We start from the raw sequence: 60,948 nt of genomic DNA, 5'->3' as shown, positions 1-60,948 counted from the left end.
GCGTCGTAAACCAGCGTCGGGTATGCAAATTAGGAGTTACGGCGATCCACAACGGATTTTCGCGTTCGCTACGTCGCCGCTAGTCTAGTTTCCCGTCGCAAAGTTAGTCGTCGTTTTTGGTGCCTTAAGTTTACACAGCAAACGTATTGCTGTATAAAGTATGGCCGTCGTTCCCGCGTCGAAATTTAAAAATTCACGTCGTTTGCTTAAGCCGTCCGGGAATACGGAATTACGCTACGCGCGTTGCCGTTCGAAAAAATGACGTCACTGCGCGCAAAGCACGGTGGGAATTTCGAAACGGAGCATGCGCAGTAGGTCCGGCGTGGGAGCGCGCCTAATTTAAATGGCACACGCCCATTTAAATTACGTGGGCTTATGCCGGAGGCCGCCAGCGTAGTTTTCATCGCTTTGTGCTTTGTGAATCAGGCACTTGCGATGAAAACTTGCGGCGGTGTAACGTATCTGCGATACGTTACGCCGCCTCACTTCTACCTGAATCTGGCCCTAAGTTCTTCAACAGTTTGTAAAAGTTCGCAGTGGGCCAAGAAGGAGTTTAATTTTCTTTTGTTGGAGGGAAGTTCTTGTTTTCTGACTTGTGCAGTGCTTCTCTGAGCGCAACACTTCTCTGCTTATCAATCATTTCCATCTCTCGCAACTTCTGCAATAGAAACAACATTGGAATGTTTTCTGTGTTCCTTCCCAAACACTTGTTACATTGATCCCCCTGACAATCTGCCATAAGTTTCTTACCTGTGAAATTTCTGTGTTAATAATGTTGTAATATTGTTTTCCTCGACCCAAAGCTTCCATTTCTTTCAAGAAATCCCATCTCTCCTGGATTTCTGCTACCACTGTAAGGAGAAAACGGTCAGCAATTTCTAATAGCACAACATTAGCCCAGCTTCTTCCTACTTCAAGGAACTTACACTCATCAAATCTGTCCTGTTCCTCTGTTTCAGTCTCCTCTATTGGTAGAGCTGCTTGGGGGACTTCTGGCAGATCCTTTCCTGTGGCCATAATGTTTTGTAACCGTCTCTTTTCCTTGTTCAGGTCTCCTTCAAATCAGAAAATGTACAAACAGTCTTAAGTGTATCCTTAAAGTGTTACTGAACCCACAACAGTAAAATCAGTCTGTATATGCAGTAAAGCATGCTTGTTATACTTACTGTGGAACCTAAGGGGTTAATCCTCTGCATTGTGTCAAAAAGACTGTTTGATCCTGTATGCACAGATCCTCCCCTTGTTGCATTGCCCCCAAAACATATTTGGGTAAGACAGTAAATGGAGTCAGGCTGCACATGCTCAGTTTGGTGTGTATTGCTAGAGTTTTTTCTTTCTTGGGAGAGTGCATGAGTTCAGAACAGGGCCAGTCAGCACTGTCCAGACAGAGGGTCAGGGGTCCTGCATCCTGATAGGGCAGCCAGTGCAGTATGAAAACTCCCCTAAGGCCCCGTACACACGGTCGGTTTGGTCCGATGAGAATGAACCGAAGTTCAGTTTCATCGGACCAAACCGACCGTGTGAATAGGCCATCGGTCTGGTTTCCTTCGGTCCAAAATTTCTAAACATGCTTCAAAACCGAACCGATGGACCGCTGCCCCATCGAACCAAACCGATGGTTAGTACAGAAAAGCATCGGTTCAAAACCCGCGCATGCTCAGAATCAAGTCGACGCATGCTTGGAAGCATTGAACTTAGTTTTATTCAGCATGTTGTGTGTTTGACGTCACTGCGTTCTGACCCGATCGGATTTTGGACTGATGGTGTGTACACATATCAGGCCGTACGTCCACTTCAGAGGTGAACCGATGAAAACGGTCCGACGGGCCAGTCTCATCGGTTTGGTCCGACCGTGTGTACGGGGCCTAAGTTTTAACCAGACACTAAGAGAAGTCACAAGACTGCTATATGCTGCTTATAAGAAAAGGTATTTAGCAGTTTATATTTACTAAAATGATTGCATTTCCATGTTCTGTGTACTATGAGAGACCAGATATAGTGAACGCAGGTTCCTGGGTTTAGTAACACTTTAAGTGACCCAGTCAGGGGTAAAATATGTCAAAATAAATAAACTGTGAAGAACATTGCTATGTTTAGTGTGCTGTGCATGGTGTGTGTATTTGAGACTGTGCTGCAAACCGTGTCTACTGTTGTGTCCACTGTGCTGGATGCTGTTATGTGTTGCACCACTTAACTGGGCATTTTGTGTGTCTGTGTCCACTGGGATGGGTAAAGTGTGCCTCTGTTCCTTAAATTGTATCAAAAGCCAATACTGTTTTGGGTTTTGTATGGTTGCAACCTCTATCCTGTTTTTTTTTGTAAACATTCATCCTTATTTGTCATGGTGGCCACAGTCTCCAGGTAAGAAGGTGATGGCAAATCCCAAGTTAAGCCAGCCATAGATGGTTCAAATCTTGTAAGGACAGTCTGATATTTGTTCTATCTATGGGCAGGCTGAATGTAAAGTAGATACATTGATTGACTTGGGTACAACCAGCTTGTTGGAATTCTAGCATGTGATTATTGCCAGCGACTATAACCGCTAGCAATAATCATTGTGGTCTTCCATCAGGAACAGCTCCCTGCACACTGACTGTGTTGAAGTAGGAGTCAATCAATTTTCTTGCAACCAAAATCGCATAATCTATGGCCTGCCTTTTACCATTGTCTAAAAAGGGTGACAGGAAGTACAGGAAAATCTCTCCAATGGTACAGACATGACAAAATAAAACTTGAGATTTAAGTCTTCTGCACTCTATCTAAAAACATTGTTTTTGCTTTATACTTTCATTCCTATAATCCCTCTAGAGGACATCAGGGAGACATCATCTAAAGCTGGGTGCACACGGATCGAAATTTGTCTGGTTCAGCAGGACCAGCAGAACTACTAGAAAACCTTGTTCAATCAGCAAGTTTAAGCCAATTAGCTGCAGTGTCAGTGTACTCTAACAGTGGAGAATCCCTGCTGTCAAAATACAATGTCCCGGCGGGGATGGGGATTCCTGTATCCAGGGCTGCCATCAAGGGGGTACAGCCGTTACAACTGTAAGGGGCCCCAGGGCCCGCTTGGGCCAGAAGAAGGCAGGACGGGTGAAGGGGAGCCATGTTGTGCACTATAGAAATGATCTCACAGCTTCTGCTGCTCTGTGTCATTGAGCTCTTTCCTGCCACCTCTGGCTACTATGTGCATGTGCACCCCTCGTATGAGCTGCTTGTACTGTGCTCCTCTGTGTTGGCAACATGTTAGCTTTGTAAAAACGAGCTGGGACTAGGTAGGAAGATTTCCTTTACAAGTAGGGGCTGTGAAGGAAAGGGAGAGGGCTGCATGTGTAAAGGGAGGGGCCAGAGGCTTGTGTGTTTACAGATTTGTTTATGTGTGGGGCTGACATTTAAATACAGGTGTGGGGGGCTGAGTGCGTACAGGTGGGGTGGCAAGCCCTGGGGAATGTTGGTGGTCAGGCTCGGGGGGGGGGGGGGCAGGCCTAAAGCTATGTAAGGGGCCCAACCTGTATCCACATTGCTTGTGTGGATGCAGGAATATAAAAACTGACAGTGTGTATCCAGCTTTAGACTTGAGTATTAGAGATTATTACACTGAAGAGAATAAAGCAGGCTTACTGAAGAACAATTCTAAATATGATGCTTTGCTGAAGGTCAGTTTTTCAATGGTGCTAAAAACAGTCTCGTCAGTTGATTGAATGTTAAGTAACACCTTATCTTGAAAACGGCAGATATCGAGTACTCCAGATAATAGATAACATTGTGTGTCAGCACTTACGGGTTGGTCGGGGTTGAAATTTCTCTCTGCTGTAAGCATCCCCGGCTCTGCATTTCTCTGCAGGACGTAGTCCTGATCCAGCATTTGTTATGTTTTTTTTCTTTGGTGCAGATTTAGAGGTCGGAGGTTTATGTTGGGCAATGCTGGAGCTGGGATGACATAGAACTGGCAGTGTATCCCCATCTATTAAAATGAAATATGAAGATGATTTGGCAGATATAAATCATAAATTGGTTTAACTTGCCATTAAAACATATAATTTCCCTTGGTAAGAAACAGGAAATGCCACAGATCATATCACAAAATAACACGGTTACAAAGTAAGCTGCTTAAAGAAGAACTCTCTTCATTTATTATTTGATGCTCCAGTCCCCTTGAGTGCATTTTGCTAGTTCCAGTGACAGCTAAACCCACCGATTTCCTATAAAAAGGGGATGTCAGTTTAACATTGAACATTTTCTGGGACACGTCACGGAGGATTGCCCGGCCATTGGGGAGGCACAGCGCGACCCGCACCGGGCTGTGAAGCTCCAAGCTGTCAGTCGGGTGCCCACACTAGTGATGCCGGGGAGAGGCGAGTGAGAGAACCGAGGGTTCGGGCAGCCGCATTGCTGGATCGTGGGACAGATGAGTGTGTGTTTATTAAAAGTCAGCAGCTACACTTTTTGTAGCTGCTGACTTTTAATAAACACAAGAACAAGTGCAACTCCACTTTAAATGCTTATTATGCCTAGGGGGGTAAAGTACAGGCATTATTACTTACCTTACTCATGCACTCTGGGTGGCACCAGGGCTCTTCTCGCTGATACTTCGTTCTGTGAGTAGAGCTTCAGCATCATCACGTACAATACAGGGACATTACCATGTATCGTGCACTGAGGAGGCATGAGTGCAACCAATGGCTGTTGCATCTTTCAGAGCAGGTCCGTGGCTTACTAACTGGGGGGCGGTCTGCTGCGGGTGTCACACACTGGGGGGTGTCAGGTGGCGCCCCATCCTCCCCTGTATGAAACAGTCACAACGGGACGGGCTTGGTAGCTCAGTGGCGATACAGGGTCCAGAGTGCTGTGTAATGTAAAGGGGTCCAGAGGCGCAGGGGGTTGTGTAATATAAAGAAGTCCAGTGGGAAAAGAGGGTTGTGTAATGTAAAGGGGTGCAGGGTGCTATGTAATGTAAAGGGGTCCAGAGGTGCAGGGGGTTGTGTAATGTAAAGGGGTCCAGAAGTGCAGGGGGTTGTGTAATGTAAAGGGGTCCAGAGGTGCAGTGTAATGTAAAGGGGTCCAGAGGTGCAGGGTGCTGTGTAATGTAAAGGAGTCAGAGGTGCAGGGTGCTGTGTAATGTAAAGGTGTCCAGAGGTGCAGGGGGGGGGGCTTGCATAATCTGCAGGGGTCCAGCGCTGCGGGGGGGGGGCTGTGTAATGTAAAGGAGAGATCAGTTGTGGAGAGGGGGTACAAAGTAGTAACAAAGAGATATTGGATGCAGGTGGGACAGTGGGGCGTTTTTACATTTTAAAGTTGGGGGGAAGGTGCCAGATATAGGATTTGCCCCGGGTGCCAAATGCTTTAGGTACGCCCCTGGTACCAACTGATTTTGGCAAATTTTAGGTCCCTGTGTACAGTGCTTTGCAGTAAAGTAATCTAATATTTAAAGCCTTGTACACATGGGACAAAAATTGCCTGAAATCTGCTGACTTTTGGCCCATGTATACAGCTGTCTGTTCTACAGAAGCCGGTCTCACAACTGACTTCTGTTGAACGGGCATGCTGGAAAACCAGCATCCGATCAGCGCTGGCAGCAAATGGCTGCAAGGGCTGATCAGTGTGTATGTGCAGTGGGGGGAGATTGCTGCACTATCATTGCTTGTGTTAGTATAGCGATCTCTGGGTTGACCGAACAATAACGTCTAGTGTGTACTGGGATTAACATGTTCTGCAAAATACTGAGACTTTCCCATGCCAAAAAGCAACAGAGCTGAAGCTGTCAGTCCTACACACAGGGATTACACAATGGCGAGTTACCAGCCCTGACAACCACTAATCTACAGAAACATGACTTTGCTTATAAAACACAAACTACGATGTTACAGATGCTACAGCAGAAGTGGTGAATTTACTAGATATAGAGGGCCTCGTATGTGACCCCTGCAGCTCATTGCATTAAAGCTTTGAAATGCTACAGAAGATCAGAGACTGATACTCTACATACGATAGGGCAGGGGTAGGCAACCCTAAAGAGGTATACATACTATAGGGCAGGGGTAGGCAACCCTAAAGAGGTATACATACTATAGGGCAGGGGTAGGCAACCCTAAAGAGGTATACATACTATAGGGCAGGGGTAGGCAACCCTAAAGAGGTAGCGATCTACTGGAACAACATGAGAGAAGTCAAAGCTCATTGTGCACAGTGTCGTCTCCTCACACCTGATTTAAACCTCTAATTGCCGTACTACCGTGTCGCAATTGTGTGCATTGCACTACAATTATGGGTTTAAATCAGGTGATGAGGAGGCACCTTATCGCCTCCTCATCACCTGTCAAACACACGCGGATCGCTTTTCAGAAGAGCAGCAGTGCCTGCTGCACTTGTGAATGAGCCCTTAGTTGCATTCGGCAAATATACCACCCCCAATCCCTGCCCCCATTTTACCAACCCCCAACCTACAAATGTAAATGAACTCTTAGGGCCATATCCACAAAAGAGATACTCCGGCGTAAGCCGTCGTATCTCTGGTTCTAACTTTGGAACTGATCCTCAGAAGCAGTTTTCCTAAGTTAGGCAGAAGATCCGACATCTGTAAGGGACTTACACTGCCGGATCTTAGGATGCAGTACCGCATCCGCCACTGGGGGCATTTCGAGTCGAAATGCCTCTTCTGGTATGCAAATTAGCACTTAGGGCGATCCTCAAAGCTTTTGTGCTTAGTTTTTTCGCCGTAAGTGTTAGTTTGCCTGGTGTAAAACTAGGGCTGCTTTTACAAAGTGTAAAGTTAGTCACACCTTGTAAAGGCCCATTCAAGCGACGGCATTTGGTATGCATTCCCGAGGGAGAACTCCACGGCAATTTGTAAAATCCAAACCGGCATGGGTTCCCCCCCAGGAGCATACCAGGCCCTTAGGTCTGTTATGGGTTGTAAGGAGACCCCCCCTCCGCCGAAAAATCGACGTAGGGGGTCCCCCTACAATCCATACCAGACCCGTATCCAAAGCACGCTACCCGGCCGGTCAGGAATGGGAGTGGGGACGAGCGAGCGCCCCCCCCCTCCTGAGCCGTGCCAGGCCGCATGCCCTCAACATGGGGGGGTTGGGTGCTCTGGGGCAGGGGGGCGCACTGCGGGCCCCCCCACCCCAGAGCACCCTGTCCCCATGTTGATGAGGACAAGACCTCTTCCCGACAACCCTTGCCGTTGGTTGTCGGGGTATGCGGGCGGGGGCTTATCGGAATCTGGGAGTCCCCTTTAATAAGGGGGTCCCCAGATACCGGCCCCCCACCCTAAGTGAATGGATATGGGTTACATCGTACCCCTATCCATTCACCTGTAGGCAAAAAGTAAAAGTTATTAAACACACAACACAAGGGTTTTTAAAATAATTTATTATTCTGCTCCGGAGGCCCCCCCTGTCTTCTTTATTAGCTCTATTACCAGGGGGGGCTTCTTCTTCCACTCTCCGGGGGTCTTCTTCCACTCTCCGGGGGGGGGTTTCTTCTTCCGCTCTCCGGGGGGGGCTTCTCCGGACTCCGGGGGTCTTCTTCCATCTTCTCCCCTCTTCCTCTGTTGACTCGGCGAACCCCGGTTCTTCTGCAGCTCTCCGGTGCCTTCTTCTTCAGCGCTGGCTGCCTGCTATCTTTGTGTGTTAGCTCAATTTCTAACAGGCAGCCGGCGCGGTCTTCTGTGACGTCAGGTTCTTCTCTTCCCTTCTTCCCATCTTGACTCGTCGCCTCTTGTTGCTGTAATGATGGAAGCGTGCCTTGCATCCCATTTATATAGGCATCACCGTCCCATCATGCTCCGGTAGGTACCCACGTGGTGGGTGCACGTGGGTAGGCACCCACCACGTGGGTACCTGCCGGAGCATGATGGGACGGTGATGCCTATATAAATGTGATGCAAGGCGCGCTTCCATCATTACAGCGACATGAGGCGACGAGGCAACATCGGAAGAGGGGAGAAGAAGGTGACGTCACAGAAGACCGCGCCGGCTGCCTGTTAGAAATTGAGCTAACACACAAAGATAGCAGGCAGCCAGCGCTGAAGAAGAAGGCACCGGACATCTGCAGAAGAACCGGGGTTCGCCGAGTCAACAGCGGAAGAGGGGAGAAGATAGAAGAAGACCCCCGGCGAGCGGAGAAGCCCCCCCCCGGAGAGCGGAAGAAGAAGCCCCCCCGGAGAGCGGAGAAGACCCCCGGAGAGTGGAAGAAGACCCCCGGAGAGTGGAAGAAGAAGCCCCCCCTGGTAATAGAGCTAATAAAGAAGACAGGGGGGGCATCCGGAGCAGAATAATAAATTATTTTAAAAACCCTTGTGTTGTGTGTTTAATAACTTTTACTTTTTGCCTACAGGTGAATGGATAGGGGTACGATGTACCCCATATCCATTCACTTAGGGTGGGGGGCCGGTATCTGGGGCCCCCTTATTAAAGGGGACTCCCAGATTCCGATAAGCCCCCGCCCGCATACCCCGACAACCAACGGCAAGGGTTGTCGGGAAGAGGTCCTGTCCTCATCAACATGGGGACAGGGTGCTCTGGGGGTGGGGGGGCCCGCAGTGCGCCCCCCTGCCCCAGAGCAACCAACCCCCCCATGTTGAGGGCATGCGGCCTGGCACGGCTCAGGAGGGGGGGGGCGCTCGCTCGTCCCCACTCCCTTCCTGACCGGCCGGGTAGCGTGCTTTGGATACGGGTCTGGTATGGATTGTAGGGGGACCCCCTACGTCGATTTTTCGGCGTGAGGGGGTCTCCTTACAACCCATACCAGACCTAAGGGCCTGGTATGCTCCTGGGGGGGGGGAACCCATGCCGGTTTTTTCTTTGAAAATTGGCATGGAGTTCTCCCTCTCAGGAATGCATGCTGAGCGACGTTATCATTTTTTTTTATAATTATTTGTTTTCCCGGCGCGTATATTTTTTTTCACCCGTCGCAACTTTAGTGTCCCGTCGCAATCCACAAAGCCGCCCGGCGTCAATTACGTTCGCGCGCTGCACGTCGGGAAAATGACGTCACACGCATGCGCAGTACGGCCGGCGCGGGAGCGCGCCTCATTTAAATTGTAAACGCCCCCCGGAGAGGAGGACCGCCTTACGACGGCGGCACTTAAGTTACACGGCTTGAAATTTCTACGTAAGTGCTTTGTGGATCAGGCACTTAGGTAGAAACTTTAAGTCAGTGTAACTTAACTGCTGAAAGTTAAGTTACGCCGCCTGGCTGAGGATTTGGCCCTTAGTGTTCTGAGCCCCCTATATGGCTGCTTTCACACTGATGTGCTGTGGATTAACTGCACCATTGGTGCAGTGCAGTGCATCTGCGACCTTCCTGGGTTAGCTGTGCTTTTCCTCAGACTTCTATTATATCCTGCAGGTGTGGTGCAACTTTCTGAAAGTGCACCAAAACTATTGCGTTCAGAAAGTCCACCAAACCCGCACCCGTGGTTTAGGTAAACCGCAGCACATCCGTGTGAAAGCAGACCTATACTAATATGCCCATTGTATTGCTTCGCACTGACCTGAAGGTCTCTTCTTTCCTGCTGCTGGCACCACTCTGGAGACCACTAGTAGGCATAAGAGGTGGAGTGCAGTTGGTATCACTCACGTAGGACAGCAGCCAGCACTATAGAGGAGCTTAACAACTTAAGGACCGGACCAATATGTGCGACGTGGCTCCCAAACAAAATTGGCGTCCGTTTTTAATTTTTTGACTAAGCATTTCTCAATATGGGAAGTTTTTGTTATTATAACATTGGATTTAGGATAAGGGACTGAAACTGGTCATACACAGCTCACATTTTGTCCGATTCCTGATTAATTAGCTGAAATTTGAGCTCTTGGTGGGTCTGCACCACCCAGCTCAACAAAATATGAATACAAAAACAAAATGTGGAAAATTGACAGAGGAATGGTGATTTCAACCTATCAAGTGCAGTCACTCTGCGGTTATTAAAGTATCCCGGGTGTGAACACTACACATCACACTGCATCCATCCAGTGCACACTGCACCTATCCAATGTGCACTGCACTCATCTAGTGTGCAGTGCATGTCACACTGCACCCACCCAGTGAACACTGCACATCACACTGCATCCATCCAGTTCGCACTGCACATCACACTGCACCCATCCAGTGCGCACTGCACGTCAAACTGCACCCATTCAGTGCACACTGCACATCACGCTGCACCCATTCAGTGCACACTGCAAGTCACACTGCACCCATTCAGTGCGCACTGCACACCACACTGCACCCATCCAGCGCACACTGCACGTCACACTGCAGCCATCAGCGTGCAATGCACCCATCCAGTGCACACTGCATGTTGCACTGCACCCATCCAGCGCACACTGCACGTCACACTGCACCCATCCAGTGTGCAATGCACCCATCCAAGGTGCACTGCACTTTACACTGCACTCATCCAGTGCACACTGCACCCATCCAGTGCACACTGCATGTCACTGCACTCATCCAGTGCACACTGCGTGTCACACTGCACCCATCCAGTGCGCACTGCACGTCACGCTACACCCAATCAGTGCACCTTGCACATCACATTGCACCCATCCAGTGCACACTGCACCCATCCGGTGAGCACTGCACATCACACTGCACCAATCCAGTGCACACTGCGCCCATCCAGTGCACACTGCATGTTGCACTGCGCCCATCCAGTGTGCACTGCACATCACATTGCACCCATCCAGTGCACACTGCACCCATGCAGTGCACACTGCGTGTCACACTGCACCCATCCAGTGTGCACTGCGTGTTACACTGCACCCATCCAGTGTGCACTGCATGTCACACTGCACCCATCCAGTGTGCACTGCACGTCACACTGCACCCATCCAGTGCGCACTGCACATCACACTGCGCCCATCCAGTGCACACTGCACCAATCCAGTGCACACTGCATGTCACACTGCACCTATCCAGTGTGCACTGCGTATTACACTGCACATCACACTGCACCCATCCAGTGCGCACTGTATGTCACACTGCACATCACATTGCATTCATCCAGTGCATGCTGCATGCCACACTGCAACCATCTAGTGCGCACTGAACATCTCACTGTGCCCATCCAGTGCTTACTGCATGTCGCACTGCATATCACACTGCACCCACCCAGTGCACACTGCATTCTGCACTGCACCCATCCAGTGTGCACTGCACATCACACTGCACTCATTCAGTGAACACTGCACCCATCTACTGTGTGCTGCACCCATCCAGTGCACACTGCATGTCACTGCACCAATCCAGTGCACACCGCATGTCACACTGCACCTATCCAGTGTGCACTGCGTGTTACACTGCACGTCACACTGCACCTATCCAGTGTGCACTGTATGTCACACTGCACATCACATTCATCCAGTGTGTGCTGCATGCCACATTGCAACTATCTAGTGCGCACTGAACATCTCACTGTGCCCATCCAGTGCTTACTGCATGTCGCACTGCATATGACACTGCACCCATCCAGTGAACACTGCACGTCACACTGTGCCCAGCTGCCAACCACTGGAAAAATGGATAACAATAGAAAAAAAACTATAAAGCAGCGCTCTATGAGTAAAAGTCAGGAAGTACATATGAAACTTTAGCTCAATAAAAACTTGTCTTCAAAGACTGCAGAATGCTGTAGAAATGTGGGAAAGCTGCAGGAAACATAAAAGCATATAGCCAAAAGTAATAATGATTGTATTAAAAAGCAAACGGTACCACAATAACATCCGGGTGAGGAAGGGTTACCACCATCCAAGACTCTTGCTGGTCAGACATGGAGAAAGGGCGCCATGAGCCATGTGGAAAATGATAGGAGCCCGGTGGAAGGAAGGTGGTATTCAGCCCGCTGTCTGTAGGCTCGTTGTCACGCTCCGCCAGTGTCCAAGGTGAAACCCGCAGGTTGGGGAGGGACACTGTGCTGACTGCTGTGATGTCTTGAGCCAGTAGCGGGAAGAAGCCAGACTGGGCTGCGGGTGGTGAGGTGTGACACCCGCCGTGAGAAGATGGAACCGGGGGAGCTGAGCAAAGCCAATGGAACCGGGCATGACCCATTCAAGTGAATGAGGCAGCTCTGCAAGTGCCCTGCAACCTTGTGCAGTACAGCAAACAAGGGGATAAAGCAGGTAGCTTTGTGCTGCTTCCTCACCACCTGCTTTAACCCCTTGGACTCCGCAGAAACATGCAGTTGCAGGGCACTTGCAGAGTGGCTCCATTATGGCAGGCAGTGGCACCCACCAAATGCAACAAGGGGCTTAATTCCTGCTGCAGAATGTGAATACCTTTGGTTGCTGCCTCAGAAGCTAAAAGGGGGTAGGGATTGGGGGCGGTAAAACAGTGTCCCAACCGCAGGGTTTTAACCCCGCCAAGCACTGCTGCTCCCCTGAGTGTGTATGACAGGTGGTGAGGAGGCGATATGTTACCTCACCACCTAATTTAAACCCACAATTGCCATACAATGCACGCGCCTGCGACACGGTACTATGGCAATTAGAGGTTTAAATCAGGTGTGAGGCTGGGTTCAGAATTATGGGAATTGGATGTGGGTTTCCTTGCATCCAATTTGCATAGCAGGAGATTATGACCGGCTCTCAATGGAGGCGATTCACACATCTCCGCAGCGGCTCCGGGGCAAAGTGCACAAGAGTCCTGTGTGTCTTTTGGTCCGTTTCAGGTCTGAACACAGCCCAAAATCGGACCTGAAACTCTGAATGGAGACGCACCGGACTCCTGCTGTAAGCCGCTGCATGTTCTTGTGTGAACCCGGCCTGAGGAGGCGACACTGTGCCCGGTAATCTTTGACTTCTTCCATGTTGTTCAGGTAAATCTCCACCCCTTTAACCACTTCAGCCCCGGAGGATTTGGCTGCCAAATGACCGGGCCACTGTTTGCGATTCGGCACTGCGTCGCTTTAACTGACAATTGCGTGCGACGTGGCTCCCAAACAAAATTTCCATCCTTTTCCCCCACAAATAGAGCTTTCTTTTGGTGGTATTTGATCACCTCTGCGGTTTTTATTTTTTGCGCTATAAACAAAAATAGAGCGACAATTTTGAAAAAAAGCAATATTTTGGACTTTTTGCTATAATAAATACTGGCCCAGATTCAGGTAGATCCGTGCAATATTTGCGTGGGCAAAGGGCAGCGATTTTTGCTCTGCGCCCACGCAAATATTTTGATATGCCCGCGATTCACGGAGCAGTAGCTCCGTAAATTGCGCGGGCGATATGCTAAATAGCCGGGCGTAAGGCTGCCTAATGTAAATGATCCCGCCGGGGGCGGGAATCATTTAAATTAGGCGCGCTCCCGCGCCGAGCGAACAGCGCATGCTCCGTCGGGAAACTTTCCCGACGTGCATTGCGGCAAATGACGTCGCAAGGACGTCATTTGCTTCTAAGTGAACGTGAATGGCGTCCAGCGCCATTCACGAATCACTTACGTAAACGACGTGAAATTTAAATTTCACGAGCGGGAAGGGCGGCTATACTTTAGCATTGGCTGCCCCTGCTACAGCAGGAGCAACCTTGCGCTAAAGTCGCCGTACGGAAACTCCGTACCTTGCGTGCGCAGGGCCCGCGCAACTTTTGTGAATCGGTGGTAGTATGCAATTTGCATACTATACGCCGATCACAATGGCCGCGCCCCCTAGCGGCCAACGCAAGAATGCAGCCTGAGATATGAAGGCATAAGGAGGCTTATGTCTGTCATATCCTAGGCTGCAGTCCGCGTAGCGATGTTCCTGAATCAGGGGCATTCGCTACGCGGGAGCAAAACAGCTATTGCGCCGCGCAACCTATGGTTGCGCGGGCGCAATAGCTTCTTGAATCTGGGCCACTGTATTTATCGGCGTATAACACGCAGGCACAGTTTACCCTTTATTTTCAGGGTAAAAAAGTGAGTGTTATACACCAATAAATACAGTATCCCCCCCCCCCCCAAATAAGTGTTTGATTGGTTTGCACAAAAGTTATCGTGTCTACAAAATAGGGGACAGTTTTAGGCCCCATGCACACGAGACGCAGATGCAAACTCATCTAAACACGTTTTCAAACGCAAAAACCGGCGTTTAAAACGCCCGTTTTGCCGCGAATTTTGTGGCGTTTTACCGCGTTTACGTTTATAAGCGTTTAGTTAAGAAGACCCTCCCTAAGCTCAAAAAACAGTATTATTTAACCATTTCAGCCATTTTGTGAGACCAGAGTGAGTATTAGCTGAGAGAGCAGCAGTGTACTTGTATTTAGCGTGTCACTTGCCACATCACCTGCCACAAGCTGCGGATTGTCCACTTGCCACGTCACCTGCCACAAGTTGTGAATTGTCCACTTGCCACGTCACCTGGCCACGCCACCTGCCACAAGTTGTGGATTGTCACCTGGCCACGTCACCTGCCATGTCACCTGGCCACGTCACCTGCCATAAGTTGTGGATTGTCCACTTGCCGTGTCAACTGGCCACGTCACCTACCACAAGTTGTGGATTGTCACCTGGCCACATCACCTGCCATGTCACCTGCCACAAGTTGTGGTTTGTCCACTTGCCGTGTCAACTGGCCACGCCACCTGCCACAAGTTGTGGATTGTCACCTGGCCACATCACCTGCCATGTCACCTGGCAACGTCACCTGCCACAAGTTGTGGATTGTCCACTGGCCACGTCAACTGGCCACGTCACCTGCCATGTCACCTGCCACAAGTTGTGGATTGTCCACTGGCCACGTCACCTGCCATGTCAACTGGCCATGTCACCTGCCACAAGTTGTGGATTGTCCACTTGCTACGTCACCTGGCCACAAGTTGTGGATTGTCCACTGGCCACATCACCTGGCAATGTCATCTGGCCATGTCACCTGCCACAAGTTGTGGATTGTCCACTTGCCACGTCACCTGCCACAATTTGCAGATTGTCCACTTGCCATGTCACCTGGCCATGTTACCTGGCCATGTCACCTGCCACGTCACCTGTTCACATCACCTGGCCACAAGTTGTGGATTGTCCACTGGCCACGTCACCTGCCACAAGTTGTGGATTGTTATTTTGCCACATCACCTGGCCACGTTACTTGCCACGTCGCCTGCCACAAGTTGTGGATTGTCCACTTGCCACATCACCAGGCCACATCACCGGCCACATCACCTACTAGTCACCTGCCACAAGTTGTGATTTGTCCACTTGCCACATCACCTGGCCACGTCACCTGCCATAACTTGTGGATTGTCCACTGGCCACGTCACCTGGCCACAAGTTCTGGATTGTCCACTTGCCATGTCACCTGGCCACAAGTTGTGGATTGTCCACTGGCCACATCACCTGGCAATGTCATCTGGCCAAGTCACCTGCCACAAGTTGTGGATTGTCCACTTGCCACGTCACCTGCCACAAGTTGCAGATTGTCCACTTGCCATGTCACCTGGCCATGTTACCTGGCCATGTCACCTGCCACGTCACCAGTTCACATCACCTGGCATGTCACCTGGCCACAAATTGTGGATTGTCCACTGGCCACGTCACCTGCCACAAGTTGTGGATTGTTCACTTGCCACGTCACCTGCCACAAGTTGTGGATTGTCCACTTGCCACGTCACCAGGCCATGTCACCTGGCCACATCACCTGCCACAAGTTGTGGATTGTCCACTTGCCAAATGACCTGGCCACGTCACCTGCCACGTCACCTGGCCACGTCACCTGCCACGTGACCTGGCCATGTCACCTGCCACAAGTTGTGGATTGTCCACTGGCCACGTGACCTGGCCACGTGACCTGCCACATCACCTGGCCATGTCACCTACCACAAGTTGTGGATTGTCCACTTGCCACGTCACCTGCCACAAGTTGTGGATTGTCCACTGGCCATGTCACCTGGCCACGTCACCTGCCACAAGTTGTGGATTGTCCACAATGCAATGCAAGCAATTACAGTTTGTTTATGTTTTTTTAATGTTTTTTCATCATTTGCCATCATTTTTGAGATTTCTAATGTAAAAAAATAGATCACCTTTAAAAACGCCTATAAACGAAATCTCGGCAAAACGCCGGTACCGCGTTTTGCCACGTTTAGCGGTGTTTTGCGTCTGAAAAAACGAAAAGTTTTGCGTCTGAACCCATTTGTTTGCTTCTGAAAAAACGAGCATAAACGCAACTGCCGAAAAACACAGAAAAACGTGACTGTGTGCATGGACACATAGGATAACATTGAATGTGTTCAGGGGCAGTTGAAAAAGCTGTCCAAATGCCTCTGAACACGCGTTTACCAGCGTCTCGTGTGCATGGGGCTTTATGCTATTTTTATAAAAAAAAAAAATGTTACTAGTAAGGGCGGCGATCAACAATTTTTTATCATGACTGCGACTTTATGGCGGAAAACATCGGACACTTTTGACACTTCTTGTCATTTATACAGCAATCGGTATTATAAAAATGCACTGATTACTGTGTAAATGACACTGGCAGGGAAGGGGGCAAGGAAGGGGTTAAGTGTGTCCTAGGGAGTGAATCTAACTGTGTGGGGGCTGGGCTACCAGTGACACAACACTGATCACTGCTCCCGATTACAGGAAGCAGTAGATCTCTGTCCTGTCACTAGGCAGAACAGGGAAATGCCTTGTTTACATAGGCATCCCCCCCATTCTGCAGCTCTGTGACACAATTGCGGGACACCGGTGGACATAGAGCTCGTGGGCACGGTCACGGAGTTGGCGGCAGGGCCACGAAATTCAAAGCAACGTATATATACGTTGCGTTGCACAGCCCTGCCATTCTGTCGACGTATAAGTGCGTGAGCTGGTCGGCAAGCGGTTAAGTTGCCTACCCCTGCTCTGCTCCAGACAACGTCATTTTTTTTTTTCACTTGCGTGTGCCCAGGTTCTAACTCTGCAGGTGCAATTCTGGTAGCGTTGGTACTGTATAGCAAAAGCAACCACTGAGTGCCGTGGGGGACCAAGGGTATTGACATTTTGGGTTCGTTTCTCAGTGGGATTCAGAAGAATAATGTTTGGCACCACAACAGCCTGAAAGGATCCTTAATTGATGTTGTTGCTGAGAGGATAATTCATGCAATATAAAATCACCATGATAAAAGAGAGACTTATATGGGCATTTATCTAAAGCAGTGCATGCAACACTCACCAAACATTCTGTGGTGGTGAATGACCACATGCACCAGGAAGATACACCTGCAGTGAATGTTTGATGAATATAGCATTCACTGCTTTATAAATGCACCCCCAACTAGAAAGGCAGAGGAAATTTCGAGAACTCTTACTCTGTAAATGATCTCTTATCTGACGCTGCTGGAAGTTTGTCAGCTTGGATTCCTGCATCATCACTGCAAGAAAAAAAAAGTCAGCAAACCTATATAAGTGCATTGTGGGAACAAGTAAAGTGCAACATTTGTGCAGGAAGCAGAGCCTGTGTAGCAAATCTGGCTGTGTTCTATCAGATAGCCGCTACCCATCACAAAGCCGATACCCGGCCTACTGCGCATGCACACGATGCTCAGCCAAAGTGACATTGCCTCGCGGCCATCTTGGTAAACCCGCACTCGTCTGCGGTAAGCCTGGAGTTAGAAGTCAGCCAGCGGACATCTTTATACTCCCTCCGGAGTCTTTCTTTTCACAGTTAGGCCCCGTACAGACGACCAAACATGTCTGCTGAAACTGGTCTGCGGGCCAGTTTCAGCAGACATGTTCGGTCGTGTGTAGGCGCGAGCGGGCCGAATTCCAGCAAACATTTTCCCGCCGGGCCTTTTCCCAGCGGACAAATATTCCTGGACTTGTTTTAAAACAGTCCGCTGGAATCCTGCCCGCTCGGACATGTTCGGTCGTCTGTACAGACCTACCGTACAAGTCCGAGCGCCCGCCATCCCTCGCATGCGTCGAATGACTTCGACGCATGCGTGGAAGCATTTAACTGGCAGGCCCGCCCACGTCGCCGCGTCATTGTCGCGGCGACACCGCGGACACGCCCCGCGTATTGTTTATGCGCGGCTTTCTGTACGATGGTTAATACAGCCATCGTACAGAAAGCCCCGGGCAGACATGTACGGTGAAAACGGTCCGGCGGACCGGTTTTATCGTACATGTTTGCTGGTGTGTACACGGCCTTATTTTAACAGTAAACTCAGCTTATAAAGTCAAATTCAGTATTTAGAAGTCCGTAACACTTTTTTGATGTTTAATTTTAAAAGCAGCAGTGTTTGGTCACATCAGCAAACCTGTGAGATCAGCAGGCTTGCCGCTGCTTTTAAAATTCAACTTTAAAACTGTTACAGGCTTCTAAATACTGCATTTCACTATATAAGCTCAGTTTATATTGGAATTTCCTTTCAAATTTGTCCGTTAGCGAACTTAACGAATACGAAATTATCTGAAGCTACGAATTGTCCGAAATAAAAAATGCCACATCTAAACAAATGGAACAAAACTAAATAATAATAATAATAAATTTTTATTATTATTATTATTACTATTAATTAGTTACGTTCCATTCGTTTAGATACAGTGGGGCAGATCCACGTAGCGCGGCGCATTCTTCCGTCCGGCGTAGCGTATCTCTGATACGCTACGCCACCGTAACTTACAGTTTTTTTTTTTGTAACCTGAAAGAATTTCCGCCGTAAGTTACGGCAGCGTAGTGTAACTTAGGCGGCGTAAGGGCGCGCAATTCAATACCGTGGGGGTATCTCAGTGCGCATGCTCGAAATTAAACCGGAACAAGCCAATGCTTACGACAGTGACGTCATTCTACGCAAAGCCCTATTCGCGAACAACTTACGCAAACGACGTAACATTTTCAAGTTTCGACGCGGGAACGACGGCCATACTTAACATAGGATACGCCTCATATAGCAGGGGTAACTATACGCCGAAAAAAGCCTTACAGAAACGACGTAAAAAAATGCGCCGGCCGGACGTACGTTCGTGGATCGCCGTATCTAGCTAATTTGCATACTCGACGCAGAATTCGACGGAAAAGCCACCTAGCGGCCACCTACGATCCGACGGCGTACTAAGACGTACGCCTGTCGGATCGAGCCCAGATTCAGTCGTATCTTGTTTTGTGGATACAAAACAGAGATATGACGGGGCATTTTAAAAATTACGCGGCGTATCCATAGATACGCCGGCGTAATTTGTTTGTGGATCTGCCCCAGTATTCGTTATTACGGATAATTCGTAACTTTGGATAAATTTGGATTCATTATGTTCACTAACGGCCAAATTTGAAAGGAAATTCCAAATACATAATTTAATAGTTAAGTTATTATTTCAGATTTTGGAGTTTTCTGGTTTTTGAATTTTCATTCTTTTGAATTTTCTGATTTTCATTCTTATTTTTGGATTTCCGAAATTACAATTTCCGAATTTTCGAAGTTTAGAATTTTCTAATTTAGAATTTCTGAATCTCGGAAATTTTGAATTTTCTGAATCTCCCAATTTTCACATTTCCGAATATTCGGAAAAATTCGGAAATTCGGATATTTCCGAATGAACAAATTTGCCTATATTTGTTGAAAAACTAATTTGGAACTAGACTAATTGCACATGTCTACAATTAACTACGCTCTTTCTAGTCGCTCTCCTCCTCCTGCTCTGCCTCCTCCTTGAGTTCAGCTTTTGATTGGAGGAGGAGAGCGGTCACGTGACCATCAATGAAACATCAGAGGAGAGCAGTCACATGACCAGGTCCACGAAAGAGCGGCGTAATTGAGGTATTTAGAAGCTTCGATTTACGAGAGTGACACAGGAGGAGCAGTGTATGAGAAGGGGCTGGCAGTGATGTTTTCTCAACCTTAGAGTATACCGACAATGCTGTCCCAGGAGACTTGGGGTCTCCTGGGAGTGCAGGGGGGCTTTATAATGATGTATTTTCTCATACCCTATGCACATACTGCCTGCTCTTATACCCTCCACATTGTTTTCCTCTACATACTGGCAGCACTTATATTCTTCTCGCTCTTTTCCTGCACATACTGCCCACTGTCATACCCTCTGCACTTCCCAACTGCACATACTGTTCTCTTTTATACCCTCTCTGCACTCCTGCCCTACACATACAGTACTATCTGCTGTTACAGCCTCCATACTCCTACCTGTAACATGCCATTTTCCTGTATGCCCTCTGCACTCCTCCACTGCATATACTCTTCAATATCGTAGCCTCCACAGGTCCCCCCTGCACATACTGCCTGCTATGTCATGCTTTCTGCACTTCTCTGCTACACATACAGCACCACTATAAGGCCCACATTGGGGCGTTTTTCATGCGGTACAGCGCTAAAAATAGCGCTGCTATACCGCATGAAAAATCATGCCCTGTAGTCTTAAATGTGAAAGCCCGAAGGCTTTCACACTGAAGCGGTGCGCTAGCAGGAACGCTCCAAAAGTCCTGCTAGCCGCATCTTTACCGCGGTATAGGAGCGGTGTGTTCACCGCTCCTATACCGCGCCTTCCCATTGAAATCAATGGGAAAGCGCGGTAATACCGCGGTATTAACCCTTTTTCGGCCACTAGCGGGGGTTAAAACCTCACCGCTAGCGCCCGAATATCGCGGTAAACATGATGGTATAGCCGCGCTACAAATAGCACGGCTATACCGTCACCGCGGCTCGACGCTGCAATGTGAAAGCAGCCTAACACTTCTTCAGAGTTGCTTGTTCTGGAACTGGCACACTTTTGCTAGTTTCACAGAAAGCATACTGCACCCTCTTCTTTTTTCACCAAGAAGAGCCTTTAGTAAAGTAAATAATGCACAAAGCTAGGTAGCATTGGAAGTGAAAAGTAATGCTGATGATTAAACATACCGTATCTAGTTTTGAAAGTCATGTAAGGCAATGGTTCTCAACCTCTGTTCTCAAGTACACCCAACAGGCCATGTTTGCAGATTTTCCTATATCTTGCAGAGGTGCTTTTAATCAGAGTCAATGGCTTGGTATTTTAGACAGCTATTTTATCTAAGAGAAATTCCAAAAACATGACCTGTCGGGGGTACTTGAGGATTGAGGTTGAGAACCACTGATGTAGGTTATCTTGTGTTTTTTACAATGCTTATGTTAAACACATAGAAAATGATAGGTATTACAACTCTCAGCATTGAAGTGGATGTAAACCCTCACATATACTCAGTGAAGTGAACAGCCTCAGTTGACACACAAGTATTGCCGCGTACACACGGTCGTTTTTCGGCATGAAAAAAAAACGACGTTTTTAAAAACATCATTTAAAATCATTGTGTGTGGGTGGGCTTCACATCGTTTTTCGGCTTCTGAAAAACGACCAATTTTTTTTCCGAACATGCTGCATTTTTTAATGTCGTTTTTCGGGTTGTAAAAAATGATCGTGTGTGGGCTAAAACGACGTTTTAAACCCACGCATGTCCAGAAGCGAGTTATGAGATTGGAGCGCTCGTTCAGGTAATACTACCATTCATAATGAAGTAAGCACAGCTCATCACGCTGTAACAAACAAAAAAGCGCGAATCGTATTTTACTAACAAGGAATCAGCTAAAATCAGCCCAGAGGCGAATAGAACTTCCCCTTCAGAGTGCCGTCGTACGTGTTGTACGTCACCGCGCTTTGTTTTTTTTTTCATGCCGAAAAACGACCGTGTGTACGCGGCATATAAAACAAATCTCCCTACAAAAATATCTGCTGTCTTCAGCTTTATATATTCTTTAGAAAGTTCAGATTGTGTTAGGAGATTTTCACTTCCTGGTTAGCACTGCAGTGAAGCCTGGGCATAAAGCCAAGACAGCTGATTAGAGGAAAGGCACACACCATCTCCTCATAGGTAGAGACTCTCAGTTCTGTTCCTTGAATTGTTCAGGGCTCTGCTAATCTATCCATAGCATCCTCCCCAACACAGAACTTCTGCTTTTATCTCCTGTGTCAGAGAACTTGTTAAGAGTTATCATGCTGATAACAAAAGGACAGGGCAGGAGAAAGCTATGGGACATAGGGCTTTGAAAAGAGATAAGAAAACACTGCAGATATATGTGCCCAGCTCAAATTTCATAAATCGGGTTTACATCCACTTTAAGTTTAGTCCCAGCAACAATGATATTGACAGCCATTTACTATATATGTAACATCACCTTTCAACAGGTCCTGAGTTTCTTTGCTGTACTGAGTTGGTTTTGGACTGTTCCAGAAACCAGTACCCAACGGCACTTGAAAATTTCCATCCTGCCTTGACATAGCGATGCTATAAAAATCAGAACAAAGTAAATATATCAGTTCTTTAATCCTCATACGATGTGTGCTACCAGTGAACTGTATGTTTTCTATACTAATATACTGCTATTTTTAAGCAAAGTAAGGCTCTCCACACATTATACAATTTTCATGTACAATGTTCCTTTAGATTTACCAAAACCATATAATATAAGGTCAAACCTAAACACTTTCAATTTGTATGAAATTAGGTAAATCTAAAGGAAATTGAATAAGAAAATTGTATGTATGGCCAGCTTAACAGTTTAGCTGTATAGCAGGCACCATAAAGTGCCTGAACCTACCTTACATACTCATTCAGTATCAGACACCTACAAAATCCAAATCTTTTTCACCCAGTGACATCGCTCTACCAAACTAAAGTACTGACATATATATATATATATATATATATATATATATATATATATATATATATCGTATTTATCGGCGTATACCGCGCACTTTTTTGCCCTGACAATCAGGGCAAAATCGTGGGTGCGCGGTATACGCCGATACCCGCTTTCCCGCGCCGAGTTTTGAATACCGCAGTACACTCGGGTATAGTCGGGCAGTCTCGGCTCTATCCGCGCTCACGTCCTGGACGTACAGGACGTCAGCGCGAGAGTTGCCAAGCATTGCCAACAATACACAAGTGTACCGCGCTCTGTATATGTCGGCGCAGTATTCGAACTCGGCGCGGGAAACGAGCGGGGAGGACGCGACGACGCCGCAGAAGGACGCCGGACCCGACAAAGAGGACACCCAAAGCCGCAGAAGGACGTCGGACCCGACGAAGAGGAGACCCGAAGCCGCAGAAGGACGCCGGACCCGACGAAGAGGACACCCGAAGCCGCAGACGAATGCCGGACCCGACCGACGAGGCCGCCGATGGACGCCGCGCAAGACACCAAAACTGTAAGTACAAAAAAAACGTTTTTTCCACAGGATTGGGGGCAACTTTAGGGGTGCGCGTTATACGCGGGAGCGCGTTATACCGCGATAAATACGGTATATATATGTGTATATATATATATATATATATATATATATATATATATATATACACTAGCCTAGGGCAGGGGTTGACAAATTTGCTTGGAATCTAGGAGCCAGCTAAAAAAGTTAGCAGCCAGAAAACGCACCCCGTCCCGACATGCTTGCGCGCAGAAGCGAACACATACGTGAGCAGCGCCTGCATATGTAAACGGTGTTCAAACCACACATGTGAGGTATCGCCGCGATTGGTAGAGCGAGAGCAATAATTCTAGCCCTAGACCTCCTCTGTAACTCAAATCATGCAACCTGTAGAATTTTTTAAACGTCGCCTATGGAGATTTTAAAGGGTAGGTTTGTCGCCATTCCACGAGCGGACGTAATTTTGAAGCGTGACATGTTGGGTATCAATTTACTCGGCGTAACATTATCTTCCATAATATTAAAAAAAAATGGGGATAACTTTACTGTTGTCTTATTTTTTAATTAAAAAAAGTGTAATTTTTTCCCCAAAAAGTGCGCTTGTAAGACCGCTGCGCAAATACGACGTGACAGAAAGTATTGCAACCAACCCCCTTTTTTTTCTCTAGGGTGTTAGGATAAAAAATATATATAATGTTTGGGGGTTCTAATTAGAGGGAAGAAGATGGCAGTGAAAATAGTGAAAAATTACATTAGAATTGCTGTTTAACTTGTAATGCTGAACTTGTAATACCAACGGCCACCACCAGATGGCGCCAGCTTACACATCTGGTGGTAACAACTTGTAATACCAACGACTCACCACCAGATGGTGCCAGCTTTTTTTTTGCCCCCCCTTCCAAGCCAAGTCGCCAGGACCCTATTTCTAGTCGCCATGGTGACCTGGCGACCGGGATTTGTCGAGCCCTGGCCTAGGGTCTTGTAAACCCCATACAAGAGACCTTCTGGAAGCTCAGAATTTTTCCCTGATCATTTATAGACATTGATAGTGTATAAAGAAAAACATTTGTTGCGTGGTACAATGGCTGTAAATCACTGAGTATTAAAGGGGTTGTAAATTTCCGACAATATCTAGACAATATCTAGATTATGAGTGGTAGTTTACAAGGCCAAACTCTTCCCAGTCGTTCCTTGATTCCGCGCATGTGTGTTTTTACTTTCGACTTTTGTGTGACGCGGAGCCGTCGTTTGCCAAAAATTTACTAGCCTGTCATTCAACATTTGTTGGCCGAAAATTGGAAAACAATTGTTGAAAAGAGCGTGCGAACGGTAAGGAGTTCGGACAACAGCCTGTCAAACGCCAATCCCCTTCTGATTTCCATACCGTGTGTACAAGACTGTGGGCTGGATTCACACCGTTGTGTTAGTGCTTTATATGGACTTTTCTATTAAACTCAATGAAAATGCTGTGTTAAGATGTGTGTCATGATGCATTACTATCTATTATAATAATACAGGGTTTTTATAGCGCCAAAAGTTTGCACAGCGACTTACGTAAGGGCAAACAGTACAGTTACAATACAATTCAATACGGGAGGAATCGGAGGGCTCTGCTTGTTGGGCACTATGGGGCAGATTCACGTAGATCTGCGGCGGCGTAACGTATCGCATTTACGTTACGCCGCCGCAAGTTTTACGGGCAGGTGCTTGATTCACAAAGCACTTGCATGTAAAGTTGCGGCGGTGTAACGTAAATCCTCCGGCGCAAGCCCGCCTAATTCAAATGATCCGGGTAGGGGGCGTGGATCATTTAAATTAGGCGCGTTCCCGCGCCGAACGTACTGCGCTTGCGCCGTCCCTAAAATTTCCCGACGTTTATTGCGGTAAATGACGTCGCAAGGACGTCATTGGTTTCGACGTGAACGTAAATGGCGTCCAGCGCCATTCACGGACGACTCACGCAAGCGACATAAAATTTTCAAATTGCGACACGAGAACGACGGCCATACTTAACATTGGATACGCCACCTAGGGGGCATGTTTATCTTTACGCCGCGTATCTCTTACGGAAACAGCGTAAATTTACTGCGACGGGCAAGCGTACGTTTGTGAATCGGCGTAACGACTCATTTGCATATTCTACGCCGACCGCAATGGAAGCGCCACCTAGCGGCCAGCGTAAATATTGCACCCTAAGATACGACGGCGCAGGCCGTCGTATCTTAGGCATGTTTAAGTGTATCTCAGTTTGAGAATACACTTAAAGTGGTTGTAAACCCACTTTTTTCACCTTTGCCTACAGGTAAGCCTATAATAAGGCTTACCTGTAGGTATAAAGAATATCTCCTAAACCTGTACGGTTTAGGAGATATTCCCCTCGCAATGCGCCGCTGATTGCAGCGGCGCATGCGCAGGGGGGATCCTCGGCTGAAGGGCCGGCCCCGCCGACCCATGCCGGAAAGGAAAGTGACGTCGGGAGTGACGTCATCGCCGCTCCAGCCAATCACAGCGCTGGAGCAGTGATACCCGGAAGATACGCCGAGGCTCGGCGTGGACCAGGTAAGTTACCTACCTCGTTCCGAGGTAAGTATTTCATTGCGGTGCATATTAGCTCATTATGGCTTTTTCCTTGCAGGTGTAAAAAAAATAAAAAATTAATTATATGCGGGTTTACAACCGCTTTAAACATACAACGGGCTTAGATTCGGAGTTACATCGGCGTATCTGCTGATACGCCGGCGTAACTCTTTGTGAATCTGGCCCTATGAGCGTCAATGCACGTCTATGTGTTTGGACACTTGTCATCATCCAATACAAACTGAATTGATACACGCATTGAAAACGCTCAACAATCCATGTTAACGCATGCTGACATGTTGCGGGTCCCATTGATGCGTTCCATTGATTTTTAAAGGGAAACACATCAGGTGGAGAAGGTATCGGTGTGATTCCAGGCCTATAGCTCACCAATCCAAATTCCCCCAAAAAGACTGCAATGTAAATAGTACCTGTGGGAAAGTGTTGCGGGTCCCATCCAGAGCTGGTGCAAGGAATTTTAACACCCTAGGCCAGTAGTCTCCAAACTGTGGCCCGGGGGCCAGATGTGGCCCTTTGCTTGCTTTGATCTGGCCCTTGGGGGAACTATTTTCAAACACTAATACCAACAATGGGACATAATTTGACCCACTGACACCAATGATGGGGCACAATTCCTCCCAATGAGACAAACAACGGGACACAATTCCTTGCAAAAACACTAACAATGGGACACAATTTCTCCCAATGACACCAGCAATGGGGCTTAATGACACCAATGATGGGGCATGATTCCTCCCACTGACACCAAAGATGGGGCATTGTTTATTCCCACTGTTAATCGGGACCTTTTCTACTCCCGGTGGCCACAGTCTGGCCTCCATTAAGTCTGAAGAACAGTAATCTGGCCCTTTGTTTAGAAAGTTTGGAGACCCCTGCCCTAGGCAAAACTTCATTTTGCTGCCCCCCTTGGCTCATCCCCTGACTCCACCCCCTTTGCCCATGTATACCCCATCTTTTTCATGAAGCGCCCATCACATGCAGCCCACCAGCACCCATCAATGGCAGCCTCACCAGCGCCCATCAATGCAGCCTTACCAGCGCCCATCAATGCAGCCTCACCAGCGCCCATCAATGCAGCCTCACCAGCGCCCATCAATGTTTGCTCGCTTCCATTCATTCAGGAGTCGGGACACAGACCTCCACCACCGCTGCGCCTCTGACACTATGGGGGTTATTTACGAAAGGCAAATACACTTTGCACTAGAAGTGCACTTGGAAGTGCAGTCGCTGTAGATCTGAGGGGAAGCTCTGCTGATTTTATCATCCAATCATGTGCAAGCAAAAATGCTGTTTTTTAATTTTCCTTGCATATCCCCCTCAGATCTACAGTGACTGCACTTGAAAGTGCACTTGTAGTGCAAAGTGGATTTGCCTTTTGTAAATAACCCCCTATGTGCGAACGGAGCAGAGGCTGCCGGCTGATGCTGAGACTTAGTTGCTTGCTACAGAGAGAAGAAACACCAGTGGCCGGGCGCCCTAGGTGGCTGCCTAGTTTGCCTAGTGTAGCACCGGCCCTGGTCCCATCAATATAATGCCCTGAAATTCCATTACACCCAGTGGCGGTGCGTCCATAGAGGGCGCAGGAGCGCCACCCCCTCTCGCTCATGCACCGCCACTGAAAAACAATACATAGATTCACGCCGGCCATCTGAATAACGGCAGCTGGTTGGCCTGAGGGCTGTAATCGGCTTCCAAATAGTTAACCAGGGGACGCACGGGGTGTACGTTTATTGGTTAACACTGACACGCATCTCAGCCAATCAGGTTCCCCCCCCGGATCTGGTTACCGGTAACCTGATTGGCTGAAGCGACATCGAGGGCAGGACTACTTCGAGGGATCGTGGAGGAGGATCCGAGGATGGCTAACGGAGAAGGGTAAGTGCCAGGCGGGGGGGGGGGGCAATCTGGCGGCATTTTAGGGGCAAACTGGCAGCAATTGATGGGCACAATGGCGACAATGGCATGGCACAGTGGCTGCATTTGGCATGGCACAGTCGTGACAATTGATGGGCACAATGGCGACAATGGCATGGCACAGTGGCTGCGTTTGGCATGGCACAGTGGCAACAATTGATTGGCACAGTAACGACAATGGCATGGTACAGTGGCTGCGTTTGGCATGGCACAGTGGCGACAATTGATGGCACAGTGGCTGCGTTTGGCATGGCACAGTGGCAACAATTGATGGGCACAGTGGTGACAATGGCATGGCACAGTGTCGACAATTGATGGGCACAGTGGCGACAATGGCATGGCACAGTGGCTGCGTTTGGCATAGCACAATGGTGACAATTGATGGCACAGTGGCTGCGTTTGGCATGGCACAGTGGCGACAATGGCATGGCACAGTGGCTACAATTGATGGCATGGCACCGTGGTGACAATTGATGGGCACAGTGGCAACAATTGATGGCACAGTGGCTGTGTTTGATGGCATGGCACAGTGGCGACAATTGATGGGCACAGTGGCTGCATTTGATGGCATGGCACAGTGGCTGCGTTTGATGGCATGGACAGTGGTGGCGATTTCATGGCACAGTGGTGACAATTTTATGGCACAGTGGCTGCATTTGATGGGCACAGTGGCGGCAGATGATGGGCACAGTGAGGCTGCAATTGATGTTTTTTTTTTTCTCGTTTGTTTGTGCCCTCCCAAACATTTTGAGCACCAGCCGCCACTGTAACTATTCCAGTCATGTTTGGAATCTACTGTACGGGGACACCAAAGGCAAATTGTATTGAAATATATACATTTATCTAAAGCATCGGACGACAATTGGAATCTGTATAGAAACATCTAGAAAGACGGTGCTCCCGTCCACTCATACCTCTATTAGACCAATAGAACGCCGTCAATTCTCACTATTCGATAAGCCCGGGCAGATGTTTTCTGTTTCCTTAGAAACAAGACGGGGCGGGATCAAAGTTTGTAGGTAGGCGGGGCGATAAAGCAGGTCGTTGTGTTCCGTTTCCTGCTCCAAGTGAAGCCTGTGGGCGGGGCATAGTGGATACTCAATTCCTTTTCCGGTCCCGGTGTGTTCGGTCTTCCTGAGTCGCAGCTAGTTGTGTTCGAGGTACTGGAAGGAGAGGAGCTGAGTGAACGGCGGCGGAGAGATGTCGGATAACGAGGACAAGTGAGCGTTATTAGCGGGCATTGTTTAGCGTCATGTGTGAGGGAAGCCATTGTGTGCTCTGCTTTATACATGCGGCCACTTCACTAGCCATGTGTCTGTACATTCCCTTCCTGCAGGTTCTCATATTTGTGTTATGGCTGAACGCCTAAAGGCAGAGCTTTCTTTTATTTTGGGTGTAGTAAGGGAGGGTTATACCTCAGGTAGGGTTGTTTGCCATCTCTGTCCCATTGAGACTTCTCGTTTTTTACTTTTTCACAACCACAATAGGAAGTGAGAGGAAATCTCAGCAAAGTGAGGGAGTTTCTGGTTGTCACCAGAACAGGTGTCCCCCATTGGAAGATTTCCCCTTCATTTCTGTTTTGGTGACTGTGTGTGATATATATATATATATATATATATATATATATATATATATATATATATCTCTATCTATCTATCTATCTCTATCTATCCTTCATGTTTAGTGACAACAGTCACCAGGACAGACAGAGAGGGGGATTCTATCTAAGGCCACAGACCTAGTGGAAAAATAGTGCTGGAACTACAGCCCCGTACACACCAATCAGTGTTTTTTTGTGTTTTTTTTTTTTTGGAAAAAATAAATTTATTTTTAAAACAAATCGCAGTAGGCGTGTATTTGGTTTGCGCATAAGTTATTGTGTCTACAGAATAGGGGATAGATTTAGGGACTTCTATTTTTTTTTTATTGTTTTTGCTGGTAATGGCGGCGATCTGGTGACCAGTGATATTATTACATTGATTAGTGCTATAAAAATGGCATGATCAATGTAAAAATGACACTGGCAGGGAAGGGGTTAACACTAGGGGGTGATCAAGGGGTTAAGTGTGTTATCTCTGCTTTTTTTAAATATAAGTGTGTAGGGGGGAATGGCTCACTGAAACATGACAGATCACTGTTCCCGATCACTAGGAGCAGTAGATCCCTGTCTGTCACTAGGCAGATCACGGGCTGCCAGTGGACATCAAGTCCACAGGACCCGCGTCAGGCATGCGCCCGCTATCCTGCTTTTACGGACTGACGTACAGGTATGTCATACTGCGGCAGGTTGCCTTTCCTGCACAAACTATCTGTGTCGGCAGGTCCCTCACCTTGTAAAACAACCCATTCAGTTTAAAATAGAAATGAAAGGCAAATCATTTGTGTGTAGATATAAAAAAACATAAATACACTTGTGTGATCATGTTCCCTCTGAAAGAACTGGGGGAAGAAAACATCAGTACACTGAACTTTCCAGTGAAAGGCAGTGCAGGGGTGGGGGTGTGTCAGGACAAGTCTCATCATTGGAGGGGAGCAGGCTGAGTTCCCAGCACAGCTAGAGAACTAACCACACTGTGCTCTCCTGCCTAGTGTGGTCAGTATTTAATAGAAAAGCAGAGTGATTGGCAGGAGCTCCAGGAATTTCACACAAAGGAAGCAATACAAAAAGAACAGGATTTTTTTCATAAAAGTGCATGGTACAGCAGGCGCTTATAAGGAATATGAAATGATGGGTTTACAGATTCAACCACTTGCTGGCTGCCCTATAGCAGTTTTACTGCCACAGGGCAGCAGGTGTGTGTGTGTGTGTGTGTGTGTGTGTGTGCACGTATGTGTGCACACACGCACGCGTGCGCGCGATCTCGCACTTCCGCCTACAGGGTGTTGGGCAATCAATGTCTTCCAGTACCCGCCTATCATCGGGTGGAGACTCGCAATGGAGCGCTGCCTATGTAGACAAGGTTCCGTTCTGACAAGGGGGATCATGAGTTCTGTGTTCCTGCGTAGCAGGGACTCAAATCCACCTCTTTCCCTAGTAAAAGCAGCACACATTTAACCCTTTGATCGCTCTAGATGTTTAACCTCTTCTCAACTAGTACAGTGACAGTGCATATTTTTAGCACTAATAGCTGTATTAGTGTCAGTGGTTCCCACAAAGTGTCAAAAGTATCAGTGTCTGATTGTCTGCTGCAATATCCCAGTCCCGCTATAAGTCGTTGATCACTGCTATAACTAGTATAATAAAAAAAAATGTGGTATATATCATAGTTTGTAGACGCTATAACCTTCGTGTAAATCTATATACGCTTATTGATGTTACTTTTTTGGTAAAAAAAAAAAAAACAGAATACATATTGGCCTAAATGTATAAAGTTGTGTCAAAGCTGCACTCTAGCCTTAGGGTACGTTTCTACTAGTGCGACTCCAAAGCTGTGCGATTTTTTTTTTATTTTTTTTTTTTTTTTTTTTTTTTTTTTTTTTTTTTTGTATGACTTTGAGTGCAGCTTTGGTCCAACTTTACACTCTGGATCAAATTTGCATCAAAAGTTGAATCAAGGTAGTGCAGGGAACTTTTTCAAAGTCACTGGTTTTCAAAGTCGCATAGATAGGAATGTTTGCCATTGAAATCAATGAGCTTTGATTTGTCATGCGACTTTGTGTCCAAAGTTGCATGACAAATTGCACTAGGGAAACGGAGCCTTAACCACTTAAGGACCCATCCACTCTGATGTACGTCGGCAGAATGGCACGGCTGGGCACAATCGCGTACCTGTCTCTTTAAGCCCAGTCGTGGGGTCACGACCCGCGGACCCGATCCTCGCCGGTGTCCCGCAATCGGTCATCGGAGCTGAAGAACGTGTGTGTGTGTGAACACACCTTCCCCGTTCTTCATTGTGGCAGTGTCAGTGATCATCTGTTCCCTGATATAGGAAAAGACGATCACCGACGTCGCACGTCCAGCCCTGCCCCACATACAGTTAGAAACACATATGAGGTCACACTTAACCCGCTGCAGTGCCCCCTAGTGGTTAACTCCTAAACTGCAATTGCCATTTTGACAGTAAACAATGCATTTTCATAGCACTAAGGTCTAGGCATGCCTTTTTAGGAATGACGACAACCTTTTTCAGGAAGTGAAAGACAGCTTGGCAAATTCAGATAAAGGGAGATGGCGTTGTTAAAGAACAGAAGGAAGCTGATTGTCTTGCTTAGATAAGATGTTCTAAGCTAAAAAATCAGCTAGCCAGAAAATGAATTATATCAAAGAAAACGATATCTAAAATACTATTAATAGGATAAAAAATAATTTTTGACTGGACTTCCACTCTAAGTACTCTGTATGCTCTGAATTGGAAGTCTTCATTAGGGACCCAAAATGTGCAAATTCAGAAAGATTTGTGTGGGGAAGAACCCCCATACACCAACTACAGAGACTTTGGTCTTGAAGCGGTTAACCCAGGGCTCAACAAAACTCAGGCGCCAGGTTGCAATGGCGACTGGAAATTGCACCCTGGCGCCTGAATTACACTGCAGCAGTTGCGCAGACTAGCGTCGGGCTGGCTGATTAATTGAGGCTGTGGCTTTTGGAGCGGGATACACGTTCCATCTTCGAACCGGCGCCCTCTGGTGGACAGTGCTGTGATGAGAGCAGCTTGCTCTTGCAGCGCGGCTTGCTCTCACTGCCCGCCCACCTCCGAAATCATCTTCCCAGGTTGACAGCTGGGCTTGAGCGTTGCTAGGCGGGGGTGCGGGCTGCACCTGGGTGATGCACACCAGAGGGGTCCCACTGACGCAGCAAGGGAGGCGCAGGAGTCGGACCGAAGCCGCCAGCACCTCCGCGCTGTTCTGAGGTCTGTACTGTACACTCTCTATTAAGTAGATGGACATGTGCGGCAGGGGAGGAGTGCCTATGCTGATGGGGGTCTGCACCAAATTGGGTGTCTATACTGCAGTGATCTGTACTAAGGGGGGATTCTATACTGATGAGGGGGTCTGCACTAAGGGGGTGTCTATACTTCTGGGGTCTGTACTAAGGGGTGGGGGTGTATACTTTTGGGGTCTGTACTAGGGGGATTCTATAGTGATTGGGGGGGGGGGGGGTCTGCACTAAGGGGGTGTCTATACTTCTGGGGTCTGTACTAAGGGGGATTCTATAATGATGGGGGGTCTGCACTAAGGGGGATTGTATACTGATGGGGGAGGGGGGGATTCTACACTGATGGGGGTATCTGTACTGAGGGAGGGGGGTCTGTTCTTAGTGAAGGGGATCTATAGTGCCGGGGGTCTGTACTGAAGGGGGCGGGGAGACACAATTTTTTTTCCCACACCATGTAACATCAACCCTAGTGACGCCACTGTCAGAGCCACCTCATCAGTGCCACCCCATCACTGCAGCCTCATTAGCGTCGTTCATCAGTGAGTGCCACCTGTCAGTGCCCATCAGCACAGCCTATCAGTGCTTATTAGCGCAGCCTCATCAATGTCACCTAACAGTGCCCATCAGTGAGTGCCACCTGTCGGGATCCTCTGATGGGCACTGATAGGTGGCGCTGATGAGCACTGATAGGCTGCACTGATTAGATAGCACAATAGGTATTGATAGGTGGCACTGACATGTGATACTGATGAGGCTGCGCTGATAAGCTGCACTAATGGGTACTGATAGGCAGCAGTAATGGGCGATGCTGATGGGCACTGATAGGCTGCACTGATCAGGCCGTGCTGATGGGCACTGACAGGTGGCACTTATGGGCACTGCTAGGCTGCACTGATGAGGTGGAGCTGACAGGCAGCACTGACAGGTAACACTGATGAGGCTGCACTGATTGGCTGCATCAGCGCAGCCTCATCAGTATCGCCTGTCGGTGCCCATCAGTGCCGCCTATCAGTACCTATTGGTGCTATCTAATCGGACTTTGACAAAGCGTCCTGGCACGCGAAACATGTCAGTCACGGCTCACCACAATTACCTTTGATGCCCCCATATGTTTGCAGTAGTACACTGTAGTTGATGTGTTGTGCTGACACCCGGGGAATCCATTTAGTGACGCTAGCGCCAGTACTTCTACTGCTCGTTTTTTGCTCCCACCGATTGGCTCCTGGAGTCACCTGATGTTTGATGGACGGTGTCCGGACACCTCCTCCTCTCTCCCTGTGTGACTCAACAAGGCTTCCGTCTCCCCCTCCTCGCTTCCGTGTGACGCGGCCGCGTCACTGAACCGGCTTGGTGGTTCCCTTCCAGGACTTCCCCCGCCGCTTGAGATCCTTGTTGCGAGGAGGCACTTCTTTTCCATCAGCCCCTGAACCAGTGTGGTCTAAACGGCAGTATCCTCCCTGCATGTAAACAGCGCCAACATCTGCTCCCAGCGTGGTTGTCATCTCTCCACTGACGGATTCCATCTCCCTGCATAGAGGCGTACTAGCGGCTGCTGTTGTTGAGGTATCGTATCACCTCTGCATACTAGCGTATGCACACCATTTGGATCACATTTTCAACATCTTCCCCGAAGCGTGTGTGTTTCCACTCTACCATCACCACATGAACTTCTGCTTATGTATTGTGGACTATTTTCACTAGATTTTAAATGTTCTATTTTGCTGTGTGCTATTTGCGGCTATTTCAATTATTCATGCATATGTGTTTTTTATAAAAAAAAATTAGACTATAAAGTGACATTCACTAAACCCCTGTGCGCTGTATTTTTTGTTCTTTTGCTATCTAATCGGTGCCCATCAGAGCAGCCTCATCAGTGCCACTTTTTTTTTTTTTTTTTTACTTTTTGGTCTTTTTTTCACGTGGCACCAGGCCCGAGCAATTCTTATTGCCTGACGCACCAGACATGCAGTTCTGGGCTCTGGGCAGCTAATTTAAAAAACTGGCTCCTAACTTTTTTAGCTGGCTCCTAGATTCTAAGCAAATTTGTCAAGCCCTGGGTTAGCCCATTTTGATGTAAGTGCAGAACAGGAAACGCCCTGCACCGATCTATGAGCGGTGTGAAGCGGTACACACTTGAACGTAGGAGCGGTGGACTGATTGTGACTGAGAAGGCTAAGCTGTGTGTTTTTTTTTGGGACCCCTGGAGCAGTCAGGGACTTTAACCTTATCGGACCAGGTTTATGTGGTTGGCAAGCTATATCTTTACATTGTGCCACAAGTGTCTGGACTATTTGTTTTCTAGTTTTTATGCCGAGGGAAGCTATTTTGTGTTGGTCTTTATTCCTTCAAAAAAAAGGTAACTGCTTTTACCATCATGCTTGGCTAATGATCTCGGTTTTTATATCAGAATGTAAATAAGCTGGTTCCTGGGCAGGAGGCTTCTACGTCCCAAAGGATCTCCACTCTCCTCCACGTGTAATGTAACAAACATGGAGAACTACTTTTTGGATTGTCCCCATAACTTTTATTAGAAACAAGTTAAAGTGGAGGTCCATCCTTAAAAAAAAAAAAAAAATAGGCTCCAAAAAAATTGGAAAAAATATATATTAAATTTACCAGAAATGTCTGTTAGGCAGATTGTCCCAATCTGCCACTTCCTCTTCCGCTGGGATCTTCTCTCTTCTCCTCCTCACGTTGCCTCCTGGGAACTGGGTGTCTCCCAGAGGACAGCCGCCTATTCACAAAGCGCCGCAGTAAATGGGCAGTGAAGCCGCAAGGCTTCACTGGCCGTTTCCCTTGGTGAGGCTGGTGGCACCGGCACACAATCCAGAGGATGGATTGGCCTCGGAGAAGCCGATATCGTGGGCATGCTGGACAGGTAGGTGTGCTTATTAAAAGTCAGCAGCTACAGTGTTTGTAGCTGCTGACTTTTAATTTATTTGTTTTTTCCCAGCTGGACCTCCGCAGTTAAATCTGGACCTCTTGGCAGTGGTGTGGCACTTTAGTTGGCATTTTTATTAGGTAGCAACAAAAACCTGACAGGTGTTCTAGCCTTCCTCGCTCTCTCTAAAGCTAAAGTTATGCTTTCAGTTATATTTTAACATGTAAAGTCAACACAAATTTTGGATAATGCAAGAATAAGAAGGAAGGTTTGGACAGCCGCACTCCAAAAAATTGTTCCTTTTTATTGTCACAGCAAAAAAAAAACGGATACAAACTGATGCGTTTTCAGACTGTAACTCAGTGCTTGGTTACAAATTTTGGATAGTGTGAGGAATGGTCAGGACTCCTGTCTCTCCCATTTGGGGAGATTATCCTTCACTTCCTGTTTTCAGAAGTTAGAGGAGATCGCGCCAAAATTTGGAATATTCCCTCTAAGACTGTTACCAGAACAGATATCACCTTTTGTAAAATAAATTCCTTCAGTTCCTGTGAGAACGCAAACATTTTGGATTTTCCATCTGTTTCTGTCTTCCAGTTTTGATGGTGATGATTTTGATGATGCCGAAGAAGATGAAGGACTTGATGACTTGGAAAATGCTGAGGAGGTCAGTCATCTAAAATTCTTAATTTTTGTTCGTAGGCATTTATAAGGTATATCAAGGCTAAAAAGTGGGTAGCTGGCTTCTTTTAACCCTTTTACTGTCACTCCTAGAACTATTAACATCGGTGCAGTAAAGGGCTAAAAACAGCCACATGGATACAGTAGCAACCATGAGCCACACCATAGCTGGCTATATATATATGTATATGTATATGTATATGTATATGTGTGTGTGTGTATATATATATATATATATATATATATATATATATATATATGTGTGTATGTATTTTAAGACACTCCCCTGTGACTTCTGGAGGGAGGTTGGGCAATGGTGGCAGAATATGCACTGTTACAAATAGAGTTGCATTGAAATGTCGGCAGAATGAAAAAACGGCCAATACCAAAATGGGATGTGGTGTGCCCTGGGTCCTGGCGCACCCAGTCCTCCCCTCGCTGCAATCTCCGTGTTTCACAGAGCTGAATTGCTTGGCCGCAGTAACAGTGTTCCGCCTCCTGTGATAGATGGCACACTGATCTAATGGTGGGACATTGTTGCTGTGCCCGAGCAATTCAAATCCAGCCTTGTGACACACGGAGATCACTGCTGATGCAGGCACAGGCAGCCTGTAAATCATGGGCACCGGCAGGTTGCATATCACAGGCACTGGTGGGCTGCATGTGCACTAGGGCTTAGTAAATAAGGCTCTGACTTCCATCACCCAATTATGTGCAAGCAAAAACTTAATTTTTATTTTTATTTTAGGAAGACCGGGAGAATGTTGCAATCTTACCAGCTGGTGAAGGACAACAAGCAAACCAGAAACGAATCACAACAAATTACATGACAAAATATGAAAGGGCACGTGTTTTGGGTACCAGAGCACTACAGATAGCGTAAGTATGTAGGGACATCGAACCTACAAAAGGCAAACAAGTATATCAAGTGATAACGAAATGATGGTTTATTTTCCAAACACTGAAGAAAAGATGGCACGAATCGGCCTAATTATCACATATTCTGCTTGTAAATTAAAAGTTTGAAAAGTAAAAAGAAAAAAAATGCCTATGTTGGGACACTTGCCTGTCCTGGAGTCCAGCGCCGTCAGCAGCAGACGACGAGTGATCGCTCGTCCCTCTGCTGCCCCACCACCATCCTCGGTGAGGGAACCAGGAATTGAAGCATTGCGGCTTCACTGCCCGGTTCCCTACAGCGCGAGTCGCGCTGCGCCGTGCTGACTGGTCCCCGCTGTGTTCTGGGAGCCGAGTGTTTCCCAGAACACAACAGAGGGGGGGGGGGGGATAGACTGGATCAAACGTCCTGTCTGCAGTCTACCCGCAGACTGTGTGGCCAGAAGTGGGTGCAAATTCCTCTTGGACAGGTATCTGCACCCCCCTTCCCCCTGAAAGGTGTCAAGACGTTTTGAAGCAGGTGGAAACATGGCCACGTCTCCAGTTCCAGCATTGTTCAGTGATGATCTTGGCTGTACTGAAACTTATATACAAAGATGTATGAATTCAAGCATGATATATCTAGGTGCCCTGCAATTCCAGGTTTTGGTCAAATAAATGGAACCTTTCAAGGCACTAAAAATGATGTACTGTAGTTTGCATTTATTTACTTTTCCTGAAACTGCAAATTTCCTGGCTGTCATGCTGATGCAGTGGCTTAATTACTATAGTGTCACTGTCCCAGAAAGGTTATGCTAGAATCCGCTTACCATGAAAAGTGTATGATTTAAAGCAACCCATGCTCCCCACCCCCGATGTATACTTGCCTGCATCCTTCTGCAATATTTTTCTATGTTGCAGCTGAAATCTTTATTCCGCTAATCATGCATGTTTTTCTACTTGCTTTTGCTTAAGTAAACTTTGTTTTTTTCTTCTTTTAGAATGTGTGCACCTGTTATGGTGGAGCTTGAAGGAGAAACTGACCCATTGCTTATTGCTATGAAGGAACTAAAGTAAGTCTTTCAGATATACCTTTTTTCCTTGTGTATTTTCTTTAGGTCGGCTAATATTTTAGAAAAAGTAAAGTTTTGAATACAATTCATCAATTATATCTCGTCTTGCGCAGCACACTGCTGCGCAAACTGTTGGCGTGATGTAAATACTGTATAAAATACATTTATAAAGGGCTGAAATTATTATTATTTTTTTTTTTTTTTACTGTACTTTCAGAAAGCTTCAGTTTATCCAAGTAATTTATGAAACAAGTCACTATTTGATTCTTGGAGGTTTTCACTTATAGCTTCTTTCCATGCTGGTGTCATCTTTTAGGACCGTGATGGGGACAACCATCCCTTTTCACGGAAAAACACACAGAGAACAACCTAAACGCCCCAGATGCTCCATCGTAGTTGTGAAGGTTGCTTTCTATGTACTCTGGTTTGGTATAACTGCGCAAAGCATTAGGTGGAATTGATCAAAACTGGACATCTGGAGCAATTGTGGATGACAGTTGATCAGCTTTTCAATGAAAGATTAAAGTTGATTGGTTGCCAAGGACAGCTGCTCCAGTTTTGATAAATCTCCCTTTGTGTGTCTTCTGTTTGCTTCAACGAGTTCCCAGAGAAATCTGTATTTTAAGGCCATTGCTGACTCCAACCTGAAATTGGTAGTTCAATGGCTGCTTCTTGTTAGTACATTTCGAGTCACCGACCTGAAATAAGCATGCAGGCAGTAAAGCCAGAAAATAGTCAGCTACTGATCTGCATGCTTGTTGGGGCTCGTTACTTGCACATCCCTCTGGATCAACATAATAGACAGCAAACTGATGTTTAGAGATAGAAGTATTTTTTTTCTCCTTTCAGTTTTCCTGAAGCCTTTCGAACAAAAAGTTTGAGTTTGGTTTGTTTTCTTTGAAAACTGCTATTGCAATAACTTGTGATGCTTGGATTTTAGCTGGTAAAGCTATTTTCGAATGCCTCCCGATAAGCCGTTAGAGATATTGACCATGCCAAAGCTTTGCTTGGCTCAAAGAGCCCTTTTGAAAGTCTGAGTGTGGGCTTTTTTAAAACCTTGCTTTTATGCAATTCCCTTCATGGGTGTGTTTTTTTTTTTTTTTTTTTTTACCTATAATTGTAAATCTACCAGAAAAGGAAAAATATATATTTCTGCTTAAATTTTTAAAGCAATGGGGCTTTTTACTAACCACAAGGATTTGAGACTAATTACACCTTTAGGCCCCTTTCACACTTGTGCTACTACAAAGTCATTTTAAAGTCATTTATTAGGCAGCTCCGGGGGCCTTCTCCCACGCTCCGCTGTATTCTTCCAGCTCTTTTAATAGCGTTGGCCCGGTCTTCTCTGCTGTTTCCTTTCCTCCTTCTCTTCCGATGTTGACACAATGCTCTCTCCCGCTGTAATGCCGGGTGCGCAACGATTTATACAGGCATGGGACGTGGTCGACCCCCGCCCCTTATGACGGCAGTCCTATCATGCCCTGGGTGGTGATGACACAAGGGGAAGTGTTCACCGGGTGACATCACCCGGTGACCACGCCCCATGCCTATATAATTTGTTGCGCACCCTCAGCATTACAGCGGTAGAGAGCATCGTGTCAACGTCGGAAGAAGACCGGGCCAACGCTAGTAAAAGAGCTGGAAGAAGATAGCGGAGGACCCCGGCAGAAGACACCGGAGAGCGGGAGAAGAGAGTGAAGAAGTCGGAAAGAGACCCCCGAAGTCAGAAGAAAACCCCCGGAGCTGCCTTATAAATGACTTTAAAAATGTGTGTGTGTGTGTGTGTGTGTGTGTGTGTGTGTGTGTGTTTTTGGCACTTCCCAGATTCCAATAAGCCCCATCGCCAGCAGACCCCGACAACTAACGGCTAGGGTTGTCAAGAAGGGGCCCTTGTTCTTAACATGGGGGCAAGGTGCTTTGGGGTAGGAGGGGCGCAGGGCCCCCCTGCCCCAAAGCACCCACCCCAAAGTTGAGGGCATGCAGCCTGGTATGGTTTAGGAGTGGGGTACTTGCTCGTCCCCACCCCCTTACCTGACCGACCAGGCCCTTTTTTTTTTGGCGTTGAGTTTCCCCTTAAAATCTATACCAGACCGAAGGGCCCAGTATGCTTATGAAGGAGGAACCTATGCCAGTTTAAAAAAATAAATAAAAAATTGGTGTGGAGTTCCCCTTCATGCACAAGTCGCATGCCAAAGTCTGATCTGGTCAGAAAAATAGTGCAGGAACTACTGTACTTTGAAGTCCGCGCGACTTAGTCATGCCAATATGAATGGTAGTCATTCAAAGTCATGGAGAATGACTTGTCATGCGATTTTTTTTTTTTTTTTTTTTTTTTTTTTTTTTTTTTTTTTTTTTTTTTTTGGCCATCCAAAATCGTGGCACAAGTCGAAGTGTGAAAGGGGTCTTGGCAAGAAGTTGGGGAATTCCAAATGCCACATCTTCTGGTAGGTCAAGGCAATTTTCCTTCCCCCTAATGAGTTTCCTAGATCTATTTAAAGCAGAAGTATGGCCAAAGCTCCTTTTGTGTGTAAAACTCCCCGGCGTCAGGTCCGTAATATCGTATGGACCTGGCTGCTAAATGGGTTAATGCATGAGTGATATAATGTATACTTCTGCGCTGCCATTAAGCTTCAACTCCTAATCTACAAATGCCACCGAGCTGCCACTAATATCCTTTTAAAGTACAAGTTTTTAGTTTTGGACCGAGTGGAGATGGATTGGAACTGATCGGTTTTAATTGTCTGTGTCCCTGTTAGGAAGATTCACCATCTCAAAGTAAAAAAAAAAAGTAATGGAGGGGAAATCTTCTAATGGGGACACTAGTTCTGGTGGTCTCCAAGAGATTCACTTTGCAAGGATTTCCTCACTTCCTGTTTTGGCTATGGAACAGGAAGTAAAGGGAAATCTCCCCAATGGGACATGGCAAAAAATAAACTTTCAGGATGACCCTCCCTTAATCTGTCCAGAAAGGGGGGGGGCTTGTTCGTATAGTTCTACTTTAAATGTCTTCCCACATCCAAAATGTGCCACAAAAGATTGCGTAATGCAATGAGTGACACAACGCTCCCCATCTGTATCTCTCACCATTATGAGAATTTCCTTTTTAAATCCCACAACTCCGGTGCTCCAACAGCTATTGCATTTCGCTGTACGTATATAAAAAAAACAAGTCCTTTCAATTTATTCATAGTGAACATCTAGATATTCAAGGAAGTGATGCTACTTCAGTGTTCTATAAAACAAAGCAACCATGTGCTCCACCATCATGCACTCTAAAATCTCAACTGAGATACCAGACCCATCCAGGAATATAGGTCTAATGTGCTTGTCCCCTCTCTAGTGACCAGTGGGCTCGATTTCGCTTTCACAGTAAGGTTTCTGATCTAGAATATTTTAGGTCAGCGAGTTCCCTTTAAGATATCAATCCCTTTATATGGTGGCTAGAGGCTAACTCAAAACACATATACCACCATAATGTAGTATGTTTACATGTGCCCTTTATTTAAAACCTATTGCACTTGATACCAAAAATCTGGTGCTCCAACAGCTATAAGTATCAATTACCGGATTTAAAGGAAATGTTATGATATATTTCTTGAAGCACTGGAGCTGTGGTATCACTTATTGCATTACGCAAACACATTTTTTTTTTTTTTTTCTTTTTTCGTGGCAGCGTTGTCTGCAATGAGCCGCAAATGGCTGCGGGAGCTGTCGGCCTCCCATTGCTTTCAGTGGGGCTTCCCACCTGCAGCTATTTGCAGGGAACCCCCACTGGGTCGCCAAGCTAATCGCAGAAGGCCTTATTTGTAAATGGATATATATGTGTAGCGCTTGGACAATGATAATCGTAATGAGCATTGAAAAAATAAATGTGGATGTATATATCATTCAAACAAATGTTCATATAAGAACATGTATGCATCAATTAGATGTCAACTGACAAAAATGGTAAATATATGATGATAATAATAATAATGTCCATATATGTTGAAGATCTACCAAGTGAATGAGTGAAAGATATCAGAACATCAAATGAGTGACTTCCATGTGTAGTACTCCCACCACCAGAAAGACTGCAGGCTTACCAGAACAATTGGACTTAGGGGGACTTGCGTACGTAAGTTGAACTCCCGCTGATCGGAACCCCCCCCCTCCAGTGTCACATTTGACACCTTTCAGGGGGTGCAGAGACAGGTATTTGCACCCACTTCTGGCCACACAGTCTCGGGCAGACTGCAGACATTGCATCACTCCCCCCCCCCCCCCCCCCATTTGTGTGCTGGGAACACTCGGCTCCCAGTACACAGCGGGAGCCAATCAGGCGCAGCGCAACTCACGCATGCGCCGCAGAGAACCGGGCAGTGAAGCCGGAGCGCTTCGCTTCCTGGTTCCCTCACCGTGGATGGCGCTGGACTCCAGGACAGGTAAGTGTCCTATTATTAAAAGTCAGCAGCTGCAGTATTTGTAGCTGCTGGCTTTTAATATTTTTTTTTCAGCGGAGCTCCGCTTTAAACGATCGATGCTCAAACAAACATCATGGCCTCTGCTGGGCAAAAAGTTGGAATATGGCAAGACCTGTGCTGGAGAGTGGAATCCCCGGGCTGGTTTCTCATAGGATATCAACGGTATAAAGAGATGGAAAAGAAAAGTGGCCACATAGCGTAATCTTGTTTGAGTATAAAAAAAGATTTATTGCAGCTATTGCTCTTACATGTAGCTGGAATATCGCACGCTTGTATATACAAGTGAGGCGGCAGTGGAGTCCTCGCCCTTTGCCGCCCAGTGAGCATGCTCGTGGGTCCCGGAAACTCGATGTTTCTGGGCGGCCCGCGATTGCGGTCGGCAAAGGCAGAACAGGGGATGCCTTTTTGTAAACAAGGCATTCCCCTATTCTGCCTAATGACACTGTCACTGATGGCTGTTCCCCCATGATCAGGAACGGTCATCAGTGATGCGTCACGTGTTGCCACGCCCCCTAACGGTAAGAATCAATCCCTAGTACTGACTTAAAGTGGTAGTAAACTCTGTACTATCACTTACAGGTAAGCCTATAATAAGGCTTACCTGTAAGTATAAAGAATCTCCTAAACCTTCCCCTCGCAATGCGCTGCTGACTGCAGTGGCGCATGCGCAGCGGGGATCTTCGGCTAAAGGCCTGGCAGCTGCCGGACAGAAGTCTTCCGCGCATGCGCGATACCCAGAAGACACGCCGAGGCAAGATGACATCTCCCTCGCCGTGGACCAGGTAAGTTCCCCTAACCTCGTTCCAAGGTAAGTATTTCATACTAGCTCATTATGGCTTTTGCTTTTCAGGTATGAAAAAACAGCAGCGGCTTTACTACCGCTTTAACCCCTGCAGCGCCACCTAGGGGTTAACCCCTTCACTACCAGTGTAATTTTTACAGTAATCAGTGCATTTTTATAGCACTGATCGCTGTAAAAATGACTGGTCCCAAAAATGTGTCAAGTGTCCACCATAAAGTCACAGTCACAATAAAAATCGATGAAAACTAGTGAAATAAAAAGTATAAATAAAAATGCCATAACTACCCCCTGTTTTGTAGCTGCTATAACTTTTGTGCAAACCAATCAATAAATGCTTATTGTGGTATTTATTATAGTAAAAAGTTAATATTGCATTTTTTATTTTTCAAAATTGTCGCTCTGTTTATAGTGCAAAAAGTAAAAACTGCAGAGGTGATCAAATACCGCCAAAAGAAAGCTCTATTTGTGGGGGGGGGGGGGGAAGGGTGTCAATTTTGTTTGGGAGCCACGTCGCACGACGGCAATTGTCAGCCGAATCGCAAAACGTGGCCTGTTCTTTGACCAGCAAAATGGTCCGGGCTGAAATGGTTTTATAGGCAGAAGGGTTGTGTCGCATGAAATGCATTAAGACCACTTTCACACTGAGGGCGTTTTGCAGGCGTTATAGCGTTAAAAATAGCGCCTGAAATCTGCCCTTAAACAGCTGCTCCTCACACTCCAGTGCGCTGGCAGGGCGTCAGAAAAAGTCCTGCCAGAATCTTCTTTGGCATGCATTGGCAGTGGTGAACTCGCAGCTGCTAATATGCTCCTGGCCATTGAAATCAATGGGTAGCGCCGCCGTAGCCTTTCTCGGCCGCTAGGGGGGTGGGTGGGGGTTAAAAGCGCCCCGCGAGTGGCCGAAATACGCTGCAAATCCGGTAAAATAGCGGCATTTTACCACCGACGCTATGGGCGGCACCAGTGTGAAAGGGGTCTAAAGGGGGGGGGGAGACCCTTCTGTGTGCAGCTTCCCCCCCCCCCCCCCCCCACCTGTCCACCCTTACACCTATCTGAGCCAAATCTTGATTTACTGCTGTGTCTGAGAGCAGCGCATCCCTCCGCGCTCTCTCCCTCACGTGGCATATTGATGGTGGCGGGGGTGTCATTAACAATGTATTGACACTCCTGGCAGTTTGCATATGGCAGTGGGAACTGCCGTGTGAGTCGGGTGCGAGTATAAGTGTGAACCGAGCCTCAAAGTGCATAAATGTGCAATCGGAGGGTTGCAGTAAAAAGCCCTTTTACTGTCTACAAAGAACATTAGATTAAGACTACATTTGCAGATTAGATTAAGACTACATTTAGTCATCAGGTCAACTATGAATTCTCCATCCAAAGTGTGCTTGGTGAGAATGTTGGGGTTATCTGTCCAAAAGATGAAAGTGAACTGGAAATGTAATCTTTTAACACAATGATCCAAAATGTATTAGCAAGTCCACTAAGGAATAGTTAAAAAAAAATAAAAAATAATCAAGGTTTATGACTTGGTGACAATCCTGATTTTCAACCTCACTGGAATGATTTAGGACCCTGTTTCTCAGGCTCCTTTTTTTGCCTCAACTGGCAATGTTTTGGAAATTTCTTTTAGATAAAAGCTGTTTTTTTTTTTTTTTTTTTTTTTTTTTTTTTATATAAATTAAAGCACCAGTGCAAGATGAAAATTTTAAACGCATGACCTGTTGGGGGTACTTGAGGATTGAGTTTGGGAACCACTGTTGTTGCAGGATTTGAAATGGGCGTTTAATGCAGGATACCAATACATTTCTTGCTACTAAAGTAATTTTGCACGGTGGAGTGGCAAAAAAATGTACAGCGACAATGTGTAGGACTGGTGGGCAGCAACAAGTTCTAAGGCCAAGGGTGCACGTATTTAGTTCGTTTTTTCATTTAGCTGTAGGCATTGTTAAAGGAATGTCTTGTGTTCTCTACGCAAATACAGTATTTATTGGCGTATAACACTCACTTTTGTACCCTGAAAATAGAGGGTAAACTGTGCCCGCGTGTTGTATTCAGGGGGCTGTGGAAAGTTTTTTTTTTATATATATATATATATATATATATATATATATATATATCTCCTGACCCTTCCCTCTTAGGTTGCGTGTTATACACGTATGTGTTTATGCGCCGATAAATATGGTATGTGGAAAAAGACACTTTCGAAGTGGTGTGCTTACATTTTTTAACACTCTTGTATGTTTGCTGTTCAGTGTGTTTAGTACTTTGAACCACTGACCTGGCAGCACATGCTAGTTCCAAAGCAATGATTCCTGACACAGCTATGCAAGTAGCATTCTCAGAAAGTGGCCAATGGCTGTGGAATGCCTTGTTCAGTAAGGTGACTTTACCCTTTAACCCAAACTCGTTGTATCTGTGTTTTTACTCAAGGTGTATACCAGGGGTGCCCAACCTTTTGGGGAGTGAGGGCCACTTTAGCGACTTGGTAATCAGTCGTGGTCCACAATTGGTGGATGACAGGTCAGTGTTCACTCTGCATATGCAGAGCAAACGAGGACACAGCCCCCTCTACTCTATGGGGGCTGTGATCCACCCACACAGGAGGGGACTGATCTTGTGTGGTGTGTGGGTTTGGTGTTTTGTTTGCAGATCGGATTGGAGGTAGGCAGGTGTAAAAGGACACAAGTCCGTTTACATCTGCTGCTCCATAGAGGATCACATTTTGGGTCTGCCTGAAAGACAGGTGGACCTGATCGTGTGAAGGGGCCTAAAGCTGCTTTGACACTGATGTGCTGCCGTTTATTTGCACTTTCAGACAGCACACCAAGCCCACAGGTAATAACCAAAGTTTATGGTTCAGTGCAGGTAACGTGCAGGTGCACCTGCGGATCAGTTTGAAGGCAGCCCAGTAACCACTGCAGAAGAAATGTGCCCATATATACAATGTGATTTTTAGAATATAAACTGACTTTAATAATCTTCCATATAGAAATCTCCTTTGCTACAGGTATTACAGGTGGAGTGCAATTGGTATTCTGCCAGTGACGAGCTGATGCTATACAGGTAGAATTGGCTTATGCAGCTCTGCTCCCCTGCCGGGCTTCCTCTAGCGATGACCCCATTCAGAACACTGATGCTCTAGGATGGGAACCCGAATTCTGCGCTTGTTGACCCACCAGGGGTGTGGGCCAGCAGTTGGGCACCCTGGTGTGTACCCTCCATTAGTTCACCTTTCCACAAAAATGGAAAGGTGAGCGAACACTGTATGCCTATCCCACACCGGCCCTTGCCTCTGTGAGTGGTTAATGGTTTTGAAATTTGAAGAGCCTAACTTCCCCTTTGTGACCAGTCAGAATCACTCTGCTCCATATCTGAAGCCTTGAGGAAAAGAGGGGGGGAGGATCAGACTTTCAAATCCCCTGGCCACTGCGTGGGTAGTGACCGCTGCTCCCCCCATCGAGATAAGTGTAGTGGGGGCCCGAGGAGTGGGCAGGGTGTACAATGTAAGTTCACTCTTTCTCAAAAAGTAAACTTGTACTTTAACCACTTGTGACGCCTTCTGCTTTATATACTATTGCAAGGTGACTCGCATATGCAAACCGACATACCTGCAAGTCAATCTGTGCATGTGGTACTGTGGGCGGGAAGCTCGCAGCAATCGCCATAATGAGGATCTGCCTATGTAAACACGGCGGATCCCCATTTTGACAGAGATCACCTCCCCCATCGGTGCTATAAAAATGCACTGATTACTGTATTGGTGTCACTTGGTGGTCAATTTGTCCGCCGCAATGTCAGTTCTACTAAAAATCGCTGAACCCCACCATTGCGAGTAAAAACAATAAGTCCCTAAATATTTCCCCTGTTTTGTAGACACTAACTTTTGCGTGAACCAATTGCTATACGCTTATTGTGATATTTTAATAATTTTTTTTTTTTTATCTTCTCCTGTGAATGACTTGAATATAAAGCCAATAAATCCTACTGAAAGCTCTTGAAAGTCAGTAGATTAGTGTGTTGTGTTTACACAATTTTCTTATCTCTCCTACAGAGCCAGGAAGATCCCTATAATCATCAGACGCTATCTTCCTGATGGAAGTTACGAAGACTGGGGGGTGGATGAGCTCATCATTACTGACTAAAGCCACTGGATCTTCCCTTTCTTGGATGTTCCACTTTGTTTTTATGTTTTATTAGTCTACAGTTCCTTCTGATATTGTACAGAAATATTTTTAAATATATATTTTGCAGTATTTATATTTACATGCCAATGTGACAGGAAGATGTTGACAACGTGTACCCATTGTAAACATTTTTGTTCGTAGAGACAGATGTAGCTAGTGAGCATTTTTAAAGTGTTGTAGATTTTGTTATGAGTAAACTACAACTTATTGGCATGAAGAATCTTCTAGGACTATTTTTTTTTTTTTTTTTTCTCTTTGCTGTACGTTTATTATTCTCCTGCATTTAAATTAAGATTACTGTACTTGGCAAATCGGAGTTCTTTGGCTCCCTTGAAGAAATCAGCAGTTTAACTCCAGAATGTAACTAGTACCCCTCCTCAGCCTCTACCCACTACCTGTTCTTACTAGAACAGAAGACTCATTGTATACCTCTGCACCTGTTTCTATGGAAATGCTCAAGGTGGGGACAAATTTCTCAGGAGTATCGGAAAGCTAGATGAATCCCACTCTTTGTTTCATCCAAGTTCGTGGTCTGTTGCTCCTGCGTTCCTGTCACACCTGGGGGACAGGTTAGCTCTGATTCCTGTGCTGCATTCACATATTGTCAACATATCTGCAGATTAAAATGCCAGCCATATGCTAAAACTTTGCTGTCAGCAGGTACAATGCCACTTGAAAAATGTGCAAATATATACGTCTCACTACTTAATCAATTTCAGATTACTTTTTGGGATACAACTGAAGACACCTTTCAACATCCTTTTTCCAAATTGTTTATTAAAATTGATAAAAACGTATTCATTGTGGTCTTAATTAACATCTGCATACAATGTGGATGAAGGTCTAGGTTGATGTATCAGATTAAACGTGAATATCTCTATTAGAACATGTAGAAATATATTTGTAAATATAAGGATATTCCTCATTCCAGCTCTAGAGAGGGACCAGTGGCTGGTTTGGGGGGGGGGGGACTCTTGTGTAACTACACAGCATACAAGCCAGTGGGAGGAACCACAACGTGTGGCAGCAAATACCTGCAGTGGCCAGGCATCTTCAACACAGCAAAGTATCAATACACAGGCGGTGGGAAAATATAAGTATACCGCATCTTGTTTTAGGGCTTTAGGATAATATTCAATTCTGTAGTCACAAGGTCATTTTAACTGCTTCCTGTCCAGCAGCATATACTGAATAAAATACTTTTTGGACTGGAAGAGATCTATACCAGGGGCAGCTTGCAGCCATGATCCTGGTATTGTCTTTCAGAGATGGCGATCGATCAGCTTTCTAGTAAAAGTAATCTGAGTGGCTCTACGTTCACCCGATCACTTTTACAGGGCTTAGAAGGGGCATCGTCTGCTGCTGTTCCTAGGCTCTCCCATCCACCAGGGGTACCTGTGACTACTGTAAATGTTTGGGCTGGCAGCCCACAGAGGAGAATCATCCACTGATACAGCCAGGGAAGCAGCGGATCAAATACCGGTAGATCTTTTTTGGTCGGCTGCTTTAAAGGGCAGAGGAGAGGTATCAGGGGTCTAATAGAACACACACACGTGTGTGTGTATACATACAAATGTCAGGCCTCATTCACATCCTTGGCATAGCAGAAATGGTGAAAAATAGTACTAACATGTGACAAACTTGTGGTGCCTTTATTTCTTAATGGCACCTTATGTGTCGGTGGCAGTTGCGTGTTTTTGACGCAAAAAAAAAACATGACAAACAGCTGTCACTAAACACGCTTGGCTCGGTAACAAAATTTGGTACATAAGCTTTTTTAGCACAGAAGGGTATCTGCCTGAAAGGTGCCAAATGTGACTAGCAGGGGGAGAAAAAGACAATAGGTGGAAGTTCCATTTTAATTTTTTTTGGGTGGAACTCTGCTTTAAAGAGTTGGAAATCATCAACAGGTTTAAAAAAAGAAAGGAAGTTGGGAGGGGGTTAGAAAAACAGACTGCTTTGGTAATGCTAGTGCAGACTGCATATATTGTATGTCATTATGTTTTCTTTTGCCATTAGTGCCACTTATGGCTGCTTAGCTGTTAAAAATATACAGGCTTGAGCAGTCTACAAATGTCAGAGTCTAGTTGATTTTTGAGACCATATCAATTTTGGAAAAAAATGGTCCAGTGACTGGAATACATGCAATATATTGGTACAAATATTCATTTTATTTATGTTATGGCACCTGACCTAAGAGGATGTTGCTGAGGTAATTTGAGAACAGCTTTGCATAGCTTCAGGTGTGAGGGGAAGGTCCAGGCATATACTGTAATCTTGTGAGGTTACCTGTAAGTGGGTACCTAGATGATTGATGTGGGGGCCCATTTGAAACAAAAATAGGATTTCATGGTGAGTGCAAAAATCCTGTTCAGGACAAGACACATTATTGCATTAATAATGGATTATAGGCAGCCACCTTCAGGTGATTGGACATTACCAAAGAAAAAATAATTCAGTCTTCCACTTCCAGCAATTCTCAGTGTGTTTGCTAGTGTTCTTAGGTGATGGATGTGTTTTCTCTTTACTAAGAGAAGCTAGCCATTCTCCTGTGGCAAATTGTTTCTCAAGGCTTCAATTAAGAATGCTGCCATATAGTCAGTGGGGCTCCTATGTGCAGCTTTCTGGATCCATTGACCCCTGGCATGCTTTGGCAAAAGGACTCATCCAGAAAAGGCTGTGGGGCCAGCCTGTAATGTTGCTTGAGACACTACTTCCTGCATGGGTGCTGCTCTCCTTGGCACCATATTAACGACCCGAAAATCAGAAGATCCCTCTTTTTTTGCTGAAATGACTGTTTACAGGGTATAGAGACATAATAGTTAACTGATTCCTTTTAAAAATAGATAAACATCAATCATATAATGTACCTGCAGTTTCTAGTTTTGTTTTTGGATGTTTCCTGCTTCTGGGATGTACAGAGCCAATACAGGGCAGTGATGGTTTGGAAAACAAAACTGATTGGTGCCGAGGGGTTTTAGACACACAGTAATCACACCTCCTTGATTAGTGACCACAGAGAGAAAGCTCTCAGTACTGTGGTCATCAGGAAACAGCCAACCAGGAAGTGTGGAGATCAGAGAAGAATTACAGCAACTTGAGAGCAAAAACGAACAATGAGGACATGAAAACGGCTCTGCATTAAGGTAAAGGAAGCTATTAAGATCAAAAAAATTCTTTACAAACCCTTTTAGTCGCAGCGTGCTGTACATGTCCAGGGCTGTGGTCCATCAGCTGATGGAGCCCTGTCCTGAAGTCTCATTCTGAGGTATGTTCACTAAGACAAATGAAGCTGGTAGCGAGTCTTGTCCCTTGCATTATTCTACGGGACTGAAGAAGATGCTCTGCTGCAGTAAGTCATTGGGGATTATTTATGAAAGGCAAATCCACTTTGCACTACAAATGCACTTAAAAGTGCAGTTGTAGATCTGAGGCGAAGCTCTGCTGATTTTATCATCCAATCATGTGTGTGCAAGCAAAAATTATATATTTTTTATTTTCCTTGCATGTTCCCCCTCAGATTTACAGCGATTGCACTTGTAGTGCAAATTGGATTTGCCTTTCGTAAATAACCCCCATAGACTTCATTCCCTTCCCCCAGGGCCCAGTGTGCTTGGCTTTACTCCCCACTTGGTGCAGACTGCAGTGCTGTGACCGTTTCTGTCTGGGCCCTTCAGTTAAAGGATTTTCGCACTGGGCCTCACTGTGTTTGTGTAGACTTGCTTTCTCATCATTTACTGTGCTTTTTTCTCTGCCAAGCTTTGACCACCCTAAGGCCGGAATCACACTAGTACGTTGCGTTTTGGAGCTGTGTTCTCGTTGCGAATTTCTCTAGAGGGTGTTCTGCAGATCAACTGCGGTTTAGCTGCAGATCAGGTGCGAATTTGGAGACCTGGGAGAAGTTCCAGGTGAGAGGAGAGTGGGGGAGAATTGTATTGAGCTGAATGAGAGAAATTCCTGCAGAGAACTGAACACATGTGCGAATTAGATGCGTACCCATAGAAGATAATGGGACTGAATTCGCACCTGAGCCGCACCGCAAGACATAAAAACCGCATGCGGTTTGGAGGCAATACGCAGTGCGGATGCATCGCACATATGTGAACCAGCCTCATTTAAAACAATGTATTTTGAAATGTCCTGCGAATTAGATGCGATTTAAACCGCACTCAATTCGCATAGGTGTGAACCTGGCCTAAATATTTAATCTCCCACCATACAGTACAGTGATCCTTGGATGTTGGTTGGGCCCTAGCTTCCTACAGTGCCTGGCAAAGAAAGCTTAACCTTCCCTCTTTGCAGTGGTTGGTCAAGAGTATTCCATCTGGGGTTCATTATTGCACTGCACATGGCACATCACAGAAAGATGGCCCCTTCCTTCTCTGCAGGGGTCTCTGCAAACCCTTGTGGGTAATGCCACACCTGTATACTGTTGTACAGTGGCCCATGGTAATTTGTCATGCATGGCTTTTAACATTTTCTGTTCTGGTCTCTGGATAACCTTGATATTACATGCATACTATTTAAGAGGGGTCTATGGTGACCTAGTCCCCTGCTGCCATTAACCACCATTGTTCTGCAGTGTATGGTGAGAATCTCTTATGGTAATGTCTTGTTTTTTTGTTTTGTGAGTAATCCCCGCTGGTAGTGTTTTAATTTGTGCTCTTTGTACAGTGGTCTTTGACATGGCCACACCAGGCATTAACCTTTCCTGCTCTGCAGTGGTTTGTGAGCAACCCCTGTTAGTATTGTCTCACTTGTATACCATTTGTGTGGGGGCTTCCAGTGACCTGGTCATGTGGCCTCTACTGATGTGCAGTTGATCTGTGACCCTTGTGGGCACTGTCTCACTGGTATTCTGTTTGCAGAGCGACCTATGGTGTCCTAGTCATGGGTGGTCTTTGACACCTCCAGCTGTGCAGCTGGTCTGTAAGTAACCCTTGCTGTTATTGCCTCATGTGCACACTGCTAGTGGACTACGGTGACCTTGTCGCATGCAGGCTTTTCCCATCCTGCTGTGCAGTTGGGTTGTTGGTACCCTTTGTTGATACTATTTAATTGGCATACTGTTCATGTGAGAGAGGTTGGTGACCTAGTCACACCAGCACCAGGTCCTTCTGTTGTGGCAGAAGTTGCCTTTGCAGTTGTTGACTTGTATGCTGTTTTGGAAAAGCGCATAGGGCCCTAGTCAGTTAACCCTTTTTCCCTTTGTTTTGGAGTTTAGATGCTCCCGTCTAGGTCAATCTCGCCCCCTACTGCCCTGCAGTAGCAATGGTTTCATTGTTAGATCTGTTGGATTTAATTACCTCTCCTCCCCTCTTCTGCAGCTTCCCCCCTCATCTCCTTTGCAGGATCTACCAGTGATCCTGTGTGCACATTTTTTTTTTTTCTGATCTGCACCTTCATATGCGCTTAAGTACCATCAGTGAACAGGTTGTGGCTGTTCTGTTTGAGAGGCCATTGGTTCCGATTCTTTAGTTAAAGCCTATGTGCAGAGTGTTGCACACATTTCTCCCCACTGTATGACCCCCCTTTAGTTCTATAGGGTCTGAAACTGGTTCTTATGATCCTTCGGAGGCTCCTTTCAAACCTATTAAAGATAATCCCTTAGCTGACCTTGCACTCAAAATCGAGGTCCTTATCAGAGTACCCTTTATATGAGGGTCCCCCCTTCCATTAGAAGTGAAGATCCAGTGTCCTGTACTGTATGACTAAGAAAATAGGAATTTTGTCTTGCCAGTAGTATTTGTTTTTTTTGTAGTACAGTACAGGCCATAGCTCCCTCCCCTCTGATCGCCTTATTATATGCTACAAGACTGAGCATTGCCAGGAGTGGGAGGGGTTATAAAGGGAATGTCTCTGCAGTGTTTAATCACCTAAGAAAAGTCAGAAATTCTGTTTTTTTTTTCTTTGCAGGTGGCCTTGCTTGCCATACTCTATTTGCTTCAGTCTGTAGAGTTGTTTCTCTCTGATCATGTATCACACATGGTTGGTAAGGTTGAATAACGACACTAGTCCATCCAGTTCAACCTGAGTGTGTGTATGTCACTACCATCTTCCATATCCCTGTATATTACGTTCTCTCTAAGACAATGTTTCTCAACTCCAGTCCTCAAGGCACCCCAACAGGTCATGTTTTCAGGATTTCCCTCAGATGAAACAGCTGTGGTAATTACAAAGGCAGTGAAACTGATCAAATCACCTGTGCAAAATACTGGAAAGCCTGAAAACATGACCTGTTGGAACACCATGAAGACTGGGGTTGAGAAACACTGCTCTAAGAAATACATCTAAAAGTTTTTTTATTTTAACTACACTCCCCATTGAGAAGACTAACCGTGGAAGGGAGTTCCACACCCTTACTGCTCTTACAGTAAAGAGTCCTTTACGTAGTTTACCATTGAATTGCTTCTTGTCCAACTTCATTGTGTGGCCACGTGTTTTCTTTATAAACAATTGGTTAAAAGGTTTCCCCCCCAATGTTAGTCACAATGTAAAAATTTGTATTTTTAATGCATACTAATAATCTGCTAGCCTTGCTTGCCATTACATGCTATTGCTGAGTCTGATCTAAGAGAACCTCCTGGTCCTTTTCCATCCTAGATTATTAGAGTACTAATACTAGAGTCAGGGCCGGCCCTAGCATGGGATCTGGTGGGACCATAAGTCCTGGGAGGCACATTCAGAGGGGCGGGAGACAGTGGCAAGTGACATGCTGCAGACAAGTGACGTGGCAAATGACACTGCATCTGCTGACAAGTGACGTGGCAAGTGACATGCTGCATCTGCTGACAAGTGACGTGGCAAGTGACATGCTGCATCTGCTGACAAGTGATGTGGCAAGTTGCATCTGGTGGCAGGAGACAGTGGCAAGTGACATGCAGCATCTGCTAACATGTGACATGGAAAGTGACAAACTGCATTTGCTGGCAAGTGACAAGCTGCATCTGCTGACAAGTGACACGCATCTGCTGAAAAGTAACGTGGCACGTGACACGCATCTGCTGGCAAGTGACAAGCTGCATCTGGTGGCAAGTGACGCGCTAAGAGCTACCGCTGATTCTGCATTGTGGTGAGTTGAAAAATGTAATTTTATATTACAATGTCATAATAGAAATAATGCGCTTCAATAATCCTGACACCATAACAACTATGGTGTCAGGATGAGTGAAGCGCCAACACCAGGTGTTTGGAATAAAGTGGGCCAGTATGGATAAAGTCCAGGGCCATATTTATTTTTCGTACATCACGGGACACAGAGCTCTGTTAATCACTTAGTGGGTTCTATGTCACCATCAGGTGATTGGACACTGGTACACCCTAATTACAAGAGAAGTCCCCTTTTATATAACCCCCCCCCCCCCATATGGAGAGTACCTCAGTTTTTTTTTTTGCCGGTGTTAAGGTGTTGGTCACGGTTAGGAATGTGCCAAGAAGCTCTGCTGAGGACCCCTGCGGGGGTTAAGGAGCTACACAACCAGATCCATCCAAGAGGGCCAGAAAAAACGCCAAAGTGGATCGTACCCGGGCCTCGTGGAAGAGCAAGGTTTTGCCTGTAATGTCTGTCTTGTAGGACTGGACTCTGGGATCCAGCACTTTGGGCACGTATTAAAAAAAATGCCCAAAGGTTTTCTGGCAGAGTGCTCTAGAGGTCCAGGGAAGAGGCCTCCTTTAAGTTGGAACCCTGAAGGTTGGCACAACACAACCTGCCATGATGGGTGAAGGTTGGATCTGTCTGGTTTTCAGTAGTATCCTGCAGCAGGGATAAGGTAAGTGAAGACAACCCTGAGAAATTCCTGGGGTTCTCTTCTGTGAGTAGTTGCATATCTTACCTGTTTTCCACCATTAGGAGGGAGTAAAGAGACATACCTGTTGTTTTTACCCACATGCTCTCCAGGATGAAAGCTCAGTGCAGCCGGTTCTGTGATCTGCTCACCTCTGCCATGAAAGTAGAAAGGGGGGTCCCGCGTAGTCTAGGGTCCCACGGCGGCCCCTCCAGATGAGGTGCTCTCTTTCCCCGCTCCCCAATGCGCAGGGAGTGTGCTTTCTCTCTTTCGGTGGGAGGAGGGTTGCTGTTGCCGTGCACTGCGGTCTTTTGTATTTTTAACCCCAGAATGCCAAGAGCTCTGTAAGCGAAGAGACACAGAAGCTTGTTGGGGCACGTAAGCATCTTGTGGATTGGATTCAGGCATACTAAGACACATACTCAGCATCAGGCTGTGCAGATTAGCAGGAATTTGTTTATTGCCAGACTAGGCTCAGCAGTTGATGCACCTGTGTTAGTACCTCTGCTTTTGGGCTTCGAACTATGTCTCCCTGTAGAAGGGGTTCAGGGGTAGGAAAAGGGCACACTAAAGTGTCAACATCTGGATCTGGGGGTTCTAGACATGCCTGCATGATACCAGCCTCCCCCGAGAGACCCGAGGCAGCCGCACAGGATGAGCCATTGACCCTGTCGAGCATTGCAGCCTCTCCCAACATGGCAGTTTCTGCATATGTCATTGAAAAAGCTTTAGCAGCAGATTACAGCAACTTTGCAAAAGAACAGAAAGCGGGGTAGGTCCCCTTCCTCTGCTCTGGGGTCCCTATCAGACGATCAACAATCTGATGATGATGATAATAATAATGATGTTTATGATTCTGGGGACAAGGATCAGGGGCAGTCGGATGAATCAGGGGATGAGGAGAAGATTTTTTTCTACCTCTCAGGCTCTCAAGATGCAGGTGCAGTACTATACAAAGGTTGTGCGTGATGCGTACAAACTGCCCTCCACTGAGTCAGCCGAATCCCCTATTCCCTCCTTGGGGTCTTTAAAGTCCCCACAAGCGGTCCATCCATTACTGGAGAAGCTTATGTATGCTGACTGGGATCACCCAGATAAGCTGTTTTCTCCTCCCAAGAAGTTTTCCCTTCTTTATCCAATGGATATTACCAAGAAATAGAGTTTGCCAGCAATAGACGCAGCTATTTCTTTGAATTTCGTGAATAAAAGTCTGACCTGTCCTGTGGACAATGCTCGGGTATTTAGAGATCCAACTGCGAAAAAGCTGGACTCTTTGTTTATATCCTCCTTTATTATGGCTGGCGCTGTTACCCAACCTGCAGTAGCAGCAATTGGCATGGGTCTGTTCCTAAAGGATCAGATGAAGCGGGTGATTAAAATCCTCCCTGCTGAACAGGCCAGAGATTGGGTGGACCTTCCTAAGGCCTTATGTTTTGCGGTGGATGCTATTAATGGTTCTCTTCAGCAAGCATCTTGCCTTACTCTCCTGCTGGTACACATGCACAGGATTCTTTGGCTAAAGCATTGGTCACCTGAAGCTCCGTGCAAAAAGCTTTTGGCCGGATTCCCATTTCATGGGAAACGCTTTTTTGGGGATGACCTGGATAAATATATCCAAAAGATTTCTAGTGGTAAGACTACTTTGTTGCCAGTTAAGAAAAAGAGTAAATGTCCTTTTTTTAAACCTTCTCTTTCCCCAGTCCCAGGGGCTACAGCCTTCAGGCAATCGCGACGGCCTCCCCAGCCAAGTGCAATAGGGAAAGCCCAGGGAGAAACCCAGGGACAAAAGAAATCTTGGGGTCAAAGTTATGCAACCCCAAAGCTTCCTTATGAAGAGGTGCTCCCGCTCGGCCGAGTGGGGGGGGGGGGGACTCCTGCAATTTTCAAGGGCTTGGCAGGAAGAGATTCAGGACAAGTGGATGACCTTAACAGTATCTCTGGGTTAAAGACTGGAATTTCGGGGCTCCCGCCATCCCGTTTCCTAAGATCAAGCATTCCCAAGGATCCAGTAAAATAAGGCCCTTGGTACTAGCGTTGGATCACTTGTTATCCCAAGGGGTAATCCTAGAGGTTGCCACGGAGGAGCAAGGCTCAGGATTTTATTCAAATCTCTTTACAGTTCCAAAACAGAGATGTCAGACCCATTCTAGATCTAAAAGATCTGAATCAATTTCTGAACATTCGCTCTTCGCTGTCCTAAGGTTTGCGATAGAACAGCGCCACTTTGTAGCTCTACCCTTTGGTCTAGCTACTGCACCTCGGGTATTCACCAAGGTTCTAGCCCCGCTCCTGGCAAATCTAAGGGCTCAGGGCATAGCAGTAATGGCATATCTAGACAATTTACTACTGGTAGAACAGTCGGTTGCACGATTATACCACAGTGTGCTCAAAACGGGGAAATACCTAGAGGGCCTAGGCTGGCGCCTCAACCTAGAAAAATCATCTTTGCAGCCCCTAAGGAGGCTGGAGTATTTGGGTATGGTCATAGACACGGCCCAAAGCAGGGTATTTTTACCCAAGTCAAAGATCAAGGCCTTAAAGGAGTTGGTCCAGGTGGTCAAAGCAAGGAAGAGACCTTCTGTTCGCCTTTGCATGAGGTTGTCTGAGGGGAAGATGGTAGCCTCGTTCGAGGCTGTTCCTTACACCCAGTTTCATTCAAGACTGTTACAAAGCAGCATAATGTCTGCTTGGAACAGGAGAGGCCAAGCCTTGTACTTGCCGATGCGGCTGGCGTCGGAAGTGATCCAAAGCCTCAGTAGGTGGTTGCTAACCAAAAATTTGCAGATCGGAAAATCCAGGGCCAGAACGTACAGGTTACAGGGCTGTCCTGTCCGTATATAATCCGACAATGCTACAGTGGTGGCCTATATCAATCCCCAAGGGTGCACCAAGAGTCTGGGTGCCCAGAGGGAGGTGAACCACATTTTTATTCGGGCAGAAAGGCATGTTCCTTGCCGATCAGCGGTCTTCATTCCAGGGGTGGAAAATTGGCAGGCCGAATATCTGAGCAACTGTCTCCAGGAGAGTGGTCTCTTCATCCTGACATATTTCTGGCCATATGCCAAAGATGGGGCATCCCGATTGTGGATCTACTAGCCTCCAGGTTCAACATGAATTTGGACAACTTTGTTTTAAGAACAAGAGATCCACTAGCATCCGGAACAGAAGCATAACCAACGCAATTCCTTGTGATCAATTTTCTCTGATCTATGCGTTTCCTCTGGTTCTGCTCTTACCGTGACTTCTTCGCAGGCTCAAGAAGGAAAAGAAACCAGTAATTCTGGTGGCCCCAGCTTGGCCCAGAAGATCCTGGTATACAGTGATCATAAGGTTGGCGGTAGGAAAGCCATGGCTTCTTCCACTTCGCCCAGACTTGCTCTTGCAGGGACCAGTATTCCATCCTTTCTTACAAAGTCTAAATTTGACGGTTTGGCTGTTGAAACCTACATCTTGAAGGATCGTGGAATCTTGGGTCCAGTTCTCTCCACTCTGGTTAATGCTAGGAAGCCGGCCTCCAGGCTCATCTGGAAGGCATACGTTTCCTGGTGTGAATCCAGGGGTTGGCATCCTCGAAAATATGTCATTGGTCTACAATTGGGGGTAGAAATTAAGCCGACAAGGAAATTGGTCTTTGTGGTTGCTATATCCTCTGCTAGAAGGGTATTGGAATTAGCAGCTTTTTCTTGTAAAGAACCTTATTTAATTATTCACAAAGACAGGGTGGTGTTGCGTCCCCACCCAACTTTTCTGCATAAGGTGGTTTCAGGATTTCATCTGAACCAGGATGTGGTCCTACCTTCCTTTTGTCCAGATCCGCATTCTGCGAAAGAAAGATTGTTGCACTCTCTGGATGTAGTAAGAGCAGTCAAAATCTATATAGGCTATAGCCTTCAGATAGATGATGTTTTGTTTGTGCTGCCAGAAGGTACCAGAAAGGGGCAGGTAGCGTCAAAACGGGATGACCACGTCCATTTGCGACAAAACGTTGGGTAATCGACGTTCTGATGTCACTGCGCTCAGCTAACCCGGAAGACACGGGCAGGCGAATTGTGGAGCCGGCCCGATTCTTTTAATGCGATCTTGCATTCTACATGCTGTAAGTGCATATTTTTATTCTCTTCAATAAATTATCGTGGATTTTATGCTATGTGCGTTTCCTCTTCCTTTTTTGCACATCCTGCAACATCCATCCATCCATTGAGACTGCTATTTGGTGCCATAAGCGGTTTTACTTCATCAGCATATACGCTTTATTTGATCTCCTGTAACAAGAGGTCAACATCAGCTGGTAAGGGTCAGCTTTTTTCGAGGTGGAGGTGTTTATCCTGTCATCACTTTCTGGGTTGCTGTATATCTCTTCACCACTTGGAGCTTGGAAATCCTACTTCCTGGTTATCTTTATCCCTGGACACTGAAGTTTATTATCTGGTTTGGCACCATACATATGGACTTTCAGTTTAATATTCACAGATTATATAATATCACCATCTATGCTCTATCTGTGCCTATTCTTTTTCCTGGTGCATATATTGTTTATGTCATTTATTTGTATAATCACAGATTTGTGTAGCACAGGTACTTATGTTTGTTAGTGGTTGACAAACATTTTTCTAATCTTAGCGCAGCTTGTTTTTTCCCATTCTTGTTTTTGTGTAGTATAACACGGTCAGTTGCTTGCTTTTTAATTCACAGAATAAGCGCAGTATTTATTTTTACATAAGTAATTAACAGAGCTCTGTGTCCCGTGATGTATAAAATAGAAAATAGGATTTTTTAAACAGCTTACCTGTAAAATCCTTTTCTTGGAGTACATCACGAGACACAGAGCTCCCACCCCTCTTATTTGGGATATATAGATATTGGGATACTTATTGCTTTGCTACAAAAACTGAGGTACTCTCCATATGAGGGGGGGGGGGTTATTTAGAGGGGGACTTCTCTTGTGTTAGGGTGTTCCAGTGTCCAATCACATGATGGTGACATATAACCCACTAAGTTAGTAACAGAGCTCTGTGTCCCGTGATGTACTCCAAGAAAAGGATTTTACTGGCAAGCTGTTTAAAAAATCGTATTTTTTGTCCCAGTCCAGCCCAGAGCAGAGCACTCGCTGCCATATCCACACAATGGACTGCCCGCCCATCCTCTCTGTGGATCCCCCCCATTTTTGCAGACAAATGCCATGAATGGACAAGAGGCAGAAACTGCAGAAGAAAGTCAGCTGTCGAGCTGACAGCCAACAGTGAGCAGAGACCCCATGCTGGAAAAGGCATTACTGGATGCAAGTAAGCTCCAGCGCCATTGATCCTATCCCCACCACCACATCTGCCTCTGACTAACCCCCCCCCTTCCCACCACCACATCTATCTCTGACTAAACCCCCCTTACCACCACATCTGCATTTAACAGACCCCCCCCCCCCCCCACCACCACCACTCTTGCATGTAAAAAAAAATGGGGGGGGGGGGGCTGGGTGCGCAGCATGTCATTTTTGGTCCCAGGCAGCACAATGTCTTGGGCCGGCCCTGACTAGAGTATTCATACCCCTTGGAATTTTCCAAATTTTGGCATGTTACCACCAAAAACTTAAATGTATTTTGTTGGAATTGTATGTGATAGACCAACAAATAGTGGCACATACTTGTGAAGTGGAAAGTGGAAGGAAAATAATAAATGATTTTCAATTTTTTTTACAAGTAAATATCTG

The 60,948-nt window shown here is 46.4% G+C and overlaps 2 protein-coding genes across 2 annotated transcripts; one reads left to right on the top strand and one right to left on the bottom strand.

The window, feature by feature from the left end:
• Nucleotides 1–470: 470 nt before the first annotated feature.
• Nucleotides 471–28,653, bottom strand: C7H22orf23 (chromosome 7 C22orf23 homolog). The gene is made up of 7 exons (XM_040359545.1): nt 28,545–28,653; nt 22,083–22,192; nt 17,253–17,315; nt 3,779–3,961; nt 927–1,055; nt 751–851; nt 471–658 (listed from the first exon to the last, which is right to left on the bottom strand). The coding sequence occupies exons 2-7, from the start codon at nt 22,183–22,185 to the stop codon at nt 554–556; spliced, it is 684 nt and encodes a 227-aa protein (XP_040215479.1). The 5' UTR covers nt 22,186–22,192; nt 28,545–28,653; the 3' UTR covers nt 471–553.
• Nucleotides 28,654–28,710: 57 nt separating this feature from the next.
• POLR2F (RNA polymerase II, I and III subunit F) lies at nt 28,711–48,257 on the top strand. Its single transcript, XM_040359546.1, has 5 exons — nt 28,711–28,850; nt 35,985–36,054; nt 36,817–36,947; nt 37,943–38,014; nt 47,328–48,257. Exons 1-5 carry the CDS (start codon nt 28,831–28,833, stop codon nt 47,416–47,418), a joined length of 384 nt encoding a protein of 127 aa, XP_040215480.1. The 5' UTR covers nt 28,711–28,830; the 3' UTR covers nt 47,419–48,257.
• The last annotated feature ends 12,691 nt before the right edge of the window (nt 48,258–60,948 follow it).

The sequence above is a fragment of the Rana temporaria genome, chromosome 7 (assembly GCF_905171775.1).
Source record: "Rana temporaria chromosome 7, aRanTem1.1, whole genome shotgun sequence".
NCBI classification, from domain to species: Eukaryota; Metazoa; Chordata; class Amphibia; order Anura; family Ranidae; genus Rana; species Rana temporaria.
Note: the sequence above shows the minus strand (reverse complement) of the source record. Positions and strands in the feature narration are given on the sequence as shown.

Excerpts from the sequence above, each read along its gene's own strand:
- C7H22orf23 (XM_040359545.1), bottom strand. The coding sequence starts at position 22,185 with ATGTCAAGGCAGGATGGAAATTTTCAAGTGCCGTTGGGTACTGGTTTC. Across the intron at positions 17,316-22,082 it reads AACTCAGGACCTGTTGAAAG|TGATGATGCAGGAATCCAAG; the intron begins GTGATGTTACAT and ends TTTTTCTTGCAG. Across the intron at positions 659-750 it reads TTAACACAGAAATTTCACAG|AAGTTGCGAGAGATGGAAAT; the intron begins GTAAGAAACTTA and ends TTTCTATTGCAG.
- POLR2F (XM_040359546.1), top strand. The coding sequence starts at position 28,831 with ATGTCGGATAACGAGGACAA. Across the intron at positions 28,851-35,984 it reads ATGTCGGATAACGAGGACAA|TTTTGATGGTGATGATTTTG; the intron begins GTGAGCGTTATT and ends TCTGTCTTCCAG. Across the intron at positions 36,948-37,942 it reads ACCAGAGCACTACAGATAGC|AATGTGTGCACCTGTTATGG; the intron begins GTAAGTATGTAG and ends TTCTTCTTTTAG.